The following is a 72,089-nucleotide window of genomic DNA, read 5'->3' on the forward strand; positions in this document are numbered from 1 at the left end:
CGTGTTATACATCCATAAACATTTTTAGGAAAGAGAGACAGCTGAGAAATTAAGGAGAAAGCATTGCTCTAGCTGAGATTTGAACTGATCATAGGGAATTCATGTTGATAGGAAGGAGGGCTCATGGAGCTCCAGTCTTTCGGCTGCAGGATGATCGGGGTGTAGGTTACAGATGGTGAGAAAAAGAACAGAAGTGCGAGCGCCCTGGGGACATCACAGCCAAAAAGATCCACACAGTACACGTGAGGAAGGCGGAAACTCAGGACAGCTTGCACTGGACATAGATGCTGTGTGGCATACTGCATTTCAAGGAGGAAAATCTTATACAAGAAAAAACAGTTGAGTAGAGGAAAGGTGAGCATTTTGACTTCCTGTTTAGGTTGGAATTTCCAATGCATTCTTGTTTCCAGGATGTTAGTACCAGGTGCTTCTACTTTTCACATGTCTGGGAGAGAAGGTCCAAAAAATAATCAGGCCCTGGCAGGGAAGGAATGATATTTGACTATGTTTGTTCAGTTTTCTTCTCCTAAAATGATGCGGGCCTCAGTTGATCTAGTCTTCTGTGGCATGTGTTTCCTCTCATTAGCTGTGAAGATACACTTGAATGTTCCTATATAAAACCAACAAACAAAGTGAGCTAACCAAATGACTGAGGTAGCTATTTTTTATAAGTGTGGACAGTTTATTAAAAACATTCTAAATGGAAACCAGTCATTACTATCCTTCATTAATAAGACAGCTTTTACCAACCACAAGGCAATAATCCAAATCCTCCATTATGAACAAGATACAGTTCTTTATAGCCTGAAATTTACGTGTGTCTGCGGAATCAGCCCCAAAGACCTCCTGTGTTCAGATCCTAATCAGACTTAAAAAAAAAAAAAAAAAAACTTTTTCAAGTCAAGATATTTTATATTAACCTCAAAATTTCACCTGCTTTTTTATTTGTGAACCCCTTTTACTCATTTTAAAGTATTGGATTTTATCAAGCCATCACAATAATCTGATTTAAGGGCTCTCGTAGCTAACTGTCGTTGTAGCTGCTTATCGCACTGGATTAAACCTTAAAGTTGAGCTTATGTTCCAGGAGAAAATCATTCACCATATGACCATGTAAAACTGGAAATGTGCATTGAGTGAATTCATTCATTCACCAAATATTTATTGATTGATCAATCCATAGATAGATACAAATATTTATTGATCACCTACCATATGGTAGGGACTGAAGCTACAACACAGTCCCTCACTCTTGGCACAGTAATGGCATAATCATCTGTTGGGTTATTATTATAGCACCCTTAATACCTACCATAGAGCTGGGTCCCAGAGAGAAGCTCAATAAATGTTTACATACTTAAAGAATCTAAAGAAGAGAGGGGAAACCTCACAAGTTTTATGAATAAATTTGCCAAAGGGAGAAAAAAGACAAAGAAATCAACATTGCATGATGTTTGCCATAGTCTGAAGTGCTGTCTTAAAAAGAAGTTCTTATTCACATATATGCTCTAGGTACTACCTAAGTTAATTTAACAGAAATAGCATCATATACACTTGATATTTGATTTAGCATAATTAAGTTACATTCTTGAGATTTATACACACATATGGTGACTAGAATAATTCAATTGTGCATGTGGTAAACAAGCACTGAGAGGTCCATGAAATGGTGAGTTTTGTTTGTTATGACTGGTTAATGCGACCGAGGCATCTGTCGAGAGCTGGGCATTCCTGGGTCACTGTGGCATGGTTCTGCCAGATGATTTGACTGTAGCAAATCCAACCAACCATAAATCATGATGGATCTGACTGTACACGCATCTCAGGCTTTTGTTCTGCTAAAGCTGGCTCCTAATCAAGTAGTAAACAATTAAATAAATATACCACCTACCAACTTAGCTGTGCAAACTCTTATAATTATACCACTGACCCGAAATAGGGCAAATATAAAGACATAATTGCCTTCATGCGATCTGTATTCTGTCAAGAGAAGGAACACACATGGTCTACAAAAGAAAATAATTTAAACCAAAATGTCATCAGCACTGAGGCCTTTATATATTTTGTGGTTTTTTTCACTGAAGCAGGAAGAGTATTCAATTTGTAACATATTGATATGATTATCTTAAACTGAGCTGAACTTTGCTGAAGGAACCCTATTATGTTGCTCTTTCTTTGTGAGGATTCCTCTATTCAGATAGGAAATATCCATTTGAATCCTATTTGTCAAATTTTAGTATATCCAGGGCAAACTATTCCTACACAATTGTGTAAAAGTTTTACTAACAAAAGAAAAAAGAAACTAGTTTCTAGTATATTATTACAAAAGGAAGAGTCAAAGAAGACATCTGTATAAAAATACTGCATCGTTAAGCATTGTTATTTACGTAGTTATATAAATATAGTTACAAAAAAACGGGCAAAACCTTGTAGATTTTGTATTGTGTTATTTGAAAAAAAAAGTGTAGCTTTTAATTATTCCACATAAATAACAGTAGTTGGACCCTGGCTTGCAGATTTTTTTAAAAGTAGAACGCATTTCTAGAAATAGAATGCTTGTTTTTATAATGCACATTTAGTACAAAATTTAGCTTAATCACATCAGCATTTGGAGAAAAATCATTTGGTTAACCATGTTCTGACAATCACTTTGACCATCTGTGAGTCTCACTTAAAATAGTCAACTTTTATACTTTATATAATGTGCATAATTTATCTAGTTCACAATCCGTTTGGACGAGTGTAATGAAAACTGTTACGCCGTAAATGAGAGACTACAATAACGTTTCAGAAAAAAAGAAAAGCAGTAAGGTGCCTCAGTAATTCGGTTGTCCCATTGATATAAAAACTGGAGTTTTAATTATGAACCTTTAATCCAGATCTGAGTAATGCTGGTTATTTTAGATAAGATCCTTCCAGTAAGTTAATCATGGACCTGTTAGAGCTAGAGATTCTCTTAGAGATCATGCAAATGGAGCCCTTGATTTCCCAGGTAAACACAGTCTTGGGGACTTGGGACTGGTCTGAAGCAGAGAGACAAGTAAGCTGGAGCTCATGAGAGCCCCGGCCGGCCCCGCTGTGTCCAGGAGCTGTCTCATACTCTGTGATAAAACTTTGCCTTCCTCATTATCAATACATACAACTGCATTTTGAGATTTTAAGCTCTTTCTCACTTAAAATATTGAAAAAACATAAAAATGAAAAGCCAAAAAATAAGCCCCAACTCTTGTATAGGTTTTCTATTTCAAACCGAGCGAACATTCCGTTCAAATGAACAATTATTCTACTTATTTGATTCCTTTGTTGCTATGTCGGTATGCCTCCGGGTACCTGTGATGCTTGACAGTAGGCACCGCACAAGAAAGCCTCTATTTAGCTACCTCTTCTCTACAGGAAAAACTGTGAATTGAAGCCCTGTGTGTAGGGAGGGGTGACTTGCCTTTTCCAAGCATGTTGGACTTCAAGAGGAGAATGAGCTAGAGTAACAAATGAGGGAAAGTATCTCTAAGCAGCTGTGGATTCACCAGTTATCGATTTTTTAAAAGGTATGTTTCAAAGATAATCATAAAATTCACTTTTTGTGGTTAGCCTCATTGTGCCCTCTTGTACTGATACAAAGAATTGAGAATAGATTCTGATTTTACATGCATAGTAGAATTCTAGGGCTTCAAGCAACTATAATTTAAACTGTAATGGTATAAAAGAATTTGATGTGGTATTTGTTTTAATAATCTCATCAACTAATACTCTGCTATATTACCCAATAAAATTGAAGGAGAATTATAATTAATTCATCAAATATAAGAGAAATGATATCTTCATTGTGTATAATTTTCCTGTAAATACAATGACCCTCTATAAGAAAAGATATTCTGGGATAGCAAAAATGAATTTTTGACACTGATGCAAAGATTGGCCAAAGTTTTAATTATATAGATCACTGGAGATAATTTCTGTTTTTTCAAGCTTAGGAATGTGTCATAACCTGTGCACCATTCCTTAGACAATAAGTTATATCATGTATTAGGAGAACTCCAAGTCCAGTGAAATCAGGACACCTCTCTGCAATCCTTCCTATAGAGCTTTAGATCCTAATAATTTTCCACTGAGATAAAAAAAACATTTTAGCATTAACTATACCCATATATCAAAATTGCTCCCCTATAAATCCTAAAAATGTAGAAATGGTTTTAAAAATCATCCTAGAAGATAAACCAGGTCAGGATAATTATCGTTGTTTAAACACCATTGCTGAAACGCTGCTAGAGCAGTGATTCGCTAGTAAGAAATTTCCTGTAGAATTAGGAACTTGTTTTTTTTCTCATTGATGCAAATATTTGATTTTCAAGATTGTGTTTTTAGTGATGTAGAACGTCTCCTTCTCTCTTAGTCCCAGATTTAATGTTATCTCTTTCCCTTCAAATTTTGGCAGAATGGTTGCATTTTAAACTGTTCAGTTTAAAAACACACCTTAATCACGTTTACTCAACATCAGACAATTTATTTGGTTACCTATTTAGTTCTGCTTATGTTGCATGATGATTAAAACACTGACAGACAGGAATCATGTTATATATATTATAATTCTGTATATTAATTATATATCATATGTTATAAAGATATACATATCCATCCATGTAATATATATTACATATTATATCTAGTACATATATTTGAATTGAATTATCTGTCATTCAAATATAAACCTATGTATAAGTTGCATACATTCACATATATGCAATTTCATGTTTATATATATAAATAAAACATAATTCATATATCTATATATTATTATGAAAATAATACCAATTTCTCTTCAAATATTTAGGTAGGTGAAAATTTCTCTTTGAGGCTCTATTATATAGTTATCTGTTGGTCAGCATTTTATTTAAAAAGTCAACCTAATATAGGCTCAACAAAGATATAAAAATGATTTGGAAATATATCAATTAAATTTAGGCTCTGATTTTTATCTATCTTAATTATACCCTTGATGCTAATTGAGACATTTCTGTTGTTAGTGAACATAAAAGGAAATGATTTGATGGTTCCGTGAGTCAAAATATCCTTTTTATTAAAATTTCTAAATCTAAACTAAAAAAAGTTTTTGCACTGAAAGTATGCCAGTTGCATTTTTTACATATAGAAAGCTGAACATGTTTTCATCTTGTCATGACATCAGTATCATATCACCCCTTAGATAAACAATAATACTGCAGGGGAGGAAAAAACTTTTACAATAGCCTCTTAAGTTTCTTTTCTGGAGCCTGCAAATTAAACTGGAAAAAGGCAGATTAGCAGAAGAATAGGCATATACATTTTTAAACTATTTTTACCTTCCCAGGGGCTTTAAAGCAAAGAAGTGAAAACCCAAAGAAGCAGTTAGATTTGGGGGCTTTTATACCATTTTGACAAAAGGCAGTAATAGTGGAAAAGTGATTAGACAAAGGAAAAGGGAGTTCGGGCTCCCTGAGGTAATAAATTGTGGAGGGTTAACAGCTAATGTATGGTAGATAGGGTTGTTTAGTAAGGTCTGTCATGCAGACTCAAGTTGTTCCTGGAAATAAAGGTCCTCTCCAGAGTTAATTGTGTTCCTCCTGGTACTGAGAGGGGGACAACTTTACAAATAGAAATTTACATCACCCTTACAAAGGGAAATGTATGCCCTGCTTTTAGTCAGAAAGGGGAAGAAGAGCGAGCTCCTCCTGTGTCTGGTGTTTCTCAGTTGCCTTCAGCTCAAAGTAATCCTTATGTCAAAGTGGCATATTTTGGGATGGCATATTCTGATTCCCTTCAACAGTATTCCGTCTTTCTGCCTCCTGCCTCAGTTGTATATGTGAACAGGCAGAACAAAGAGGGATGGAGGGAAAAAGAATTCACAAAACGAACTATTGGTCACCTTAATACAATTGCTAAAAGAAAAATGTCTCCTGTTTTTGAGATTTACTATTTATGGACAAATTTACTGAGCCATTTGTTTATTTATAAAGATGGCCTGCTTGAATTCGGTTTTCTTTCCTTTCCAGAGGGAGATTTATTGTCACACGTAAACACATGTGCTGAACCATCCCCATTTAGTAAATGTATGTAAGTAGTATGATTATCTTTCTTGATTAATGAATAGAAATAAAAAGAGCATAAGCATTCTCTGTACCCATCCTAATCAAAGTCATCTTTAAATGGATCCCATATCAGTGAGCTGATACATGATTCTGTGAAACTTCATTTATTGACATACATTTAAAGCTAAAATTAGTCTGGGTGGATTTCTTTAAGAGAAAGAGTCATGCTAATTACTCTTCATCTGTAAATGTTTGCCTGTCTTTATCTTATGTCTGTATTGAGTGCATTAAATCAGTTTGCAAATGTTCTTATGTGTAAAATATTGATTCTGTATATTCAAATTATTTAATAGGTAAAAGTACCATTTTTGGAACTTGAAAGAATTCACATTCTTTCTCTTCTCTCTCTCTCTCTCTCTCTTTTTTCAAGCAAAGAGGAAGAAAATGAGTGCCCTTAGAGAGAGCTGCTGTCAGGGCTGGTTTTTGGAAAGTTCATGTCACACAGTATGACTTTCCTAATAGCTGCTTTCAAGAGTTATGATTGATTAGGGCTTACTAAAAATTCCAGTGTCAGTTGCAGCCTTAAAGGCAACAATTCCCCTGTATTTGTAAGAAAAACAGTCTAACTTTTTAGATCTTGATTTTTTTTTTTCTCTCATCTTGAAGAGAGAGGCAATACTTACTGTCTCCAGCAAAAGCATTGCATGAACTGGATATAATTTTTAACATTAAATGTATTCATATTTTTTCCCACAAACACATAGCTTTATTTTATCTTTCTCATTAAAAAAAAAGAAGTTAATTAGAATCTAAAGTATCACTCTGAACTTAGATTAAATGTTTTTATTTTAATCTGTATGTGAAGGCTTTTATTGGTGGAGAGAGGTGGGGGGGCATGTGGGCTTTTTTTGTTTTTGTTTTTGTTTGTTTTTCCTTTTGGTCAGCCTTCCTAGATCTAATACCTCATTTTCCTAAAGATAAATGTGATAAGTCCAAATAGATTTTTCTTGTGTAAGATAACATTTACTAATAGCATAACAAGTTATTTAGCAAAGTACTATGGACTGGCAAATTAATGACTGTCATGGTATATTAATGAATTTGATCATTAATGACATAAAAAATGAAAAGTGAAGACAAAAGTTGTTACTATGATTAAGTAGAAAATTGCCAGTGTAAATCTGTCAAATTTAATTATTGAGTTTCATTTTTTTCCGATTTGGAAAAAAAGTGACAAAATAAGAAAGCTTTGGGGTCAAATATGTAATATAACTATTTCAATAGGAGAAAGAAAGCTGAGAGTAATCAAGCAAACAACATCATCAAACAAAAATAATGCTCTGCTATTGAAAAACTTGCTCTGTATCTAGAGTGAATAGGAGTGAATATACCAAAAGCTTTAACTTTTCAGTGGTGTCATTAATAATTGATTCTAATGATGATTATCTTGAGGGGTTAGGCTACATTCCTATATTTAGCAGAAAATAGAATTTAGTAGAGGGCACTGAACTATATATACATTAATAAATTACTTTTTAAAGGTCATTTTGTGAGTTGAAAAAAGCAGATTCTGAAGAATTTGGCTGAGGTAAAGTCCTCTTCAGATTACCCAGGCATTAACTCTCAGGAGGAAAAAAAGTTTGATAAAAACCAAATGTTAATCCTCTTCTTCAACAATTATAAATTTAATGTATACTTTGTAGATTTTCATTGAAATAGAAACTTTCTACTTAGCATTGTGGTCTCTTTGGTGTTCAGGATATTTTTTATTTTTTTATTATTTTTAAGATTTATTTATTTATTTATTTTTGAGAGCACAAGTTGGGGGGGAGGGGCAGAGGCAGAGGGAAAGAGAGAATCTCAAGCAGACTCCTTGCTGAGTGCAGAGCCCATCCCAGGACCCTGAGATCATGACCTGAGCTGAAACCAAGAGTTGGCCGCTTAACCGACTGAGCCACCCAGGTACCCCAGGACATTTTTTAAAAGATGCCTTTTGTTTTCTTTTAATGGGAAATTGTTTTCTGAATACTAATAAAAATTTAATGTATAATTGCATGCAATGGGTTGAAATGGAGTTCTTAGCTAATTTTCATATATCAGAACTCAAAGCCCATTAGATACTTTTTAAAGATTTTTTAATTTACTTTATGGGGGGTGGGGGAGGAAAGGGAGAGGGGGAAAGCAGACTCCCTGTTGAGCACAGAGCCCTAGACGTGGGGCTCAGTCTCATGACTGAGATCACAACCTGAGCTGAAATCAAGAGTCGGATGCTTAACTGACTGAACCACTCAGGTGCCCCAAGCCCATTAGATTGTTTTTTAAAATCTTGTTTGTACTGATAATATAGATTGATTCTACATGTGAATGAACCGTGAGTCCCTATTCTGAGGCATATCTACTATGTTCTTTGTAATCAGCAAATATTTACTAATACTCTATTTAACCCATGTGTGGAACTTATTAATGGTCACAGTTCAAGAATTAGATACAGGAGATAAAACAATCTATCTAAAATATCTATTCAAGAAAATATAGCTTTTCTTTAAAAATTCCTTATGTATTTCTGATTTAAGAGTATAGTTATATAACTTTGGAATATATATTATACAATGGTATTACCTACAGTAGTGATTTTTTAGTGAAATTAATTAAATTTTGTTTCCAAGTTATATAGAGATAGTGAGATAGACACACAAGCACATAAATATAAAAATCTTATTTTGGGTTCTAGTTATGCTTTGAGATAACAAAGAATAAGTAATTTTTGACTCTTCTTGCTAAAGCATATTTAATATCAAACAGCCAACTCTACAAATACTTAATTTTCATATTATTTTACTTAAGTTTATTTCACTTGAACATAATACCCCTCCCCCTAAAATAAAATGGACACAATAAATAAATTCATGGGGATTTTTTCAGTTGGCAGGGAGAATGTAGTATTTGAACCAGCAAAATAAAAAAATTGTTTTGCGGTGCCTGGGTGGCTCAGGCAGTTAAGCGTCTGCCTTCAGCTCAGGTCATGATCTCATCGGTCCTGGGATGGAGCCCCGCATCTGGCACTGTGCTCAGTGGGGAGTCTGTTTGAGGATTCTCTGTCTCTCCCTCTGCCCCTTCCCTTGCTCCCGTGTTCTCTCTCTCTCAAATAAATAAATAAAAATTTTTAAAAATTTTGTTTTAAATTGTTTACATGGTATTGAATAAAAGATTTAATTAATGTATATGGTAATATAACTTCAGAATTCTTTTTGTGTATCTCTTAAATATATAACAAGTAATGAAGACTTTCAGAAGACTACACAAGGGTGCCTCGGTGACTCAGTCCATTAAGCGACTGCCTTCGGCTCAAGTCATGATTGGAGGGTCCTGGGATCGAGTCCCACATCGGGCTCCCTGCTCAGCAGGGAGCCTGCTTCTCCCTCTCCCTCTGCCTGCCACTCCCCCTGCTTGTGCTCTCTCTCTCTGTCAAATAAATAAATAAAATCTTTTAAAAAAATTAAAAAAAGAAGACTAAACAAAGTTATTCTCAAGTATAAATTGGTTTGAAGAGTCACAGAATCTTACAGCAGGTCAATCCCTTAAAGATGAGTGTGATTTTTTCCATGTACTATAGAGTAAATTGTTATATAAATTCTGTGATCAAGTGACCATTCTTTCTGCTTAAACATTTATCTGTACCTCAGAGGATAGAGCATTACTTTTTTGGGTATCTCAATAAATATTAGGAAAACTTTTTTTTTTAATATTTAATTAAAGAATACTTTCTACTCATTGGTTTCAGTTCTACCCTCTGGAAATTTCCCAGTTATGCATAATCCCTTTCTGTTCTGCAGATTTTGTATATCTTAAGACCATTTTGTATTTTCTATTAAAAAAAAAATTCTAGCATTAACATCTTCAGCTCTTTCTTCCCCTTCTTTCCTTCCTTCCTTCCTTCCTTCCTTCCTTCCTTCCTTTCAAAAGCGCTCATGCACGCATTTCAGGGAGGGGAAGAGGGAGACAGAGAGAGAACCCTATGCAGTTCCATACCCAGCATGGGGCCCTACATGGGGTTGGTCCTACATGGGGCTTGATCTCCCAACCCTGAGATCATGACCCCAGTGGAAACCAAGAGTCAGATGCCTAAACCAACTGAGCCACATGGCCACCCCTACATCTTCACTTCTTTTAATTACTATGTAGGTCTTTAGAAAGAATCAAGTGAAGTTGTACCTAGAGAAAGAAACCTCATGTACATAGCTGGGACCTGATATACCTCAAGGCAATTTTATTGCATTGTAAGGCTCACAATAACCACAAGTAAATATATTTCAAGGTGCAAAACCAATGTGTTCCTACTTGTATAGTGATACAAACATGATCTCTTTAAATGGACAATACAACAGTATCTACTTCCTAAATTCTCAATATCTCAGTATCAATAAAAATCTTCTATTGCTCTAGATACTTGCCTTTTGAACTGTCATTCAACATCCCAGATAAATCCCTTTCTGAGATTTTTATTCCCCTTATCCATATTCAACATCATGAAGACTGAAACACTAGTCACTGGCAGATTCCACCTGAACCCTCCCATTCTCAATCCCATTCCTACTCTTGAGAGATATTGTTCTTGGATTTAATTAAGACTTCTTCTAGAATCTTAATTGCTCCTCCTATTTTGTGTCATCTATACGTTTACTAATCATACTTCACATGCTTTCAGCTAAGTCAGTAATATGAAAAATGATGGTATATAAAGCAAGGTGTTCTCATCCCAGGGATTTCACAAGTTGATCTGAACCATTGGGAAGGAGAAGATAATATTAGATAACTTTTACTTTTACATATTTTATCTATACAATTACATAAAACCAATTTTTACTAATATTTCTAATATTAGTTGATTCATAATCCAACTAGGTTTTAATGTAAAAGGAATGAGAGCTCTTTAACAGAGGTTTGATGAATACAACCTAAAGAGTTTGCTCATATTTGGTATACTGTAGTTTGTGTGTTGTAAGTGAATTTCCTGGTTAATTATCTATTTATTTATTTTTAAAGATTTTATTTACTTATTTGACCCAGAGAGAGAGCACAAGCAGGGGGAGTGGCAGGTAGAGCGAGAGGGAGAAGCCGGCTCCCCGCTGAGCAGGGAGCCTGATATGGGACTCAATCCCAGGACCCTGGGATCATAACCTGAGCTGAAGGCAGACACTTAACCGACTGAGCCACCCAGGTGCCCCAATTTCCTGGTTATTTAAATGCACAAGTAGATTAAAAGATTTCTGTTAAGAAAGTGTAAATAAAAATAATATATTTTGCAATGTAAACAAAGGAGAATTAAATAGTAGAGCTGATACTGTCCATCTAGTATAACCTCATAATCAGGCACATTGCACATACCATGAGAATCTAAACAGATTTGTCAAGAAAGGTAAACACAGCAATAAATGTACCTTGTGCCTTGGGATTTAACTTAATAATTAAGTGAAAGCATCACAGATGGTAGGACATTTAAAAAGGAAGCATTCCAAATGTTATTCATATTTTTTTATTTAGAGCAATTTTTGGATGTTCATGAATCAGATGTTATTTTGCTTAATCTTTATCTTATTCTTGTCAATTTCACCTTCTGTGTAGGTTTTATAATCAACATAATTTTAGCATGGTAAAATATGTAAATAATATATGTGAATAAATATAGAGTGGATACTCAAAATTGTTTTCTATATTCCTTTTTATGTTCAAACCAAAAAACAAATTGATGCTTGCCACTTTAAGAAATTTTTCTGAACTGAACGATCTAAGTTCTATAGGAAACATTGTTCAGCCAGGTATGAATTTTCCCAGCAGTCCATACTTATTTTTTCTAACAATGATATATGAGAGATTTGCCAAATATTCAACTGAAACCCAACAAGGTGGAATTTCCTGATCTGCTAGTTCGTTTTCTGAGTTGAAAAGAAAATACACTAATTCAAAACTGTCATGGTTCTTGTAGATTACTCTTCTTAAATCATTTACAAGATCTAATCATCTGTTTAGTTAACAAGGCTAGGACTTTTTAGGATATAGTATCAAAATCACATTTACTTATTTACTTTTATTTATTTTGGCTTAAACAACAAATGTATTTTTTCACAGTTTTGGAGGCTGGAAATCTAAGATCAAGGTGTCCACAGGGTTGGTGTCTGATGAGAGCTATCCCTTCAGGTTGTAGGCAGCCACCATCTTGCTGTGTGCTCAAAGGATCTCACTGTGAACTACTAGGGGAGGAGCATCAAACTCACTTTTAATAGTTGGGAAAATTGTGTTCATCCAGAATTACTATATGTGTTTTAAGTTTTCTTCCTCATCTGTTTTAGGCTTGAGTTTACCCTTTTCAATGTTCATTCTATCTTTCAATGAAGACATATTCTAAGTAACATAAAGTGTTGAGCAGTTTTGCTTTATATGTTTTTATTGTTGGATTTAACAAGGAGGCTTTCCCTATTGCCCTGGCTATACTCCTTTGAGTATTAGTTTAAAAAAACAGACACTATTAAAAGCTGAAAAATAAGTTGAGTAGATATATGCAATAAATAAAGCAATATCCCCCAAATACTGACGATGTGCTTTAAAAATATAAAGTTCTAGGGGCGCCTGGGTGGCTCAGTTGGTTAAGCGACTGTCTTCGGCTCAGGTCCTGATCCTGGAGTCCTGGGATCGAGTCCCGCATCGGGCTCCCTGCTCAGCGGGAAGCCTACTTCTCCCTCTCCCACTCCCCCTGCTTGTGTTCCCTCTCTCGCTGTGTCTCTCTCTGTCAAATAAATAAATAAAATCTTTAAAATATATATATATATAAAGTTCTAATAAATAAATGATCATAAAAAATAAATTGTAATTTTCTAACAAAGGTCATAAACAGCTAAAATACATATAAAAATATTCAGCATCTCCGAGAACTACATAGATAAAAATTAAAACAATGACAGCTTAGCCACGATTTAAAAAACTAAAAACATTTTTATAATCTATAGAAGACAGCTTTTTAATGTTATTGAACAAAAAAGACGTTCAAAATTCTACATAAGTGTAAGTTCAGTATTGGTTGCTCTACAAAGTTCTTAAGATGGCTTCAAACGTGCATAAATAAAAAATGGCATAAAAGTGGGAGCAAAAGGAGTAAAACTGACACTGGGAATGTACAATGTAGCCAGATTAGGTTTAAAAAAAAATAATGCTATGATACCTATACTGGTCCTCTCCTCCACATTCAAGCTTCATCTGAAAGTGTCTGATTGACAGAACCTAAATCACATCCTGAAATTTAGCTACAAGGGCATCTAGGAAATGTAGATTTTCGTTTCCCAGCTTCCGCAGTGCAGGAAGACATACAAGAAGGAGGTTGGAACGGATATTGAGTTAGTCTACCTATCATATCTGCTACAATGCAATGGGCAGGCATATTTTTAAGCTAAGGGAAGGAAAAAAAAAAAGTTTGAGAATAGAAATGCTTGCTGTATCCCTTAGCATTAAGACAGGCCTCTGCTTACTCGGAGCTTGAATCTCCTTTCTAATTTATTTTCACCTGGGTGCCACACTTTTGTATTTGTCGACTCCTTCTTCCACGTAGTTGTTCACATTATTTTTTAGCAAGGCAAAGTTTCAATCAGTTCCCCTTATGCTTCATTGACATTTAGACTGCTTCTTGATGTGTTCCTCATGCGAATCCTTGTAATTGCACCACTGAAATGTTGTGATACTTATGTAATAGAAGCAAAGCTATAAATGTACAGTGGAGAAAAGTCCTTGACGTATGGAACTGCACAATTTCCCTACTTCTATCCCGTGTGCTTGCTCCATCAAATTCTTGGGCATGCGTTTTTAAAGAATCAAGATAATGGGTGAAACAAGAGAAATTAAAAGAAGCCCAGAGAAGCCAGGTTTATGGACATAGTGCAGAGCTTAGAAAGGGGCTATGGAGGTGAGAGAATACTAGGTAGGTTTTTGGTGATGGGAGGGAGAAAATGGGTAGAATTAGTGGTCATTAACTGAGTCTCCTGTGTCCTCTGAAAGAAGAAAACAAAGATGGAAATTACTTTTATTTTTGATTCACATCCTGCAATTCTTTGAATTTATTAATTCCACAGTGCGGCTGGTCCAAATAGGCTACAGGCTCAAATGCAAATTATGTATAAAATTTAAACAAATTGGCCTCATCATAGGAAAAAGAAAAGATTTATCATCAGGCCTACATCAGGGTTTTTCCACCCAATTTGACCAGTTTCTGATAGAATATAAAAAATAATATTTTAGATTACAAACTATTAAACTATTAGAGATACAGATTCAATGCTGTCAATTGTCAGTAGTGAAATAAAGCTCACAGCACATTCAAACACCTGGAAGCCTTGTAAGTGTGCATGGAGTGTGGTGTAGGTGTGAGGATGCTGAGAGATGAATCTAGAGAGGGAGGTGTGGCCATGTGAGGAAGCGTCTAATAGGAAGATTTCATTTAATTCAGAAAACACTAGGTTTCAAGTAGGTCACTGGCAGGATCCTATTTGCATTTCAGAAAGATCACTCTGGCTGTAGTGCATTCAGTGGATTAGTGGAAGGGGACAAGAGCAGAAAAAGAGAAACCAGAAAGGGAAATCACTGTAAGAATCCAGAAGATAGATGATGGTTTTATTTGGATAGAGGTAGTGGGGGTAAAGGCAAATGTGCAGAATCTAAAGATTTGGGAGAGTAGTTCCTTTTCTAAGATTTGGTGATTGCTTGGATATAAAGAGAGGGAGGGTGAGGATGTGGACAACCTCTGGGCCAGGCAACAGGGATGACAGTAACTCGGTTTATTGAGATAGGTAATCTATGAGAGAAAGCAGTTTTGGGGGGTAGACTCTGTATTCATTTGAGGAATATGGTGAGTTTGAGATGCTTGCCCAATTGAAGATTCAGGTCTGCAATTGGGTTTTATACATGAAGATACCATTTTCTTTTCTGTTTATTATGATTCTACTGTTCTCTCTGAAATGCTTCTAACTATATGCATTTTTCAAAATGTCCACCATTTTCTGCTACTAACTGATGTCATGTCTGAATAATGAGACAGCTTTTTATTGGTCACCAAGCTGTTCCAAACCTGCTTCTACATACACCTCCGTTAAATGTTTCCAACAGAATTTCCATGAAATCTTATAGGGTTGTTTTATCTTCCTCAGCAAAACTTTACTTGAATAGCATGTGAATTGTGCGTTGAAAATGAATTTACTAATCAACTTTTCTCTCCTTGCCCTGTTGCTTTTCCTCTGACTCCTGATGGTCCTCTGTGTTGTTATGCCTGCTACCAAAAGCTGCTACACAAAATCACCTTCTGCATCCTGTTGGGATATTTCCATTAGAGAGGAAAGAAAGTTTCAGTGATCACATGTTGGTGACCATAAAACATGGCTTTTCATTTTGATTTAGGTTTTTATGGGATTTTTTTGTTTGTTTCTTGAGAATAACTACTAAGAATTTTGGGTTGACGTGATCACGAAGTACAGAACTTTATGTGTAAAATGAATTGAGAATATAGTTTTAATGAGAGTTTAATGCAGTATTATAAACACACATAAGCCAAACAAACCCTTTTTATAATGTAACAACTGGAACTTGAATTAAAGTAATAACTAAAATGTAAAAAACAACTTAGAATTAATGAGAATATCTTGATGATCAACTTTCATATTAGCCATATTTTGCTTGAGAATGAAGAAAACTGAGATTCTCAATAGGACAACCTTATTTATTTATCTAAATGACTACTGATCCATAGCTGTACACTATTTAGTTGACACTCAGAGAATCTCAACAGTATAATTATTTCTTTGTTTAACAAATATTAATTAAGAAGATAGTGATCATGATGAATTCATCAGCCAACTACATGTTTCCTGCCATAATTTATTTTAATCCTCCCTTAAACCATCTTATTCAATACAAATTGTCCATGTTATGGAGCTTACTCTGATGTAGGTGATTAGTAATGTCATAGCTGTTCTCACTTTATCTTTATTCCAGAATAGAAAGTAGGTTTCACCATGCAAACACATAACTAAGAGCCCAGGGCTTTTCCTTAAGCTTAACTTTGGAGTTGATTTGGCCTATTACATGCCTTATTGCATTTCGTTCAGAATGTTGTATAACTCATTTGCTATTTTTGCTATATAGTTTGCTATTATTGCTTCTGTTCTGCTGAGAATATTCAGACAGTCTAATTTATCCTTCAGTGCCAGCGACAGTATGAATAATATGCTGTCTAGAATACAACAGGAAGGGAATCATCTTCATCACTTTCCTGGAATCTTTCCTTAAGCTGGATATGTGTGTGTGTGTGTGTGTGTGTGTGTATTTTTTTTTAGGCTGCCTCCAGAGCATACTACACAATGTGGTCCATGTGGACTAGCCTTAGTTGGAAGGAGGCTCCAGGTTCCTCTGATGGGCCACTGTTCTTCCTGCTACTTCCCCTTCTCCCTCTCTCCTCTCTCCTCCCCTGCTGGGACTTGACAAAAGCAAACTAAATAAATTAACAACAGTGGTCAAAGTTTGGTAAAAGGAACAAAATTATGTAAAATACAATAGTATAAATATAGGATGTAAAAACTGTGTTCTTCCTTATGGTCAACTTCTTCTTTTCTACTGGTTTCTAGCTCATGAAGATGAAGTGGTATGATGGGAATAGAACTATTTTCTGCTTGGGGGTCTCCCCTAACATTAGGAACATAAAACAATGTAAAGGTAAGAGGTAGTGTTTAACACCTTTGCTCTAGGTTTTAAGGGAGAAGGTCTCCTTTTTGGTCTCTTCCTTCTTCTATTGGAATGATAAGAACCAGAGAAGCAAGTAAGAACAGATGGGATTCTTCCTTAGGCTGGCTTTGACTCTGACTCCTGGAAGAAGTGAAGAGGAAGAGTCTCACCACTCATGTGGTCCAGATTCCTAGGGCAGAAAGACAGATCTAGCTGGTAAAACAGAGTGTTTACCAGTCTTGGAACAACGGGAAGACAGGGACTGGCATTTTTTGTTATTGTATTCCTAGTGCTAAGCATATACAGAACATAGAACATTGCTGGGACTCAGTAAATATTCATTTAATTAATCATATTATCTGGTTATAGGTTCATTGTTTAAATGGTTAATTCCTTGTCTGGTATATTCTGAATTTATACCATGGAACCTGGTTGAAAAGGTGAATTCATTAGGTGAATGAATGCAAGTCACAGGAAGATTGGTATTTCCAGCTCCATCTGACACAACTAAAGCACCCTGAAGAAAAATGTTAAACTAGTCATAGATGATAGGATGATGCCTCTGGAATATGTTGGTTTTTCTCCAACCAAAGATGAACAGTTCCCAGTCAAAATTATGTTTGCTTGCTCCTGTTGGTAATGACAAAAGTAGCCCTACTTTGTAAAAAATAAAGTAGGGCTGTGGCCTTTGGCCAAATCATCACATGTATATAAACAGATAAGGTTTTCACCTAAATAGTGTGAAAAGGGTATTAGCAAATATGGCTACCCCAAAATATTTTTCCTGACAACTATCAGCATACCTGAAATTCCATAACTGTAGATGTTTCATTTTAAGTAGTGAATGCTTTTGGCTTTCAGATGTCTTCTTTCATAATGCCCAGACTTCACAATGTTATTAGACAAACCCCTATTTGGAGGATGGTCTTGTGGGAGTGGTTGACACATGAGAACATATCTAATTCTTTGAGACCATCTGTTTCCATTTGTGCAGTGGCTACTAGGTGGCCAGTGAAGTCCTGCCAAACCCATCCATGCTTTTAGGCAGGTTTTATATTATATTTAGAGAATTGTTTTTATATTTAGAGTATTTCAGATAATTGTGCAAACCAATTCTTTTTTTAACCTTTAACTAATAGAACATGATTAACATCTAATGTTTAGAGAAAGAAGAAGCCATTTGTGGTTATAGCATTATAGAATTTAAGAAGTAGAAGCTGGGGCACCTGGGTGGCTCAATTGGTTAAATGTCCAACTCTTAATTTTGGCTCAGGTCAAGATCTCAGGCTCATGATCTCAGGGTCGTGATATCGAGCCCCGTGTGGGGCTCTGCCCTCAGTGGGAAGTCTGCTTGAGATCTCCTTCTCCCTCTGCCCCTCCCCACCCCCTCTCAAATAAATAAATAAATCATTTTAAAAAAAGAAGTAGAAGCTAACATAAAGATTATCATGCATCATGCCTCTTTGGTCTTTTGATTAAATTCAAGTATAATATCTAGTCTTAGGTGCCTTATTTTATCAATGGGCAAAGTATAGAGATTAAGTCACTGCTCTAAGTCTCTATAGACAGACAGGGTGAACCCAGAGCAAAGCCAAATCAAGAGCTGACAGAGATGGAAGCTTTTTTCTGATTCTCCCAGTTGTAGTCTCCCTCCCACGATTATCTTTCATTAAGATTGATAACTGTTGTATCCTAGGGTAACCAATCTGTTCTTATTCTATCTACTGCTACTAGAGTTGTTTGTATTAGTAAGAGGCCTTGTAGACAACCCTCTGCTACACCAGCTATTCTTCCTGGCTGCTCTCTTTTCTGTTTGGAGGCCAAAGATTATAAAAGAAAGAATGAAGCATGCAGCTTTTGGGTGCATAAGGCTTTTCAATTAATCAGAACACAAGAATTTAATTCATGACACAATGGAGAGAGAATGAAAGGGGAAGTAGGAGACATGGATTCTAGTACTGACTTGCTCACAACTATAATATGCACCTCGTAACTTGAATCATGTCATTTCAGCTTACTTGTACCCAATTTGGAAGATGCAAACTTGGACTAAGCGATCGTTAGTTTTTCTTTTAACTCTAAAGCATCTTAGCTCTTACTAAATGTAACCATTCGCACAGAGGCCAATATTGATGTTTTTTGTTCTACCTAATTCAATATAATATTAACTAAATTTAGAGACAGGATGATAATTCCTATTAGTCTGTCAGTATCCAAGTATATTTTATGCAATCAGAGTTAACTCAAAAAGAAACCATCATACAATGAATTGAAGAATGTCTTTTTTTCTCAATGTCCTATATATTTCTGATCAAATAATGCTCAACCTGTTCTCCAAAAGACGCTGAGTTCAGGAAATCTTGACTCTGTCCTGGGGAAAGGAAGGAAGCATTTGGAATATAGGCTTTAAAAGATGAAAACATAAAATTTGTCTCAAGTCTGTTTTATCCTTTAAAAATCATGTAAATGGGGGCGCCTGGGTGGCTCAGTCATTAAGCGTCTGCCTTCGGCTCAGGTCATGGTCCCAGAGTCCTGGGATCGAGCACCACATCGGGCTCCCTGCTCTGCGGGTAGCCTGCTTCTCCCTCTCCCACTCCCCGCTTGTGTTCCCTCTCTCACTGTGTCTCTCTCTGTCAAATAAATAAAAAATCTTAAAAAAAATAAAAAATAAAAATAAAATAAAAATCATGTAAATGTTGCCTTTGATTTCATAATATCTCTTCTTAAACTGAAAAGTAATATTTTAAGTAATTACCATGTAGTAAAATTGTTGTTTCTGGAAGCTGTACTGTATTTATCTTGTAGCTCTTAGCACCCACATTTACTCACACCTAGTCCATCACTGTACAGTGAGGATGTTTATACCTCACTGTGAGAAGGATGATATGAATTCCTCTCCCTCCCCTCTGGAACTCTATTCGCTGCAGGTCAGGCAGAAAATGAGCCTATAAAGTTCATTTCATTTATTTATTTTATCCTAAACCCCTTGCCTAAACTAAAATTCATGATAACTGGATTTTGAAGAAAGTGATTGCTTTCATAAAATGGTTGATTTTTTGAACAATTGTATTGAACGTTAAATAATTGGAACAAAAAGTATTAGGATAGTTTTTAAGGTTTTACCCAGAAGGATTGGTTGATAATGGCTTAAGAGCAAGAATATTAATATTAAAACAGCTAGGGTTTAGGAGGATTTATAGAGCCCTCGGGAAGAGGGTCGCTGAACACATGGGGGAAGTATGTCACCCTTTCTTCCTTCACAATTCTGCCGGGTGCCTGTCAAGGCCAAGAGCAAACCTTGCTTCTAGGTATTATTGAAAACCAAATGCATTACATACTCTATGCAGAAGAGATGAATAGCTGTTTTGAAAACCTCTTTAGATAATTCAAGCACTCTAGTGTTGACCAAGGAACATTTAATATTTTACAGAGTGAGAAAAACATTGTTGCGGTTAAGAGCGCAAGTTCTAAAGTTCAACTGACTCACTTCAAATGCTGGTTCTGCCAATTATGGCTCTGTAAACTTTGGCAGTTTTCCTATTCTCCAGGGCCTTAGTTCCTCATTTTAAAATGAGGACAGTAAAGGTACTTTTCTCACACAGAGCTGCAGGCAACGTTACGTGAAATGCTACAAAGAAAGCATTTAGAACGGTGCCTGGCACACAGTTACTAAGCACAAACTATTAATATACATCTCCTAAAAGCCCCAGAAATATAATATAAAAAGATATGCCCATTTGTTTGAAAGATTATTTCATGGTTTTCATAAAATTAATGTTTGCATTTATATAATTTTCCATATTATGTTGGGGGAAATATATTTTCTATGAAAACTAACTTTTTTTTTTAAAGATTTATTTATTTATTTGAGAGAGCGAGAATGAGAGAGAGAGAGAGAGAGTACATGAGAGGGGGGAGGGTTAGAGGGAGAAGCAGGCTCCTCACAGAGCAGGGAGCCCGATGCGGGACTCGATCCAGGGACTCCAGGATCATGACCTGAGCCGAAGGCAGTCGCTTAACCAACTGAGCCACCCAGGCACCCCTGAACACTAACTTTATTAAGGCTTTAGTTTGGCATAATATAGTATAAGAATACTCCTAAGCTTCCTGGAAAATCTTAACTTCACTAATATGAGTTATATTAATATGTCTATGGGCCTTCAGAGAGGGATAAGAAAAAAGAAACCTTCCGATTATAAACCACAGGTCTTAATATTAATTCAGTAGTGGGTAACTCTGTTGTAGTAAGTCAGAGTTCTTAAGAAAGCATATGGATCCTTGTATATCCAGTTTTTTGCCCGACGTTATAAATTCCCAAACTTATAAAGAAAACACATATTGAAGGGAGATGTAGAACATTGTCTGAGAACAATACTTAAAAAAAAGTTTTAAAATAATTGATGATGCAAGTGTCATTGATGTATTTAGTGCTTGAATTTCTGCTATGGAAAATGTAATGGATGCTGTTAATTTTAATTCAAGACTTGTATTAATGTTTAATATCAATGCATCTTTGTCATAAAGTATCTTAGAAGAAAATACTCACAGCTTTTCTCTCATACTGGTTTTTGGTTTTGTGGTGTTTTATTGTTTGTTTTTTGTTTCATTTTGTTTTGTTTTTAGGTCCTCTTATCCTAAAGTCAAAATGTTTATGAAAACTGATTTTTTTTGGAACTCACTTCAGTCTTCCCTTCTCTGTTGGGCAACAAAATTAAGAGATTTATGATTTTAGAGTTGAACATTTGCTTTAAAAATAGAAAAAGATGAAAATGTGTTTCCTTTTTATCTGATGGGGGTTCAGGCTCTAATCTTCTTTCTGTATTTATCACTCATGAATTCAATCTGAAATAAATATACTGATTGCAGAAAATTGATTACAATTTGCCCAAGTTGATATAATTATTTTAATAATAGACTCATAGGTCTCGTTTGTTATTTTCCAAAGACTGAATCTTCTAAATCTTCATGAACTCTCTTCCTTTCTCCCTCTCTATGTTGTATATAGATATATATATATTGTTTAAGTACTAGAAATGCCTGATAATTTGCAACTTTATTTTTATTTTTTTCTTGCTAATGCAAATAGTTTTCAAATTCCATTATATATTTTTTCTTTGAAAGTTGAATTATTGAGTAAGCAGCTAAAATTTACTAGAATCTTCAAATATAACTTTTATATTATTATATTTTAATTTTACTGCCTTATCGATAAAAAAATGTGATCCTAGTTTTTTTTGTTTTTGTTTTTGTTAAGAGTTATTCATTTATTTTTAAAGAGAGAGTGCGCACAGGCACATGCTTGAATGGGGGTGAGGGGAGAGGGAAAAGGAGAGAGAGAATCTCAAGCAGAGTTCTTCTGAGCATGGAGCCCAACGTAGGGCTCAATCTCAGGACTCCTGAGATCATTACCTGAGCTGAAACCAGCAGTTGCTCACCCGCCCAAGCCACCAAGGAGCCCCCTAGTCTTCTTTTTGAAAAAATCTAAGTAGTATAAAATTTAAGAAATGGGAATTCTAATATGCGTAATTCTTATTTCTTTCAATGGTATCATCTTTCCGCAAGACTCATGATAACTTGACATAAACGCAAGCTTCCCCATGATTCTTGAATCCCGACCTGTATTTCATTCTATACTGTTAAGTGTAGCCTCTTCGAGAGTGATTTGCTGGATCCTCTAGGAGTATTCATTTTCCTGATTACTTCCCTTGATTATATAGGTAGACCACAGATGTTTGAAGTTTGAATATTCTTTATAGATATATTTAGAAGTTTACTCTATTTTTGAAAATATGATTTTTAATCACTTAAAAACATAATGATAGCCTGTGTTTTATAAACTGTCTTTTTTTCTGAGGCACTTACTTCATATTTCCTGACATCTGTGAAGTGGAAAGAAAGGGAATATGCCATTAACTTTGTTTTTAGCCCAAATTAATTGTGATTTGTCCAAGCTGACATGACCACAAGACTGATGTGTCTTGTACATTTATACTCAAAAGTTCACTCTTCTAAACAACTTTATGTGCCAGTAACATTTATTTGGCTGTCGGTCGCTGTGCTGTTGACATGCCTTATATACTGGGATACTATCCTGATTTTCAAAGCATTTGAGAGTGAAGGTTAGTGAACCAATTACCTGATCTAAGAACTGGAGGAGGGGGGCCTGGGTGGCTCAGTAGGTTAAGCGTCTGCCTTCCGCTCAGGTCACGATCCCAGTGTCCTGGGATCGAGCCCCGCATCAGGCTCCCTGCCCGGCAGGAAGCCTGCTTCTCCCTCTCCCACTCCCCCTGCTTGTGTTCCCTCTCTCGCTGTGTCTCTGTCAAATAAATAAATAAAATCTTAAAAAAAAAAAAAAGAACTGGAGGATATAAGCAAATAATAGGAACACTAATTTATTGATATTTATTTGAACAAATTTAATGTCTTTAGTGCATTCATTTATGAAAGAAAGAAGGATAGGTAAATAATTTGCTTTCACTACGAATTAGTGCAAAAAGTGGGAGGACAATAATTGGTATTTATGGAGACTCCATTATTCTTTAGAAAATAGTGTTAACTGATCACTAACTGAAGTGTTTCCCTCACAAAGGCATGTAGAGCTTACCAGAATAATTTACCCTAGTCTAAGAATTTCAGTCCTTGTTTATAGATGAAAATGTGATTATTACTCTGTTTGCATCATACACAATTTTTAATTTAACATCCTGTGAGCTATTGTAAGCCTTCTCTCCCAAGTAACTACCAAACACTAGTTTGGATGACAAGAACTAATTTCTAATTTTTAATAGTAATAATGGCCCTAGGAGAAACAAGAGAGAAGTAGATCAGTACTTAAGATATTTCATTTGAATTATAGATGATATATGAAGTCATGATTAGACGAAAGATCTCAGATCAGTTACACATTTTATGTTTCCTTTTTCTTATGTCTTTTCTTTGTATTTTCACTCAATATTTATCTCTAGCCACAAATTAAATAAAGCCCAATCAAAAAGCACTGAAGTAATGCTACCACTTTACTCAAGAGATGTAAATGCATATTTATATATTAGGTTGGCCTTTTTTCTGGTGATTTTGGTGAGAATTTTAACTTATCATTTAAATGGCATTACTTATCAAAAAGAAGCGTGTAATGGCAAGAAGCATAGAGAGTTTACATAGGTAAAAAGGTAGATTTGAACTAATTCCAAAGACTCCTTGAAATAGGAGAAATCATAGAATGAATGGCAGTGTTTCAGAAATAAGTGCACGTGGCACGATTGGAGAGATGCCAGAAAAACTTGCCTGGAAGGTAATATCTGACATTTACAGGTGTTGCTTTCATTACTACATTTAATAAAATGTAACATATATAGATTCATTATTTAAAACATGGAGGTAAATCTATATGCATAGTTATGATTCATCTTTCTCTGTCCCCACAGCCCTCCTTGTAAAGTAGCTAGTGGGAGCTGGAGACATACCTATCTGTTATATGAGAAAGAAAAGAAATTAAGAAATGAAAGAAAGGGAAGAAGAGAAGGAAGCCAAGAGGAAAGGAAGGACAGAAAGAAGAGGAGTATTCATCAAGTTCATACAGCCAACATGTTTCTTAAATGTAAAGAGTATTCTAAAGAAAATAATTTTAAACACATTGTTAGGAGGCCAAATGCCATTTTATTTCATGAATCTATATTGCTTATGTATGGGCAATGGATCCTAGAAATAAGCTAAACCTGTGGCTACTTAGATTTACACCCAGCTGATTCTTTGGTACAGACCCCACGTGGCCTTTGAGTTGCGCTACTGCTCAGATCTTCCATTGCACCACATTTGAATACTTGGGAATATCTTAAGAGTTCAACGCATGTATTTCAGTTTCAGCTAATATATACTTTCACAAAGTGACGACCAAAGATATGATGCCTAACTTAAATGTCATTGCTCATCATTAAAATGCTTCTCTTCAAAAATTCAGAAAGGAAAAATAATTTGAGATATATATTGGACAGAGATTATTCCAGTGGTTCATATTATACTTTTTCCCAGGTGGAATGCTTCTGGGATTGTGTGTGAGTGTGCTTATCTAGCAACTGTCCTGCCTTTATTATATGTTTATAGTATAAGAATATAAGATTATTTTTACATTTACAGGAGAGATTTTACTTTTCTTTTTTCTTGTTCTGTTTCTAGCATGTGTATCCAGTGATGGTTGTTATTACCGAGTACTGAAATGGATGTGCCTGGTGTCCTAGAATTTAACTCTCTGGTCTGAGACAACATTACAAGACCTTAAAATTTGTTCCAAGGAATTCTTACCCAGAAAGATAAGGCTGTAAAGCAATATATAACTTTATTGTTTTCTTCCATAACTTCAGAAAAAGCCATTTATCTAACCAATAAAGTACTCAACCAACTCCCTTCTCAGGACGATAAATCTCTCAACTGGTCAAACCCACTTGCCTATCAGACAACTGTATATTCACTGACATTCATTCTTTGCCTCCCTCTGTCTTCCAGTCCTAAACTATTAAGAACTTTGCCCAATATCCCCGATATGATCCCACGTTAAATGATTTGCCTTAAATCATTGGCAAGGAAATCCCTAACCTTAAAGATATCCACTTCAATTTCCCCTTCCAAGATACTACTAAACCTCAGTCAGGATGGTGTTTTTCCCGTGGCAGTAAGTAAAAAAACTAGGCTTTACTTGATCAACAATGTGTCATTCTGGTCTTCTCTTTGGAGAGTGAACAATAGACACTGCTTTTATTATTTATATTAAAAAAGTATTGAAATCTAGTTTGAGCTCCCTGGGAGAACATGCTCAGAATCTAGCCTCCACCTATGAACAGTACCTAGTCTTACTCTATAGATACTGTGTATTAATGTAAAGTAATCATTACTTATAAATATGTATTAATGTAAAATGTAACCATTATTCTGAGAGTGAAAAAAATGAACAAATGGTTAAAGAAAATATGAGACAGGTCTTTGGAATACTCTACTTAATATTCTCTTAATTTGGCTATGAACATAATTGTTATCAATATCTTAAATGCCAATTTTTAAAAATAAACCTGAATTATCATATTTATTTGCATTATATATTGAGGGACTGTTAAAAAATTTACTCTTAATTAAAAGTTTTAAATAAACTAATTTATAGTTGTTTCATGTAGTCATATAAAGACTTAATTATAAGGCTTTTAATTGAACTTGTTCTTAAACATTCGTTTTAAAGACATACTTCCTTCTTGAACATATTTGAAATGGCTTTTTAACCTTTAGGGCTCGAGAAAGGGGAAATGTTATTAAATGTTATAAAATATGAGGTGCAATTTAAGGACTTGGGACTTTTAGAAGACCTGAAGTTCAACAATATTTTTTCAAATAGCTATTTTACAGTATCTATAAAACTCACTATAATTGAATGTGGCTTTCAACGTGAACTGCTATGATTTTGTGAACTTTTCCCCAAACAAATAGTTTTGGTTTTGAGCTGATATTAAAGAAAATGCCACCTCTGTAATTGCTTTTGCATTTCTTTTTTTTTTTTTTAAGATTTTATTTATTTATTTGAGAGAGAGAGAATGAGAGACAGAGAGCATGAGAGGGAGGAGGGTCAGAGGGAGAAGCAGACTCCCTGCCGAGCAGGGAGCCCGATGCGGGACTCGATCCTGGAACTCCAGGATCATGACCTGAGCCGAAGGCAGTCGCTTAACCAACTGAGCCACCCAGGCGCCCTGCTTTTGCATTTCTAAAGAAGATAAGTAATAAAGGCTTCTTTCCTAAATAAAACAGAACTGGAGGCATGCTACTTTTAAGCTTAACCTAAATGTTAATTTATTTGAAAAAAACATTCTTTTTTTAATGTAATCTTTTGAAAAGTGAGATTTTAAAATAAAATAACATTCTTAAGACTATATTTATAATGTCACAGGATAACTGTTTGATCCTGCAAAATTTTCCCCTTTCATAAAGCCCTACTTATTTACCAAGGAAGTCTGATTATATTCGAGATTGCTGAACTATTCTCCAGTTCACATATTAAAAATGGTGAAATCCTTTTTTCCTCAAATTATGTTTCTAGTAAATACAATCATCACCCAAATTCCTCATAGAACATTTAAATTAATATCTTAATAAGTCTTTGTTTTGGAATTCAATACCTATCTAAAAAGTGGACATTTTTTCTCATTTCACTCTAAAATAAAAATATTCACCAGAGTACTACAATTACCTACAAAAAGATAATCACCTCAATTGTAGCTGGTATTTTATATATTTTGTAATGTTAGCATTTTTCAAAAAAAGTTGTTGTTTTTTTTTCTTAACAGGAACCCTAATGTGCACTGGTTTTAAAAAATGTGCAGAATAAATGAACACATTTTTTTTTCTTTTTTTAAGCACCAATTTAAACAAGAAGCAAAATGCAAAACCTGGAAAAGCAGTAACTGCTACGACTACCACCAAGGTGATAGGAAGGATTGAAACAGACCCTTGCTTTTGCCAGTAATACACATATTGTATGCCATTTTTCACACTAAGTTCAGAGATATACATTTCTTTTAAATTGTCATATCAAATAAGTAAATTGAACATAAGAAATAATTTATATTATTCAAGCTAAAATTAGCAATGGAATAGCAGTGTGATATTGCTTAGGATGGCAGGTAGCTAATGGAAAATATGGTAATGGATGTATCTTGACTGTCACTCCCAGTCTAAATTCAGTTTACTAAATAATCACCATAATAATTCCCTTTTGGTTTCTCACCACCAGCTGCTTCTTCTTATGCTTTATTTTTGCATTATTTCAAAATCATTGCTTCTATTTATAAAAATCTCAAATGTCATATTTACATGTGACCTAGAAGAAGGATTAGAATTCATCTCTTCAAGAGAAAGATAATTATTTATGATATGTTTCCATCCTTTCCTTGTTGTGATGTGGCATCTAAGGATCACTTCTTTAGAGCAGGTATAGACAGCAGAAAGGCAAGGGAGGCAAGAAAGGAGCTGCAGACCATGCCCAGTGTTTCAAGGGAGGGGAAAGGGGCAAGGCTTTGTAAGAGCTTGCTCTGAATTAACAATGGAAGATGTCCAAATGTTTAGGACTCCCAATCTGCTTTCCTTACCAAAGAAAGTCTCACATTAAGTTGTTTTTAGTGATGTAAAAATATAAATTAAAACATTTTTCTTTTTGGGGCGCCTGGGTGGCTCAGTCGTTAAGCATCTGCCTTCGGCTCAGGTCATGATCCCGGAGTCCTGGAATCAAGCCCCGCATCGGGCTCCCTGCTCCGCGAGAAGCCTGCTTCTCCCTCTCCCACTCCCCCTGCTTGTGTTCCCTCTCTCGCTGTGTCTCTCTCTGTCAAATAAATAAATAAAATCTTTAAAAATAAATAAATAAATAAAATAAATAAAACATTTTTCTTTTTGTTGTGATCTATAATATGTTGGTAAATTTAAAACTTAAGGTGTTCATTTGCAGATATTAAGTTGTATTATTTTCTAAGAGATAAAAGTAACGGGAAGAATGATATATGCTTTGTTTTAAAAATAGAATACATCTGAATTATGATTAGAAATCAATTATTTGTAATCTAGTTTGGGGACAAAACTGTTTCTTTAAGACATATATAATAATTTTCCACCTCACCTGGTTAATATCAATCTCACCTATATTGATCACCCTTTTTATTTAATTTTTTTCATCAGAGATGCTATCCTCTTCATATATGTCCTAATTTCAGTATCAGATATATGGATAGAACCTAAAGTTTGTTGTGCACCTACAAATATGTGGGATGCTATCAAGTCCTTATCTTACTTAATTTTCACAACAACCCATCAGGACAGATAGTATTACCTCCAGGTTATGGCCAAAGACACAGAAGCTCGGTGAATTCCAATAAAATGTCCCTATAGACAGCTAACACATGTTGGAGACAGAATTTGAGCTGCGGTCTAACTGAATTCTAACAACTCTCATTGAACCTGTCACCTTATTCAGTAGCTGGAATAGAAACATGAGCATCACAGGCCCGACTCTAGGAATAAGTGGCCAGGAAGGTGGGTGAGGGTTAGGAGCAGGGGACACTCTCATTCAACAAGTCAGCAAGGGGACATGCTTATTCAAATCAGGGAGGGAGAGTCTCCTGCCAAAGGAAAATTGCACCAGATGGAATTGACAGGCAAAAAAAAAAAAGAAAAGAAAAATGTTATTCAAGACTATTGCAATAGGGGAGAAAGATTGAACTCAACTCTGCTGAAACAAAAGGTGGGAGGGTTTTAAAAGCTGGGGTGAGCTGATGTAAAAGTACCTGGAGGATTTTAGGAGGGAGCATGGTCAAGGTGATTAGGCCATCTGTGTTTGCTAATTGGCTTCTTCCTTCTCACATTGACTGAGAGATAAGGACACTCTATTTCTTGATTATTACATTTCAAAGGGATTGCTCCCAGGTTTTTGAGAATAACATTCTAGGGTTTTATAAGATTTACATCTCAAAGGGGAAGAAAAAGAATTTATAATTGCACATTTTCTAAAGCAACTGCTTTAAGAAAACAGAGGTTAGGGGCCTATCGTCAGGAAGAAACCTGTTTAAAGTGCAAACTGAAGGAAATGTTAAGGCCACCTTGGTCACTCCCTACTCTCTGAACAAGGGCATTCTACTTTAAAGCTACAGGACCAGAGGGGATGAGTATCTGTGGATACCAAGTTTGAGTTTCAGGTGAAGACAGAAGGGCACATGAAACTGAAGGAGATCAGAAAATTCCACCCCAAATGTGCCACTTTGCCATCTGGATTATTTTGAGCTAAAGGCAATCAAAACCCAGCAAACTCAGGAAAACCTGTACCTTAACTACCTAACAGAATTTAGATAGGAGGCCTGGACCAGGAAGAGAGCTATTATCAGAGATAACTTTTTATATAGGGAGACTTATCTGCATGGTGTGACAAACATCTGCTTCCCAAACATTTGCTCTTCAAATGTGATTGTCATCCTCCCCTTTGAAGCCCCAGACCCCTACCCAATCTCCTTAGCTCAGGATGGTATATAAGCCCTACATTTCCTTTGAGTCCCATGACTTTGAGGGGCTCCTGTATGTGCATAATTAAATTTGTTTTTCTCCTGTTACTCTGTTTCATGTCAATTTAATTATTAGGCCAGCCAAAGAACCTGAAAGGAAGAAAGCGAAAATTTTCCACCCTTACAAAACTTTCTGACGTTGAGCAGTCCAGGGGAGAAGAGAGCTGCTGGAGGTCTCTCTCTGTTTTAGAGATGATTTTGGCCTCATAGTCTGCATATTGTTTGATGCACAAAGAAGCATCCTCATAGGTGGTATGGAAAGGGGAAGAGGGCTAAAGGGGCCATAGATGAGAGACTGGGCTGCGTGGATAGGAATGAATGGGGCCCAGCAAAGACTTAGCTCTGACAAAGAGAATTGTCCATTTGCAGTCAAGTGAGATACCTCAGAAGAGATTGGCTCACCAGTCTTTCTTCTTTAGGAATGCCACAGAGAATAAAACCTCGTTTTCCTTTTCTGGTACCATTGCCTCAGTAGCACCTGGAAACTTGAGAGAAAAACATGTTCTCTGGCCCCATCCTGGACCTGCTGAATAAGAAACTTTGAGGCTGAGGCCAGCAATCTGTTCTAACAGACCCTCCAAGTGATTCTGATGCACTCTCAGGTTCAAAAAGCCACATGCCTTGATGACAAATATAATGATTTGAGGCCTGTTTTTACACTTGGGTATATTTTGATAATTGATTACGGGGATGAGTAAAAGGAAAACTCATTTTAGGCCTGGCACTATTGTGGGATCTTATTATTATGTATGGAAGACTCCAACTGAGTAGCCTTTCACAAAGGGACTGATAACAATTAACTCTAAGCACCAGTGATTAACCTTAAGTAGCCTGGGCTGCTCCCCCAGGAGCCACAATTTAGAATATAAGAAGAAGTTGTAGCTATTTAGCATGTAGATTGGTCCAGGCGCAAACATTTTTCTATTTTTTTTTTTAAGATTTTATTTATTTATTTGACACAGAGAGAGACACAGTGAGAGAGGGAACACAAGCAGGGGGAGTGGGAGAGGGAGAAGCAGGCTCCCTGCTGAGCAAGGAGCCCGATGCGGGGCTCGATCCCAGGACCCTGGGATCATGACCTGAGCCGAAGGCAGCCGCTTAACGACTGAGCCACCCAGGCGCCCCAACATTTTTCTATTTTTAAGATCCTATTGTAGTTTCTGTCACTTATGTTACTTTTCCTTTTCCTTTTCTTTCTTTCTTTTTTTTTTTTTTTAAATTTGAGACAGAGAGATACAGAGAGAGAGAGAGAGCATGAGCAGGGGGAGAGGCAGAGGGAGAAGGAGAAGCAGACTCCACGCTGAGCCAGGAGCCCAATGTGGGACTAGATCCCAAGCCACGGGGATCATGACCCGAGCCAAAGGCAGATGCCTAACCATCTGAGCCACCCAGGGGCCCCCATTACTTTTTTATTTTTTAATGTAAGTACAAAGTCCAGAGAAAAGTCCCAGGAAAATCAACTATAATGAATCCCTACTATGAGTTTGGCACTTACATAACACACCTTATTAACTGAGCCCAGATAAACAAGCACAGACAAAAGCTCATGCCAACCACTGAGGGAACAAAATAGGATTGAAACTCTCTCCATCTCAAAACAAAATAATAATTCCATGTGAGACCAAAGGGAGCCTTTATTCAAGTCACTGAACCTGCAGTATTTCTCAGCATCTTTTTTTCTGGCTTAAATAGCATAAATAAATAAAATTATCATTTAACAATTATTGAGTGCTTCCTATGTGTCAGGCACAGCGCTAAATATTTGACAGATATAAACTCTTAACAAATCTTTACAACATGTGTAGTAGGTAAATTCTGACATGATTACTCTGTTAGTCTCAGATTTACTACTGAGGATACTGAAGCAGTAAGTGGTATAATGACTTATCCATGGTCATCCAGAAAATTATGGTGGGAACTGGGAAGTAAATCTAGACATCCTGCCTCTAGAGTACTCTTACTATTGGTGATACCTCATCCTGAACTCTTGTTTTCACATAACCTGACATTGCAGAGACTTTCCTTAAGCAACAATGCCCAGGCCTCCCTGGAGGACTAATTCTTTAGGGTTTGTTTGTCTCTTCCTAAAGAATCCATGGGACAGTCCCCCCAAATGCTTCTCTTCTTTTCCTCTCACAAGCTGCTTGTGACCTTTAGAGGTAAAAAAAAAAATCCCTCTCTGTCCAACATCCTCTCTATAATCTCGGGGTCACCATGCTGTGATGCACCTAATTGATCCTCCTTCAGAACTGGTATCATCCATACAAAAATGTCGTCTTTTTCTCCTTTCAGGATACACTCTTCTTTCCCTAGAAAGGGATTAATTGGTAGTCCTCATGATTGAATGACTGAGAACAATTTAGTCTAGGGACAGCCATCTGTTACCAAACATCTGATCCTCTCCCCTTCATGTCTTAATCCCTAGTGAGAAAAAGCCCATGAAGCTTCTGTCCCACCAAGTGTTCACAGAGAGAAGAGGCTGTGTCAGCAGCTAGCAACCTAGGGAAAATAGATTTTCTCCTCTTATTTCTGGGAGACCAAATCTCACTTTTTCAGCATGAATGTCCTTTTATCATAATTAGTTCAAGTTTACACCCAGAAATAAAGTACTCTTGGGGAATGGGGGAGAAGACAGGTGTACTTGGCTGGGCTGATGAGAAGATTGGGGATTGGATAGCTCTGGGAGGTTTTGGGATCATGGGACTATTAGAATCCTGGCCATCAGACCAAACCCTCACTGAATCCATGAGGCTATGAGATGGGGAGGTAGGGAGAAAAGCACTCAAAATCATAGAATTTAGTCATAGTATTTTCATGGGAAATGTCATTTTGATATTGATAGTAATAAAGAGTGCAGAATAGAAATTAAGGTATGATTATAAATTGTTGTGACTAGATAAAAAAATCACCTACTTTTACTTAGTTCTCCAGTGTTTTAAATATGTAGTCTATGTTTGCTTATAACCATCTCTTTTTACTTTATAATTATGTATGAAAAGTATTTCTGTCACTTGAAATTCAGAGGACTATTTAGGAGTGTGGGATTTAATGCTGGTTGCAGGAAGGTATTGTAACCTGAGGCAAATCAATAGCTAAGTATAATCATTTGATATAATGCTCAAATATGTGTGTGTATATATACTTTTGATTTCAGGTTTAGTATGTGTCAGTTTTAACCGTATCTCTACATAAATAAAATATGTGGTGCAGTGGCATATAGAATCTTAGCTTCAAATGTTGTCATATTGATTTGAAATAGATATTATTAAAATTAATTTATTATTATTTTTTTTTAGATTTTACTTATTTGACAAAGAGAAACACAGCAAGAGAGGGAACACAAGCAGGGGGAGTGGGAGAGGGAGAAACAGGCTTCCCGCCGAGCAGGGAGCCCCATGTGGGACTCGATCCCAGGACCCTGGGATCATGACCTGAGCCGAAGGCAGACGCTTAATGACTAAGCCACCCAGGTGCCCCAAAATTAATTTATTTTAGATAAATTTTTAATTATGTCCACGAAGACATACAGCCTTTAAGACTATAGGATCAAAGGATGCATAGAGATTCTTAAGAATTTAAGCAGATTATGAGAGCAAGTTATACAATAGCATAGGAATTTTAGACTCTTTAAAACTAATTTGGTCATTAAATAAAATTTCATATGTGAATTAAAATAATTTGAAGTTTTAGCATAGTAACCAAATTTATTTTTTTGATTTTTTTATGTTATAGTTAAATTTTTTGAAATTTGAAACATACTTCCAAAGATTCAAAGACTCCCTCAACAGGTCAAATTGGGGTAGAGTTCATGATTCTTGCCCACAGTATCTGTATCCAAGACTGGGTCATATCGACAACTATATCTCCTCCACAAACTCAGAACTTGAGAAATCTGAGCCTTGAGGTTGCCTAGAGCTCTGTCAGGGTTCACGTGGATATTTCCTCAGCTAGAATATTACTCTGTCATTATCAGGTGTAAAGGTTGGAAGACTTGTGGGATGTATCCTATCAAAAGTACCAACTGGAGTCTTTTCACATCTAAAAAGGCTTAGGATCAAATCTGAAATCTCATTTCTGGGGATGTTTGTATATAACTGATTATACAATTACATCTTTGTTCTGCTGGGGTTCCCACTGCTTGTAAACGAATGGGGCCTCGGGGACACCCACTGTCACCTAAAAATTAATTCACATTAAATATAATTTTAAGGTATTGCTATGCACATGATAATAAACATAAGCACTACTTACCCAATAATCCCACCACCAGTGATCAATCTATCTTCAAACAGATGGCGTAGTGACAAATTAGGCAAAATGTAGGAATCATGGAAAGATCCTGGGAAATGCAAACAGATGTTTACAGTACAATGATTGTGATCACATTCCACTTACACATTCATAGGATACTGGTGCCTTCTGCTGCAAAGGGATATTTATTTTGTGAAAGGGGTTTTAATGCCTACATGAGTGTAATCAACAGTTCTCTCAACATTAGAAAAACTCACCTGTTGCCAATTTAAGCATCTCACCTACTATAAATATGTGTGTCTATAGGAGAGAGATGCAGCACATAGTTAGCGCTCAGCCCTGACCCATAGGTGCCATATATTTTGGGTTTTGGATTTTTTTCAATTTAATATCCTATTAGCCTATCAAGAGAGTAGCAATCATTATATATATCATTATATACATATATGCATACATATATTTACACATGCATACATGTATACATACATACATACATATATCAATTGAAACCTAAGGAAACAAAAGTTAGTGTGACTCTAATGTTTGTCTTGTATATTAGTTTCCTAGGGCTACAATAACAACCACAAACTGGGAGGCTTAAAACAATAGAAATGTCCTCTCTCACAGTTCTGGAGGCCAGAAGTCTGAAGTCAAAATGTCGGCAGGGCAGTGTTCCAGGGTGAATCAGTAAGAGAATTTGTCCCTTGCCTTGCCAGCTTCTGGGGGCTACAGGCATGCCTTGGCTTGTGGTCACATCACTCCAATCTCTGCACATTGCTTTTTCTTCTCTCTTTTCTCCTATGTGTTTCTGTCTCAAAATTCCCTCTTATAAGAAAACATGTGATTGCATTTACAGCCACCAGGATGATCCAGGACAAGCACCTCCTCACTTAATCATACCTTTTGCCCTATAAGGTAATATTCACTCTTTTGTCATATAAGCTAACATTCACAGGTTTTGAGGATCCAGACATGAACACATCTTTTGGGGGGGCCACCATTTAGGCCACAACATCACATTTCTTCACTTATCCTGATGAAATGGTCATACATTTTGTTAGGCTGAAAATTGCTGTTATTATCACACTAACATAATTTCCAGATAGCCATTTTTTTTACATCCATCATTTATTTCACATTCAGTGTGCTTATTAAAATTAGGCCGTGGATTTAGTTTTCATCTATTTTCTTTCTTCTCTGATTCTAGAAAAACCATTTCTAATTCTAAGTTGGCAAATGGGAACAATCAGAGAGGGAGAGCCACATGTGTTCCCAATGGCCAAGCAGACCTGACCTTAAACGGAATTAAGGCAGTGGTGAAGTCACATAAAAATAGAGGAGCTGGCAGTTCAAAATCAGAGTTTAAAAAAAGAGAGAGGAAGAGAGAGACTCAGATAAAAATACCCTGGAGAAAAGCACAATCGTACAGGTTTATTCTAGAGAGTGAATGGCGCTGCACCACGTGAAATCACTTGCCCAGATTGCTTCCTTCCTAGCTTTGCACATGCTCTCATGACAGCATTTGTGTCTCATACTGTGTTCCATTCCTCCTTGGTGTTTTCCGGGCTTGTGCGATCAGTAATTGCTACTGCTTTCTCATTGCCAACTGGAGGATGGACATTTTCTTTCATTTAGGACTGTTTATCAAAACGATGGTTGATATTTCAGCTTGTCAAACTGGTGTATCTTTTCTTTGTAGCCATGATACACAGGGAGCCAGGAGCACATTGTGTGCTTTGAAGACCTCCCAAAGGCAATCAGACTTATAAAATGCTTTAATCCATATGTTGTGACCTTATATCAGGAGTGTGGAAGGGGAGGCATCTGGAAAGGACTATCGAAGGATCCCAAACACAAAGTACACTCATCATGGCACATGAACCAAAAGGAATTCATCTAGAACACATTCTTGCACACACAGCTATGAGGACATGCAATTTAAACAGAGCCAAATTCCATGTCTTGAAGCAATCTCTTGACTGTGCCTCCATCCTTAGCATCTTGCCTGTTTATCTCATTTCACTTGCTGAGAAACCTCTGGAAGAAGTAGTTTACTGATGTTGATGACTCCTTATCTAACTTCTTGCAATCTGGTATTCATCCCAAATTTCACTGAAACTGTTTCAATAATCGTGCATGTATTCATTCAACAAATATCATGTGCCAGCCTCTATGCTAAGTGCTAGTATACAATGGTGAGAAAAACAGATGATCTCCACATTCATGGAGCTTACAGCCTAGTCAGCCATTCAAGGGTTTTGGTTTTAAATATTCAGGACCCCCAAGGAGCCTCTTTATGTGGATTATACTTACCAATATTTCCTCAATTAGGAGTTAGAACATGTATTTTAAAAATACGATCATGGGGCGCCTGGGTGGCTCAGTTGGTTAAGCGACTGCCTTCGGCTCAGGTCATGATCCCGGAGTCCCGGGATCGAGTCCCGCATCGGGCTCCCTGCTCAGCGAGGAGCCTGCTTCTCCCTCTGACCCTCCCCCACTCATGTACTCTCTCTCTCTCTCATTCTCGCTCTCTCAAATAAATAAATAAATCTTTAAAAAAAAAAATACGATCATGGATTGGATTAAGGTAATGGTAGCAGAAATAGAAGGGTTTTTTAAAAATTTTATTTAAATTCAATTAATTAACATGTAGTGTATTACTAGTTTCAGAGGTAGAGTTCAGTGATTCATCAGTTACGTATAACACCTAGTGCTCATTACATCACATACCCTCCTTAATGCCCATCCCCCAGTTAGCCCATCCCCACACTCACCTCTCATCCAGCAACCCTCAGTTTGTTACTCATAGCTAAGAGTCTCTCTTATGTTTTATCTCCCTCTCTGATTTCTTCTTCTTTTATTTTTCCCTCCCTTCCCCTATGATCATCTGCTTTATTTCTTAAATTCCAGAAATAGAAAGGTTTTAAAATATATGTTGAAAGTGGAATCTCTACAAATGATGGATTGGGTGTGTTGAGGTTGACCTCCAGATGGCATTGATAACCAAATGATTAGAGGTGTTTTATACTGAGATATAAATAAGGAGTAGAGTCATAAATTTGGGAGGAAATCAAGAATTTTATTTTGGATATGCTAAGTTTAAAATATATGTGAGACATTCATTGGAGATGTCAAGTAAGAAAGTGTGGAGCGGCAAAGAAGGATCCAGACTGGAGAAATTAAAATGTCCTGCCTAGAAAATTTGCAGTGCCAAAGGGAAGAATGGAGGTCCACATACAATGTGTGTGTGTGTGCATGTGTGTGTGTGTGTGTGTGTGTAAATCAAATGAAGATAGTGTTAAATATAAAGTTATCCCCTACTACTGTGACAAAGATACCTTCATAATGACAAAATACAAAAGTGTGTAAGCCATAATTTTTAAATTATTTTATGATTCTAATTTCCCTATATAGTTTTTCGGAATGTCATTTTTGTTGTATATTTCACATGTACCTTTTTTAATTTAGAAAGAAATAATCATTTTTAATTATTTTAAAAGTAAAATAATCACTCTTACCTCTCCTCTTGTCTTTTTTAACATTATTAATAGCAAGCAATAGATCATACCCCAAATTATAGCCTGTTAACATAAATTGAAAACTAATTTTAATTTCCTCTCAGATTTCCTTTTACATCAGTAAATTAAAATTTCCTGGTTGGCTTTCTATAGGAGGATCTTCTATTCTTTAGTTTCCTAGTCCTTGTCATAGCTTGTGTACATTATATCTAACAGTTTTGGTAGCATTTGGTCAAACAATTGATTAACCAAGAGTGATTATCAGGTTAAATTTAGTATGTGTTTTAGGAAAATTCTCCATCCTTTCACAGATTCTGAAAATTTTTCTAAGGTATTTCATCTTTGGGGTGCAGTTGAGACCATATGAGGCATGAAGAATCCTTAAGGTTTTTCACCAAAAATACAGGTTCTTATCCTTTTTTTTTTTTTTGACCAACAATGTTACTACTATGATCAAAGGTTCATCTTTGACAATATTTTAAATTGTATAAAGCTGATCTTTAAATTTACTTTAACCTTATTAAATATTTAATAAATATAACACTTTGTCACTCCTATCATACAATGTTAATACAATTGCCAACTCATTTTATCCCCAATACTTCTATGCTTGAAATTCTCCAGTGATTTTTCCATTGCCTAATGGCTAATGCCTGGAAATCCTCTTTGCTTCCACAAGGTCTTTATGATTTCATTTTGTCCTGTTTCCCAGTTTATATGTCATTGATATTGGCAGATCATTGGCCTAGGTGACCGTGATCGTTCTTTCTAATGCTAAAATGATATAATTTCATCACCCTGGAATAGAATTGAGGGTCAAGGATGATGGAGAAATGGTAACTGAAGTATTAGCTAACTTAATATGACTTCGATCTTACTGTATGTAAAAGGTTTTACCTTAGATGCTGAGGAGCTTACACTAATATGTTGAGCTGTTATCTCTATCCTCTGAGGGATGCTGAGAACTTAGAGTGTTACTGGAAAGCTGTAAATGGTCACTTGATCATGACTTTAAAAAACGATACTTTTGTGTTAATCCCTGCTATACTCATAATTGGTTATTTTGGAAATATTTTGTAAAATAGTAATATTTCCAGATGTCATCATAACTTCAACATGAACAGTATGTCAGACTAAACTGCATTGTTTTTCCATTTATTAAAATGATTTGCCTGATAGAGATATCTAATGTTTTTGAAAATAATCACATAGACCTTAATTTATTATGTTTTTTTTTATTTTAATCCGAATAAGGTCATATTACTAATTAATAATAAAGATGGAGTCAGAATCTGTTTAGACTCCTGGCTCAGTAATCTTTCCTTAACCTCATGTTTATCATTGCACTTGGATATAATGGTGGCTTTAACAGATGTCTATAATTTCTTTGAAACTCCTGCCATCAAAAGATGAAAAATAGAAAATGCACCCAAGGAATTGAATGATCCATCTGAGAAGATTTCCAGGTAGAGTGCTTAAGTTGCCATCGAGCTTTTTCTGGTTGCTCCATAATAAAATGTAAGGGGAAAGAAAAAAAATGAAGGAAAGAAAGAAGGAAGGAAGGAAGAGGAAGGAAGGGAGGGAGGGAGGAGGGAAGGAGGGAAGGAAGGAAGGAAGGAAGGAAGGAAGGAAGGAAGGAAGGAAGGAAGGAAGGAAGGAAGAAAGAGAGAAAGAAGAGAATAGTTAAACATAAAAGGGCCTGGCCTTGCTAGGTTCAAAAATAAAATGGTTTCTTATTCCCAGACCCTCCAGATTGCAAAAGATGCTATAATTAAATAACAGCTCCCAGGCAAAGATCAAATCTAGGGCACTCACAGAGAAACATGATCTAAAGATAAAACCAAGGATGTAACTGTAAATCCTTTTGTTAAGACCTCAGAAAGATTTAAAGGGGTGCTGTATAGACCCTTTCAAATAGACCAAAGGCCCTCTAAGAATCTTGAGAGAACTGTCTCCACAGCAGTGTTCCAGGGAACCTGAAGTAGAGCAGGAATCATCTTAAAGAAATTTGTTGAAGGGGCGGGTATCTTTCGTCTAAAGATTTTTTTTTTAATTGTATCAGCTTGAGCTAAAAGAGGCAGAGACATTACAACGTGAAGAGTTCTTTGGGTTCTGAAACTATTATGGACAGTAAGAAGGCTAAAGAAAGTCATCAGCTACAAACAGCAGCTGTGTTCCATGTAAAAGGAAGGACGACTCAGAGGGTGGAGTCAAGAGCTCCGAGAGCAGCACTACAACCTTTTGAGAACTGTTTCCAGAAATTGGCACTAGCGACATGTGCCTGACTAGAATTTGACAGAAGCCTCATGTCACCATAACCTGACAAAGGCAGTGAAATCCTAGACGTCAAGTGCAAGCCCAATGCTGTAGAGCCTTTTGGGAGGCCTTATGAAGGGATGAGGTATTTTTCACACTGAAGAAATGCAAGTAATTTGTGGCACACAGAACAAGGACTATGGTGATTTTAAAACATGTCCACACTCCTCCCATTAAAAAAAAAAAAAATTGAGCCTGTTTCCTCTCCCCTGGAACAGGGTGGCTGGTCTTAGACACTTTCTTTTGATGAATAGACTATGGCACCCATTGGCACTGCTTGACTATAAGCCTAGGTTAGAAAAGGCACCACAGTTCCAACTAAGCTATCTTGGGATTCTCCTCTCATGTGTCATGAGACAAGTGAGACTACCTGGAGAGGCCACATTTAGGCATTCTGGCCAACAGCCCCAGCCAATCTTCCAGTCAGCAGCCAGATTCAATCTCCAGACTTGGGAGAGAACACACCTTCATTGGATTCCAGAATCCAGACATCCCAGCTGACAGCCAAAGGAACAGAGGCAGAGAGGCTTGTTCAAATGACAGTTTCAGGAGCAAAATACATGCTGTCTCAATCCAAGTTTTAGGATGTTTGTAACATAGCATCAGATAATTAGAATAGACATGAGAAGTTAAGTTTATTAGCAAAAAGTAGAGAAGCTATGATACAGTTCATGCAAAACAAACAAACAAACAAACATGAGGACAAGCACATTAGGTATGATTATATATTGTAATTTTATTCATAATTTTCTTGTTTCCCCAAAGTTTAGATCCTTAAGGGACCTAAAGCCTAGGTCTAATTTACCACTGAGCCTCTACACCAAACAGTTCCTGCCACATTGCAGCTACTAGGTCAAAAAAGTCTTTGCTCTTAGGAGCGAGTATACATTCTACTGAGAGAAAGAAAACAAACAAACAAATGAACAGAGAGGGAGGGAGGGGGGAAGGAAGAAAGGAAGGGAGGAAGGAAGGAGGGAGGATGGAAGGGGGGAGGGAGAAAAGATAGCTTCACCTAGTGATAAGTAGCTATGAAGACAATTACAAAGGTTGACTTGATAAAGAGTGGCTGGTTGTAGTGAAAGCACCAGTTCTTCAGATGGTTTTCAACCTCAAGTTAAAAAAAAAAAAAAACAAAACATGTATAATGAAGACCAAAAATTACAGCAGACATCATTCAACTAAATAGCCAAGAAGTTTATCATCTCCAGGGGATGGAAATGACACTCCTCTTGTCTTGACAAATGCCTCCTCTCCCTGTGGCCAGTCTGAACACAGCCACATGTGGATTAACCTGAGCTCTGGCTGCATTTATCATTACTCCACAGACCCTCCCCAACTCACAGGGCAATGAGGAAATCACCAGAACTAGGGGGATCATCTAGAACCTGGAACAGAGAAGGCATAGCCTGGACTAGGCTTTTGGAGGTAGGGAGCCAGTCCATTAGGCACTGAGTGTTTGCATCTGCTTTTCTAGAACGTCAAGCGCAAGATTTACCTATCTTGTTGCCACGGTGCACAGTTAGCAAAAGTGAAAGTCACAGACAGCAGGGGTAGCGGCCTCAAAGCAGCCTATCTCCTCAAAGTGCAGAAAGTCTTAACCTAATTCATGAGTCAACAGAGTAATGTGGCTGTTCATGAATAGTTAATTCAGTCATAGAATTTGTTAGTAGACAACAGTGTCCAAAAAAAGGTGGGTCAATAACCCCACTCTATTGCTTGTCTGACCATTTTGAGAGAGATTTATTAAACCATAAGTCTAAACAGCCACAGTCTAAAAAAGTACCTGGCTACATTGCTGAGAAGCATTGAAGTATGATTCAAAATCCTGTCTTACCACGAATAGTCAATGTTTAGGCTGGAGAAAGGGATTTTGTAGGAAGTTTGAAGGGTAAAATATGCCTTAAAATATGTTAAACATAGTTATGAGCTACAGCAGGGTCAGCAAACTATAGCCCTTGGGCCAAAACTGACCTGCCATCTGTTTGTGTAAACAAAGTTTTATTGGAACAAAGCCACATTCATTCATGTTGTGTATTGTCTATGGCTGCTTTCTCCCTACAACAGCAGTTGAGTAGCTGTGACAGGGACCATATGGCCTGCAAGGACTAAAATTTTTACTGTCTGACCCCTTAAAGAAAAAATATTTGCATCTGTGAACTAGAGTGATATAAGCATAAACCTAGAACCAACGGATGAAAGTTACAAGAAGGTTATGAGTGAAATATTCACCAAATAAAACAAGCTCTCTGGGAATTAGGGCTTTCCTAATATGAGATGGGCTGCCACATACAAGAGGGAGTTCTACATCACAAAACATATTTAAGACCCAGCTAGATGATATGTAGAGTATGCATATGCTGATAGATTTTTATCACCTTTAAATTCTTCTCCATCTCCTTCTGTAGTCAGTTATTTACCAGGTCTTTCCATGTTTTTTGTTTGTTTGTTTTGTTTGCGTGTGTGTGTGTGTGTCTCATTTTTTACTCAAAGGTCTTGCTAATCCATGTGTCTCTTTCTATTCCCATATCTGCTGTTATTGATCAGTTTCACCTCACCCAACAATTTGTATCTTAATTAGTGTCTTGGCCTCTGGTTTCTCCCATTTAAATTTTTTCTACCAATTCTGTTTCGGATAAATGTTCTTATGTAGTACTTTGCCTTTGAAACCTCTCTACTTAAAAATTTTCAATGTTTTGCCCTTTGCCTATATGGTAATATCCAAACTTCCTAGACTGCTATTCAAGTCTTTTCACCCTTTGGTCCTTACCACATTTCCAAACTTTATCACCCATACTCTCCTGCATAGATACTGAGATCAAAAGAAAGGAAGCAATTACTCACCCCCAAATATTTGTACACATTTTTGTCTTGAATTTTTTTATGGCTTTACACCAGTTTGATACCAAACTTTTCTAAAGATTACCTCCAAATCCTTGGAGTTCTTCCTTCACCACAAATTTGGCTCTAAGCATATATGATGTCTGCATGGCTGGTCACTTTGTATGTGCTCATCTCAGATGGAATTTCTTAGTCCTCTATTTAGAATGGAAGTTCTTGTCCCCATATGTGGAATGAAGTTCTTGATCAGTACATGCAATGGAGGTTCTTGGTCCTGTACTATATCATGTTCCATGTGTCTGGCATGTCACCCTATCCATAGAAGCTACGTAATAAATGTGTGTAGAGAATGACAGAGTGCCTTCCAAAAAAGAAAGCACCAAATTTAAAATGTTTTTTTGCAGGATTTTGTCCTTTCTGACCCCAAAGAAAACATTATTAGATAAGGAAATTAAGAATTAGAATATTATTTTCCCAGCTGTAACATTCATTAGTTGCTTGACTGTGGGCAATTAGTTTAGCCTCTTCATGCCTATGTTTTCCCATTTGTACAACAGAAATAATAATATGTAGGGCGCCTGGGTGGCTCAGTTGGTTAAGCGACTGCCTTCGGCTCAGGTCATGATCCTGGAGTCCCGGGATTGAGTCCCGCATTAGGCTCCCTGCTCAGCGGGGAGTCTGCTTCTCCCTCTGACCCTCCCCCATCTCATGCCCTCTCTCTCTCTCTCTCTCTCTCTCTCTCATTCTCTCTCTCAAATAAATAAATAAATAAAATCTTTAAAAAAAAAAGAAATAATAATATGTAGCTTATAGGAATGTTGTGAAGCACAATTAATGTTTGTATAGTGCTTTTTAACAACTTCAATGTCACAGAAATGTAAAATAGCCTTAATTAAAAATTTAAAAATATGTATGCATAATGATTCACTTAATAAACACGGAAAGAACTATTTATATGAATTTACATGTATGAATCTGGTTTGTAATATTAACAATTTGTCTTAACTTGGAAATAGACTTTGCTCATTTTTGATATTTGGATTTGCATTTTGATATCTTTTCCTGACAGTGACTCTTTCTGTGATTCATATGGGTCAGTGGTTCTCAACCCTGGCTTCTGCATGTTACTGTGTTCTTGGAAATATACTGATGGTGAGTTTTAGAACACACTGATGGCCAGACTTCACCAAATTAAATAAACTCTCTGGAGATAGGGAGCCCAGGCGTGGGTAATTTTTAAAAAACTTCTCAGGTTATTCTAATATGTAGTCAAGATTGAGAATGACTAATGTCTGTCTCAATGTGTATGTACATTATCATAAGATCTGCTTGATGAAAATATTCATCTATAATGTATTTAAATATATTTTGATTGACATTTTGAACTGCATGATGAGTTTATACTAAAAGATTTCAAAATTCCCTTTTGGCCACAATATGCAATGAATCTATGATGCCCTTTTTGAATTTGTCCGATGGAATAGCAAAGAATCATGTTAGTAATGCTCAACTATTACTTATTGAAGGAACGGTGGTGTTTACTCTCGCCTTCACATACTTATATTTGTCTACTTGTACACAGATGTCAAAGCGGAATTTGTATGTAAAAGCATATGTCATGAGGCATATACTACAACACAATTATATTGGTTTTCCATGAGAAATATCATTTTATAAATTACTATCTCTGTTTTTGAAATGCAAGTTGATTTTCAGTTGTCATTACCTGCTACATCTTCATTCTCTGCTATTAATATAAGATGAAGGGATGCATTTGATTTTAAAAGAAGGCCTTTAAATATAATTAGGCAGGTGAAATTTATTACAAATAATTATATTTATGTACGAGAAGTCTATTATATCATTTTGAAGTCTGATATTCCATTTTCAAGTAGATTTTAGAAAGTTGGTTTTAAGCTTTATGTTTACATGAACATGAGTTAGAGAGATGTAGGTATGGGGTGTGTGTGTGTGTGTGTCTAAATAAAATAGATCTTAGAAAGTCTGTGACTTTGTCCAATTAATGAATTTTTAGAATTCTTTTCATAATTCTTTGATGAAAAAAGAGGTCAAGAATCTAACTAGAATATGGCCATGTTTAAATCGGCCAGTAGTTTTTCAAATTACATTTCAAAGTGGATAGAAGTGTGAATTCTGATGATGAAAAATTAAGCTCTTGTCCATCCCGGGGTAAGTACATTCATTTTGAGAGCTTCAGTTAAGAAAAATTCATTGCCCTTTTGCTCCTAAGGCAGGAAAACTTACCTTTCTACTTTTGATGGCCAAGATTATCTCTTTTCTTTAGTATTTTTTAATACATGATTTAAAAATTCAAAGTGTCTAGCCAGAAGTGTACAGTATTTTAACAAAATACTTTCTGAATGATCACAGATCATGCTCACAGTTCCTAATTATTCATCATGACATTTAAAGCCAATCCACTTGCCTTGATAGGGATAGTATACATCGTGATGTTCAGATTTGCTAGAGACTACATTTTTCTCCCTTTGTTACATTCTGTTAACAACCTGTCCAGTACAGCATAATTTTTGCTTTGATACCAATTAAGCAAATTGCAATACAGCTATAATCCAATTGCTGATGAATGATATGAAACCATAGTTTATCATAATACAGTGATATAAAACACAACAAAAAAGGACAAATGGACTGCAATGGTGTGGATAATATTTGCTGAACTATTTACATGATTAATGTTCTTATAATGTTTGCATTCTTATCGTCCTACATCATCTGTATGTTTTTAGCTTTTTTTTCCCTGAATAAAACAACCTTGATGTTGTACAATGAAAAGTAGAATCTCTCAAAGAAAAATTATGCTAGAACAATAAAATAGTACCCTAGTATCGCCTATATCATGAAGAGATCATTCCTAAAATAATTTAATTCTAGCTTAATTTAGGGTTAAAGATACCATTTAAAATAGTGGAATTTTCTTTCTTTGGAATAACAGAAACGGACTTCATATTTTCTCTCACTAAATAACTAGACTTACTTCAAATAAACCTATAATACTTTGTTCTCATCTGAAGCCAATAAAACAGTCCATTAAGTATTAATAATACTGCATCCTAATAAACAGGTATTTATGCCTTCTTAACAGTGTTTTGATTATTAAGAAGCAAAAGGAATATTTTAAAACAAAGGTAGACAGAGTCTGATTCATAGAGCCATGGCTGTGAGCTGACTTTTTGTTGCTTTTTGACTCCTGATCAGCCCCAAACAGAAAGCTGTCCACTCTGTGTTTTGTCCCTACAACTGTTCATGGGTTTATTGTGATTTAGCATTCTTAGAATGTTATCTTAAGATACAGATTTTCTCTGTGACAGTTACTTACTTAGAATTTTTCTATCTGGACTTAGTAATGGGTGAAAGTTTTAAGACCTCCTAATGCTCCTGTTCCAGGCTGTTGAATTTACATCTTTTTGATTGTATTTCTTATAATTTTGTTCAGTCCCTCTATCACATTGCAGTCGTTCTTAAATCACATGTTGTACAAAACCATACATGTTTCTGAATGGCATAACATTTTGCAGAACTGAATTGGTGATATATTTGTGCACTAAAGCAGGTATTATTTTTTAATTGATCTCAGATATTGCAAATGTCATAAATATTTGCTAGTGTCTAAGAGCTCTCAATCCCGCTGTGCTTTGAAAGACTCCAAAGTGTTCCCTGGACTTTTCAGCATCTTTTCCGTCTTTTTCTTTCTTGTGATTCTACTGATTTTTGATAGTCTTAGAACAGGAAGTTTGTTTAGTGTGAGAATATAAATCCGTTTCCAAACACCACTCTGAAAGAAGGCTAGATTTTCTCCCTGAAAAGTAAGCATTACCCACTTCAAGCCAAAGAAATGACAGTTATGGAAAAGACAGGCTGGAAACGATATGGATTTGGCTATATTTCATCCCCACAAATGTAATACTTCATAAATATGGAGAACTGACAATGTCGACAAACCCCTCTGTGTTAAAGGCCTGCTGAGAGACAATAGCAGTTGGAACAATCTGGCATTGTGCAACCAGAATGGAGTGGTTCTTTATGGGCAAAGGCATTGACCATGATTCAAAAAGGCAGAGATGCAAACTGTGCCAGGTTCTGCAGAGAGTAGCTATAGCTCTAAACCCAAGGAAAATATTTCCCTGAATGCTACATGGGATAGACCATCAGTCAGTTCAGTTAAGCCTCAAGCACACCTATGATCAGTTCCCTTAAAAAGGTAATAGCTAACTGTTAATTTGGGGGACCTAACCTAGAAGTACAGTCTTCGCATGTTTAAAATGTGACATTGGCAGATTAGGTTTGGAACCCAGGCATGCTTTGCTCAGTAATATTTTTTAAAAATGCAAGTAAATCATGCAATGCTATAAACACAAAGAGATTTCTTTACATGATGTGTACTGTGATTTGTTTTAACCTAGAATAGACAACATCATCCTTTAACAGTAACTCAACAAGTTTTTATTGAATACATGCTATAGGCTGAGCAATTAAATAATTCTTACATTTGGTAGATGAACATCAAATGAACTAGTTTTTAGTTATTATTCTATTATTTTTCCCAAATCTATTTCAAATCTAGCTTTCCTTTTTGGGTTGCTGGTTCCTAAACTATGCAGTGAGATAGGTAAACTAGATGACTTCTTTTTTTTTTTAAATTTTTTATTGTTATGTTAATCACCATACATTACATCATTAGTTTTAGATGTAGTGTTCCATGATTCATTGTTTGTGCATAACACCCAGTGCTCCAATGCAGAACGTGCCCTCTTTAATACCCATCACCAGGCTAACCCATCCTCCCACCCCCTCCCGTCTAGAACCCTCAGTTTGTTTCTCAGAGTCCATCGTCTCTCACGGTTAAACTAGATGATTTCTAAGGGGAGTTTCCAAGCAAGAATTCTGGAACGCTCTTCTGTTTAGAACTATTCACTGTATAACCATGCCCTTATTTATATTGTATGTGATTTTGGATTTTTTTAGGTGTCAAGTTTGCTTGAATATATAAAATCTCCCTTTTAAAGGATTGATTGTAGCAATATTTGGTGAGACTGTGGGCAGTAGCACATAAATATTTGTTGTGCATTTGGAGAGACATTAGATACTTATATATATATGTCAGTCTATAACTATATCCTCGATAGGAGATGAAATTGCAGCTTGTCAGACTTCCAAGGTCAGGTGTTGAAAACATAATAGGAAGAATTCTAAGCAGGTAGTCTTACCCAAAATGGACTTGTCTGCAGTATCTCCACAAGAAAGTACAAAAGGAAACATTTTGGGAGGGTAATATTTAGTCATAAGGCTAAGAATACAGATAATTAAAGTACACAGGGTTTTAGGTTTCATGTAATAGATAACAAATACACTGAGATGCATAGAGCTAGGGCAACCACAGTGGTAAATTAACAAAGGGAAAAATAGATAAGAAAATTATTTTGCAAAAGTCAGAATGATTCCCAAGCACATGGACTAAACATTAATTCAGTTTGGTTGGGATTTTTTCCAACCGTGCATGAATTTGAGGGTTCTTAGAGTATATTTTTAACATTTCTATATTTAGTAAAGGCTAACTGAAATAAATTAAGACAATTAAAATGGGCCACATTAGAAATTATAAATACTTTATGAGCCTCCCTACCCCAGCATCTCTACCTAGAAATGATGAAGTTCCAGAAGGGATAACTATAGGAAATGCTGGCAGATCACAGACAACCCTAATTTAATGGGGTGAAGAGCAGAGGCAAGGGTGCCCTATTCATTAATTCAATAAAGAGGCAGTGAGCGCTGTGTACATGCTGGGCACTATTCTAGGCCTGGAGGGTAGAGCAGAGGACAAGACAGCCAAGGTCCCTGCCATTGTGGAGCTTACAACCTAGTGGAAGAAGGCAAGCAGGTGATAAACAAAAACCAGGAAGAAGATATATTTTATTGGTGAGTATTACGCAGAGAAATATAACTGGGTAACGTGCTGGATTGAAAAAAAGAGGGCTAGTTAAGATAAAGGGGTCGGGGAAGTTCTTTACAAGAAAGCTGAAATCTGACAAGAGAAGCTGAAGAAAGAACATTCAGGGGATACAAAAATCAGGATGAAGAATATCTCAGGGAAGAAACAGTGAAAAGACCCAGGGTAGAAGCCAAAGGCCAGGTGTGGCTGGAGTTTGAGAGACAAGGGAAGCGGGGGTGTGAAATGAACAGAGGAATATGGACACAAATTATATTGGGATTGAAAGGTTGGCAAAGAAATCAGATTTTATTCTAACTCCCATTAATAACCTGGAAGGGATTCAATGCAGGGGGTGTGAGAAGACCCAGGTAAGGGAAGATAACTGGCTCCTGCGTATGGGCTTGGGGATGGTCTTAGGTAGGGGTCACTTCAGGGCCTTAGTGAAAGGAAGGAAACCAGCTAGGAGATGATGATGGTTTATATACAGATCATCTAGAGGAAATGAAGAGAAGAGTGGGATTTGGGAGATGGTCTGGAACAGATGAACACCAGTCTTGGCCATCCTAGTTGATTGGATGAGTGCAGTGAGGTCAAGAGGAATTGAAGAAAGCTAAGTAGTGTTTTGAACAATACAGGGTCCACTGGCCCTGCAAACAGCTTTGGTGTTCCACAGTGTATCTGCAATAGCTCATAATTTTGCTAACCTCATCTACTCGCTTACTCTCTTTTTCTTTCTGTACCCAACCCTTTTATGCTTCTGCTGGCATTTCAGCTAATGGCTGAACACTCTGTCCAAAGGTTCTCCATTACGTTCCTACCTAGCTCTGCATAGGAATAAGCCCATTTATTTTCTTTAAGGAAGCCCACTGTTTTAATGGGAAAGCACTGATTTCCTGATTGAATTAAAGCAGGAAGGCCATGATCCTCGGAATCAGCATTCTAAACTACGTCCCCTGAATTTCTCCCTTTCAGTCATCTCCAGGGGAAATAAAAGGAAAACCTTAAACCTGCAGTAAAGAGAAGAGCAGGAAAGGTCATTCATTTTTGCTCCCTATAGTGGTTAACAAAATAGACTAGATACGTAATGGGAAATGAATGAAAATGTAAATGTTGTATATATTTTATGAAACATACCATGTAATGAGTTGATCATTTATATTAAGCTATAGAATTGGGGAGGGAAATAAAGAGCAACTGTGTGCAATATCTCTCAGGTGTAAAGAATGAGTTTATGGGCGAGATTTGTGAATAATATTCAGTGCTTCAGACAAATATATAGAAGTAACATTATTTTTCAACCATTGACACTAATGGAGTAATGTTCTTGATTCCTGCTCATGGCTAGAACATTGAATATGTGGAGCGAAAGCTGCTCTTCTACCACATACGATTTCAGTCATTTTGTTTAAGGAGGCACTCTGCCTCCAGAGAGCACATATATTAACCAGCTCATTTAAGAGTGTCTTTGAACATTAGAATTGACTCAAGAAATTTAATTAGCAGTACTTATTTGTATGAAAAAGAGTTATAATAAATATTCCACATAAACTCTTTATATACTTAATTATTTAAAAGAGACTAGACAGCGAAGAAATGAGGCTAAAGTAACAGAAGATGACTGAGGTGACATTTTTAATGGAAGTCAAAGTGAAAATATCTACCTTTGTCAAAGACTTGCACAGTCCATCTTTAGAAAGATTTAAAAGAATGGGCAAAACATGAGGCATTTGTACTTTTATGGAAACTGTTCAGTGTTACGATGATAATTTATATGTTGGCGGTCCTCTTTTATTTAGATTTTTTTTTAACAAGGGCCATAGTTTGCTTATGTTGTTTCCTATAGCTTTGTTCTATTATGCTATGGTTTCCCACTATAATGTAGAATAAAATGTACTATTTAATTTGCTTTTAATCCCTAAAGGATATGATAGCGGTTTAGATGAAGTACCTGTTCAGGAGCCTTACCCTGAAAGAAATCTGCACAATGGTGCAGGCCTTCTGAGAGTCTCTTTCTAAGCCAGAGGCTAATCATACTCTTTCAACATTCTGTTGTGCTTACTCTTTTTATTCTCATATCAAGTTTGGACAATATTTTCCCTCGGTGGTGTCTTTATTGAGACCATAGTTTAAATTAAAAACCTAAAGTTTTTCTTCCTAAATCATATAAGAAGCAAATTTTCATAGTGCTAGAGGATTTTCATTACAGCTATATGTTCCAATATTGTGAATTTCTATAATACATAATTTTTATGTTACATTCATTGTATATTACAGAGTGAAAAGTCATGTTCAATATTGCCTCACTCTGTTGAGAAAGCTGTCTCATTTACTAATCAATAATGTTTTGAGATTATGGGTTTGTTTTGTTTTGTATTTATGTATGTATGTATTTACTCATAATGATCTCCTGAGTACTTAGATATATAGAAACTTTTTGAGTTGTACACTAAATAAATGCAGTTGGTTGTATGTCAATTATAGCTTCATATAGCTGTTTAAAATAATTCCATAAAGGATAAAAAATCATAATGAGGGGAAGATTTATTGAACATTTAATATGTACCTGATATTATGCCAGGAGTTCCACAAATATTGTCTCTTTTGATTCCTACCCTAACCCATTTGAATTTAGAACTATTATTATTCCCAACTATTTGCACAGAGGGAGGAGTGTAGAGTTCGCACTGAGTTTATACCTCAACAGAATTACAGATTTGCAAACTATGTGACTTGGGGAAGCTCTCTAGCCTATTCCTCAGCCTCCTCATCTGTGAAGTTGAGCTGGTAATAATAATTTATATCTCATAGGATTGTTGTAAGAAATAAATGAGATAATTCACATAAAATGTTTAAAACAGTACTTTCCATGCACTAGGTAATCATTAATGTTGGCTCTATTTATTTGTTGAATAAATGTTCTCTAATCCAGTAATTCTGAGAGTAGTGCCCAGACTAGCGGCACCAACATCACCTGAGAGTCTTTTTTTTTTTTAAGATTTTATTTATTTATTTGAGAGAGAGAGAAAACGAGTGGGGGGGCAGGGGCAGAGGGAGAGGGTGAAGCAGATTCCCCGCGGGGTTCCATCCCAGAACCCTGGGGTCATGACCTGAGCCAAAGGCCTACCTTAATGACTAAGCCACCCAGGCACCCCTGAGAGATGAAAATTCTGCTCCATTTGCCACTGAATCGGAAACTCTGGGGGTTTAGGGACAGCAAGCTATAGTTTCACAAGCTCTGCAGGTGATTCTGATGCCTGCTAAAATTTGCTCTCCTCCATGTATGTCTCAAGAGACTATTGGGAGAAGTAAGTAGATAAATCTATAAAAGGCCCTAAACATACCTGCTAAATGGTAAATTTGCAATAAAATATAGAGTGTTCTTATATATGGTAGATGCTCCCCCACCCCCCTACAGAATCTGCAGTTCAGGGACAAGTGTTTTGTCTGTATTTTTAATGTCTAGATCCTCAGTTTCTGGAAGGTTGTCTACCACATGGTAAGCAAGTGACTGACTAAATGATAAAGGAACATCAAGTAAGGTAATGCCTAGGGTCAGGACATAACAAATTTGTTTCTTTGTGTGTCTCAGCAATATTATCTTGATTTTTCTTATTCAGATCTAGGGAGCAGGTGGGTCAATTTGCACAAGAATTTCAATTCTTGTCGCCAGGATTCCGAGTAAGGAAGACTAGTCCAGGACAATTAAGGTTTCCAAGGTAAGGCCAAATGGCAGGAAGGAAGAGATACCTGAAATCAAAGGATCTTTACTGATTATCCTTCCATGAAAGGGCTAAGTGTTTATATCATGTCTTGATTTGTGGTAGGTGTTGAAAGCTTTCCTAATTCCAGTTATTCCAGTGCATTGTTTGAGCTTGGACAACAGTGAGTTTATTAATTAGAAAAGCTACACCTGCAGAATGCAAGACTGAGGCTCCCGGGTAGCAGGCTATTGCACGATAGGAGGATCCTCAATAGGTAACTGGGAGGCTTAGAGATGTTATATTAATGTGTCTAGAGACTCATAAATTCTATCGGAGCCCGCACTCAAAAACTCAAGCTTTTCATACTCAAAAGCCCACGATCTTTCTAAATAATGCATTGTCAGAGAACACAGGAAGATTCGAGAGATCGTATATGGAGTTCTTGCTTCTACTTTTCAAATATTGTAGTTTATTTAAAAGGCCTGGGGGGTGGGTGGAATAAAAAGTCTATGGGTAAAGAACTTGAAACTTTCATAGCAGGGCGAAAGCACTCTGCACGGTCAGCAGCCTGGGACACACACAGGCTACGACGGAGAAGTACACTGCTCATTCTGGTGAAACACCCCTGCTGTGAGCACAGAACCACCTGCCCTCTGCCAATCGGGATATCTGGTTTTCTCCTTGGGTTCAGGTGGTTCTTTCACTCAGCTGATCCTTTCCTTGAATTAATGTCATGAATATGGTCCAATCAGGGTAAAGGCCCCACTTAGCATTCTTGCTGGGCTCAAGCTCAATATACCGACAAAAGAAATTTGACAATGCAGAAATGCTGTTTTAGTTACCTTTAGTAAGCAGTTTCTTCGTTTGAAATATCCCAGTATGCAATTTATATTAGTGACTGCATTTTAAAGTCTCCGCACAGCCTTCCAGAGATTATTCCAGAAACCAGATTTAATGACCTTCAGCAATAAGCCTTAAAGATGAAAAATAGTGGCAGATGGAGTTGGGGCATTTGGGGCCAAGTGGGTAGTGGGTGTCTAACTAGATTGGAGGTTATGAGAGTATAAATAGTTTCAACCTGAATGGCTTAATGATTCCAACCTATGCCCTTTTCCTGAGCTGAGAAATACTAAATTTTTGTTCCACAATGAGTGGTCTGAGGACCAGCAGCTTGGTATCACCTGGGAACACATTACAAATGCCGAATTTCAGACCCCACGCTGGACCTACTGCATCAGAATAGTCAGTTTAACAAGATCCCTAGGTGGTTATATACACCTTAGGATTTGAGAGGCTCTGTTCTAGGTGAGCACATCTCGCTCTTAGTACACATGAGAATCACCTGGGGAGCTCTTCAAATTCCTATGCCCAGGCCCACTCTAGCCTGATTAAATTAAAATCTCCAGATGGAGTCCAGGCATCTTTTTTCTTAAAGCATGCCTGATGATTTCAAGATGTGGTCCAGGCGGAGAAAGATTTTTTTTTTCTGGACTTTAAATAATTCCTCCAGTTTTTTTTTTATTATTTATATAAATTATTGGGATTTACCTGATTTATTCATCTGTGACAAGAGAAACACTATTATGTTAGGTCTCTGTTTATATAAAATGAAGTATATAAGATACACTTAAATGTATTATATATGTAATTCAGTGAATGTCATGTATAAATGCTCCCAAGAACTATATTCTTGTGTGTTGGTTGTAAAGAAATACATTGAACAGCTAAACTTTGGTCATTGCTATTTTCAACTAGTATCACTAAGTTCTTTCCACCTGGACTCAGCAGCTTGGGCATTTTCTCCATCTCACTCCACTAACGAATAGACATCCAGCTACAAAATGGACATTTTGCTGACAACCATTGTATTTTTTTTGGGGGGTGCCTTTTTTTTTATTATGTTTATCACCATACACTACACCATTAGATTTGATGTAGTGTTCCATGATTCATTGTTTGTGTATAACACCCAATGCTCCATACAAAACGTGCCCTCTTTAATACCCATTGTATTTTGTTGTGTGTTGGTTTGTTACGATTTCAAATCCACTTGATTATGACTTCAGTGAAGTTGTATTGATCTACTTGTTTATGGTCCAAGTAAAGTTGTTTGGGTTTAAGGGTGAATTTCGAGGCCCGAGTCAGGATGGTAGCGGCAGAATTGTTCTACCCTGTGCTTATCGATACAAACGTGTGGAGAAGTGACTGTGACATAACGGGCATTTAAACTTCAAATACCAAGAATCTGTGAGGCTTTACCGAAAGTATTTGGTGGGGGCAAGGCTATTCTTTGCTTAACTCAATAGCTCTCTGAAGATCTTGAGGCACTCGCTCCTGCTGTGGTCAGGCTGCTCCTGGTCGGTGGGGGTGCTGAACTGCCCAGCAGTCCCAGGAAGAGGGACACCTGTTGCTACCTTGGTGAGGCAATTCCTCGTGGGCAAGTGGTGCAATCTGTGTAATGGTCCCTGGAGTAATAACCTTCAGAGCAGCCCGCCCGGCCTGCCAATTCCAGTGCAGCCCCCCACTAGCTACATGCCCCAGCAGCGAGGGACCTTAGCCAGAAGCTGATACCCAGATTTTAGTTGGAAAGACTAACTCTACCAAGAACCAACTTGTATAAAGGTACACCTCAACTAAGTTTGACTTTATTTCTTTATTTCGTCATCTCCCCTTTGCCTGGAACAAGAGCGTAGTTAATCTGTCATTGGTTTGGAGTATGTTATTTCTCTATTGGCTCATTAAGAGGTATTATCCTATATGCTATTGGCTTGTGAATTATTACTATTATAAATTAGAATTCCTGCAGTGAGCCTGTGTTAAATAAATTATTGGCCAAGACAAATCTCAGGCTCTGAACATAATTTGCCCCGAACAAAACAATTCGTTGAAGAGATGTAGCTTAGTTGCTAAAATGTCAAATGGGTTGCTTTTAAAACTCTCCCCTGCAGGTTTACCTTTCCTTCTACCCAGCAATCCCATTAATAGGTTTTAAAAGGTAGCTGGTCCTCTCAAGATGTTGGCTTCTTTTAAAATTCTTTTAATCAAGATCTGCCTCGAATGCTCTTCATTTACTTTCTTAAGTGAAAGTATAACATGAAAGCCAATTGCAAGCTGCTGGGGGCAAAAATAACTGTTACAGGGCCTGGACCTAAACAGAGATCCTGTGCCTCTCTTTGAAGTGTGGCCACCTGTGAGCTCCGATTGATCTTGGGCAGCCAAGCTTCAAAGGGAGAAGGTTGCACTTCTCCCCCACCTGGCCACTGCATGTTATAACACTTTTGAGTCAGCAGGGGCTACTTTCAAGTTAAAATTTGGATTAAAAAGCTAAATTGTGAGTGGTGAATGGCTCATAAGGTAGCTTTTAAAGCATAAATGTGATTTGAGATCTGCTCAGCAGTATCTTCCCCACCTCCTTTCTTTGCCCTCTTGTCACCCTGTGTATTTCAAAGGTCAGGCTTCTTTCAAATTAGTTTCTAAATCAGAATTTAATGAAGTCACTAACATGAAGGTGAATAGTTGATATATCTAGAGCAATCAGGAAACTGAAAAGCCAAAATAACTTCCCACCTACATCTATTGACATTGTGATGAAAAAGAAAAGTTGGTGGAGAAACTAAACTTTTCTTTTCCCCCTTTTTTCTTTACTGTTGGCTGAAAGAGGAATGGTGATTTATTTATAGATTTAAATTTTGAGAGTTGCATTTTGTGATTCTACATATTTACTAAAGTATATGTATTCAGACTATTTCTCATGGCTTGTTATAATCCTAAAGGATTCTCAACTCCTTATGGGGCCTTTTTAGTACGTGAGAGAGTCAAAGGAGAGGAAAGAGAACTTAATAAGAAAAGATTGTAATATAAGGTTTAGTAGTCGAAAACACTTCGCTTTGTATTCTTTGAGTTTAGCGTGTAGTTAAGAATAAAAGACTGCTATCTTACATCTGTAATGATAGCATTTTCCTTTAAATTGCACTATTATGTTAAACATATTTTTAAATATGGTATCCACTAAGAAAATACCAACCTTTTAAGTTTTCATTTCCATTTTAATCCTCAGAAAACAACTGTCCTCATGTGACGATGACTTGTTCTGGATGAATGGCTTAGCCACAGAGGATATGTGTCTAGGGTAACACCAAAGTTCCCCCACTTGAAAGAGTTCAAATCAGCTTTGGGTAAAACCACAATGACCCTGGAGACTTGGCCCAAATCTATTGCTAGAAGCATCTCAAAACTATGCTCAAACCATAATCTGGTCCCAGGATTAATCATCATTCCCTCTGCTTTTCCATTAGAAAACTAGACAACATCATCTCAGGTTGTGTTCCATAATACAGCACCTGCCATCAGAGTAGGGAAGATTATAGTCCTAGATGAAAACATGGGAGAGAAATGGAAAAGCTAGGCAAAGGAAATGTGTATAAATCTTGTACTCCTGAGGTGGCTGCATCAGAGCATTAAATGACAAGGGCTACCAGAAGCTGTAGTGTCTATTTGGCAATTTGTGCAATTTGCAGTTACTTATATACTTACCTGTCTATAGATATAAATTTTCAAGGCATTCTTAAATTTTGCACGTTTTATACACAAAATGTTAATAAGAGTCTGCACTTTTAGAAGGGGAAGAACTGTCAATTTTATGCTGTGGAAGTAACATTTCATTTTTGCCAACACTAGCAACTATAAAACAAAGCCCTCACTTCTTTTTTTTTTTTTAACATTTTAGAGTTATATGGCAATCACAGGGTTTTGCTTAGTCTCTGATAATAGAAATAATGTCAGCTCTGCATTTGATATGCACAAGTAGCATTTCTGTGGAAGTTTTGCACTGCTGCTACAGCTAGACTTGCCCCTGACTTTGTTACGAGAAGGTAAATGACCTCCCACGTCTTTTTCTGATTAAAGATCTTGGCAGGACGGAAACATAAGAATGCCAACCCTCTGTCAGTATCCCTTTAATCTGCAACCCTCTGTTTATTGGCTTTTATTTATTTGAAGCACCATCTTAGGACAAGAGTTGCAGTTGAGAATATGCTGCTGCCTGAAGCATATATTTTTTTTTTTTTTTTCTGAATCACTATTAGGTGCTTTTTACCCCCATTGATTAAGATTTTGGGTATTTTTTGTGAGGTTAAAAACTATCTTATCAGGTATCTTATTGATTGGGAAATAAGTCATAAATTCATTGAAATATAGGTGGATAGTGAATTCTTATGGTGATCTTATTTTCAGAAATAAACATTTTATTTCAAATCTTTAAAACATCTATATTAAATACAAGATCTCTCAGAAAAAAAAATCTAAGAAAAACTTTTGATAAAGGTGATAGAATTTTCTCACTATACCTTATACTTAAAACTACAAAACAATGCTTAAAAAGTATTGAAGTTGCAAATGATGGTCGCTGCTAAAATCTTTGGCAAATATGAAAAATTAAGAGGCCCCAAGAGAAAGAACTAAAAATTTTAGTTGAAGATGAACATACATCACCTCCCACGTGTCTTCATTTTATTTAGACCGCAATTCTCATTAGAGAATTTTTGAAAACCATGAAACGTATGTAGTAGAAAATTATCTTAAGTACTGATTTAATTAAAAATTTATGAGCACTAAAGCATAGAGAAATGATAATTACAGAATAATTTGGTTATTTTAGTGATTCACATAGGAAAACTAATCTTTTTCCTTTACAGTCACAACCAGAATAATATTTCTTTATATTCCTGGGAAATTAGTATAACACACAAAACATTTATTCAAAATTAGAAATTATTTTTTTCTCTCAGTAATGCTAGCTTATCATATATAGCTAAAGGGCTGTAACTTAGTTTAAATGTTAAGTAGTCACTTACGAAAAACATTATGGCTCCAAAAATAGGTAATGCTTTATGTTGCTATACATGAGCATCGAACATCTTTCATCTGACTTGCAGAAAAATGAAAGTGATTTAATCTCACATTGTATTATTGTTATTAATTATAGGAATCATATTGTTATATTTTTAATGCTTTCTTTCATAAGTCTTTTTTTAATCCTAGAAGATAGGAGGAGTAAAAAATTAAATTAACATTTCTTCTGCTTACTTGTCATACTAGCAATTGTGTTGGACAAATGACAAGAGGGCTTATTTGCCTTTTTGCCTCATTCTGCCTTGAAACATGATCTAAACAGAAAGGTGACTATAAATAGAGTCAGAATTCTTTGAAGGTAGGAGGGACATACAGAAAATCTATTCCAATAGGAAGCACACATCACTCTTGTTGGGATCAGAATGAACTGAAATAAGAATTAGAAATAGTTTGCCATAATACGCCCACTAGCACAATATTTCCATTTAAGTTGCACATCAGTATTGTAGCCACTGAACATAGACGCCATGTCTCTTGTTCAAGATTCTGATCACCAGCCTGACTTTTGATTATGTTGAGTGAGTTAGCAAAGTTTGGAATCTGCTTTGTGTTGGATGGCTAGGGAAGATCGGGATGGTTACCTGGATTAAACATGGAGCTCAGTGCACAAGTGATTTATAGAGCTTTTGCAATATTTCCATAACTCTCAGGTCAGACGATGCTGATTGTCTAGCTTGTTACGTAAAATCAATACACACTGCACTCACTTTTATTTAGTCTCAGCAGTTGGGATACTTTTCACTTACATGTTCCAAGAAAAATGGAAAAATATAATGGATTTCCACAGTTTTTAATCTTATTTAAAATTTCTGCAGTTTGGTCACTTATTTAATGGGCCAAAAATGGGGGTGGGTGGGATGAGGGTTTAATGTACTGTATTTAAAAGGATCCTGACCTCCTTTTTATGTATATATTTGTCCTTCTTAGCTCTAAATATGGTTGTTGCTTTCTTTGAAACATGAAAATAAAACTATGATGAAAAACAATATGACCTTTGCCATTTTTCAGTTCATGTTTCTTGGTTTCCATTAAAACAACAAATACACATTGAACACCGATTACCTGGCCAAAGTATTAGGGTAGTAGAAATGCACCTCTTAATAAGACAAACCTGGTACAGACAAGGTTTTATGGGAACAAATAGCAAGCAAATGTAACCTACAGTGGAGGTTTAAGGAGGTCCTCTCAGAGAAAATAATGTTTAAACTGAGACTTGAAACATTAACAAACCTTAATCAGGAAAAATTGAGAAAGACCTGTTTGAGTGGAAACCAAAGAGGACATGAGCAAAGTGAGTCTTGAGTGAGCACCTGTTAGGGTCCATGTTGTGTTACCTGGGTCTGTTGTGCTGCTGTCCCCTTAGCAAGGGGCCAGGCACATCACAGGTATTCAAGAGAAGAATTCAAAAAAAAAATGGTTAAGGACAGGTTAGAGGCAAGGAAACAAATCCTTCATTCCAAAAATAAAAATACTAAATACCTACTATAGGGCAGTATATTTGGGAAAACTACAAAGATAACAAGGGCTAGAACAGTAGGGATTGAGAAGGTAGAGGAAAGCCTGGATGGAAAAGGATCATTGAGAGAATCAAGAGCAACTGACAGATGAACAATTTTTTTTTTTTTTTTTTTTTTTTACTGATTCAACTGCATATATTCTATTCCTTTTGCTTCCCTGACACCATAACCTCACCCTTTCCTATTATGGTCACCTATCTAGGGTTTGTCATGTTACACAATTCGCCATCCAAAAAGCTTCTGCTGTTCTCATTAACAGGCAAATGGGCTATCCATCCCATCATGAGAACATACCAGAATGTTGGTGCATGTAAGTTTAGCTTGCTTCTTATCCAGCTTTGGTTTTTATATGCAGAACAGGACTTATTGTTAGTAGTGATAGTTTTCCACAGTGATATAAAAGATAAGAAAAAATTGGAAATTGAAAATGCGAGGATTTATAAATCTACCTTTGACACTTGCTGGAGAGATGATAATTCTCCTGATCATTAACAGCCTTTGTGTGCCTGCATTTTTGATGACTGTACATAAGCCAAGAGAGAAGGGGGCACAGGCTTGGCAGAAGGGAGTTTGAAACAACAGAGAAGCAACAAAAGGGCTCCACTTGTGTGTGTGTGTGTGTGTGTGTTTATTTGAGATTTTTTTTCATAATGCTGTGGCCTCAGAGGTGCTTTTCTTATCAAATTCTCTCTCCTCTTTCAGAGTCCATGCACTTTGTCATCCACATCATCATCCATTACCCATTTTTCTGCCGGGCTGGGAAAAACACTGAAGGATGAAAACACTTTCAACTGACATTGAGAGAGGTAATAACACACTGAGCGAGCAGTTGTTCGGGGACTTTATTTCTTCCTGGTATGTAAGTGAAGCTGCCCCGCTGTTGGGTAGATTGATAGGAAGATGAAGGGACAGAGTAGCCTACGTCCCACCAATCTATTTCAAAGGTGACAAGACCTTCACGACCCTTGAACGAAAGTTTCTATTTCTTCTTTCTTTCCGCTTTTATATTAGGCTGTTTGAATATTAGCAAAGAGACATGTTGGAAACCTCTAGTGGCATACAAAGGAAACAATCTTAAAACTATCACCTTTAGTTTAGTGTAGAGAGCCTGAAATATTCAGCTTTTGGGAGGGAGAAAATGAAGGGCGATGTTGCTATGAAGCATGGCCAGGTGGAGAGGATTTGGCCTAATTGAACGAGAATAGATAATAGTCATTTCTATTTTCAGGGGAACAATGGTAGGGCAGCACATGGGATCAAAGAAATGTGTTCAAATTCACCCTTTTCAGTCTTATTTACCCAATATTGACTAACGTGAAAGAACGTCTTAGAAGGAGCAACAAGATACTCTAGTTTATATCAAATTTGTCATGAAATATTTTATGAAAATTATAATTTTAGAATGAAAAGTGTAGGTCCCTGCAACTGTGAAGTTCTCAGGTATTTGATGCTTTGTTTGTAATTCTTAGAAGATAGTTTCAGTCAAAAAAGAGAACTGGAGCTGACCAAGAAAGTTATTGTAGATTTTACTCTACTCTTCGATTTATAATCATATTAAAACAATTCCTTCTTACTGAGAGTCAGAGCAAAATGACTGCTGAATATTTCTTTCAGTTCAATAATAGAATCTCTCCAGGAAACAACAAAGAAGACAAATCAATACACCAAAATGGTGCAAATAATTTTCCTTTGAATAGCAGGCAATATACAAAATGTCTGAATTCTGACACTCTCAAGTTATTAAAGGGATTTTATGTCCAACAGTTTATATTGTATATCATTTGGATAGCACTACAAAATTCAAAGGTGTAGTCAGTAAAGGAATATCAAATGTAATACAACCCAACTTTCAACCTACTGCTTCTGATATTAATATTAACCCAGCCTTTCTGAGACTACATTGTTTGCTTTTGTAAGATAGATAAAGGGAAGACAAATATTGGAGTAAACTTCAGCTATACAAATAAATCTTTTAATGTTCTAATAACACTGATGAAAAAGCTATTTTCTAAAATTATTTTTGTGGAATCAACTGATACTCAGCACACCTTTTACAATCTTCCAGCCAATAAGAGGATGCAACAATAAAACATCTTGATTTTAAATTATTAAGCCAAAAGTCCTTGAAAAGATAAGTTAAAGCATTTAAATAAATCTACAATTCTGGAAAATATCAATTATGGTTTGGAAACTCTTGATAAGGAATTCTGTAATTCATTTGATTCTGACCTTTTAATCATTTAAGAAGTCTAAAAGCAGGATTCAGTATAGACATTGACTGGCCTCTTCCCTGCTGTGGTCTGAGGACTACGTGCTGAGGTTGAATAGAAAAGAACTGGGAGAAAGTGGGTATGGGCATCTACTATAAACACACCTGACTTTGAACTTGCCTCCGTTTTTGTTTTACTGATACACAATTGCAGGCTGTTTCTATTTTTTTCATAGTAAAAGCAACCAAACAGATCATATATTAGTGTCTTAGAGCTTACAATTTTTTGGTCTAATATCATTAACTGAAACTTCATTATAGGTTATGTGTTTGGGCACTAAATGAGGTCTCTGTCACTATCGCCTTGTCTTACTCCTTTTTTTTGGTGTTTCTTTTAGTCCTTTATTCTGTCTTCTTTATTTCCTTCCTCCTTCCTCCTCCCTCCTCCATGTTCCCCTTTCTCCTCCTCCTCTTTCTTCTAGCTCTGTCTCTCTCCCTTTCTGTCTTCACATTACTCAGAACTCAGATATGGAGATTATAACACAAGTATGATGACGCTTACTACTTTTCTGAATCTGAAGTTCCAGGTTAATCTAAATTCACACAAGTTATAAGGGTGAGTTTCTTCATAAGGTTCATTTGAATCACCTAAAATGAGTTAGTTTTTTTAAATCTCCAGTGGTAGGGAGAGAGATTTTTTTCCCCATCTTTCTGTTCATGTAAGTATTCTTTTCCCAAAGAAGATTAGCCTCAGAACATCACGTGCATTCCTTTGTTTTTCTTCTACTAAGACTGCCTCTCTTACCTCCTAAACTTAAAATTGAGCTATCTCTACTTTTTCAAAATTTGTTTTACTTCCTTTATATCATTCAACATTATAGAATCACCTTCAATATTTATTTTCAAAAGACAGGAGCAAGTCAGAGTAATAAATCTAATCCTGCCAAAATCTACTTTAGCTGCAAAGCCAAAACGTATTCTTGCTCCATGTATTTCTGGTTCTCACTCCATTGTGCTGATCTGATCGAGTGTTCATTTTCTTCCATCATTCTTGTCTCTGTATCATTTTATATTTGTACTTGAAGTTATTTCATTATACCATTCATACATGTCCTCTTCCTTTCCCTTTTGAATATCTGATGTAAATAATGTGTACTATTTATCCACCTCTGAAGAACCTTAGTTCCAAAAGTGGCTTCAAATTTCTTTCTGAAAATAATATGAAAAAAATGTCCTTGCACCTTGCATGTTATATTTGTGTACTGCCAAATAATCCTAACAAAAAGAGTATGGTCAAATAGCTGTCTGGTTGCAACAATTAACTGGATAAGCCAATTTATTCCTGAAATTCCCTTCTTTAACTTGGGAGACAATTCTCCATGGGTCTCTTTTATTTCTGTACATTTTGCTAGTAGGGACATTGGCTGTCCTTTGTTCTAGACTAGCTTTTAAAAGATATTTTTATAGAGAATATGCTTGGATGGTAGAATTAATTTCTAAAGCTAGTAACAGTTTTGTTTACAGCCCTGGAAAATTGAGATGGTTGACCCCCTCTGGAGGAAAGGGCAGGAATGCTCACTGTGCAGTATAAAATATTCCTCTCCTATAATACAAGTCAGAGACCATATGGCCCAATTTACATCCCCTTGTAAAAACCGGGGCCCAGGAAAACGGTACAAATGCTGATGCTTAGGACTGCTATTGCAATAAACCAACTTTATCTTTGGCCCTGGCGTCATGTGTCATCTGCCAGCAGCCATGAAGTTTGGCAGGCTAAGTCTGACCTTTTAGAGTTTTGTTGATGATTTTTGATAACCTAGGTGATATGCTTACAGTGTCATGGCTTTCCAGAAGAGGAATGATGAGGATCTTGTGCGCTAATTAACAGGATTTGAGTAAAATCTATGGGAATCAGTAGTGATGTGTTAAACAGACAAAGTTATATGGGCAATAAATGGTCCCATACTTTGTTGCTTGTTGATGAGAAGGAATTGGGAGATGGTTGAAGGATGAGTACCAGAAAGCAGGTTCATATACAGACGTTTAAGTACTGTCTGGGTCTTGCTAACTGTCTCCTAGGCTGGGGGGTAGTAGTGGTGGTGATGGGAGAGGACTTCCTTCACAAACTGGTAGTCAGCCTCAGATCCACCCAATTATAACAACTGGTACCAAGAGTACCTTGAGGGTGGAGGGAGGAGAGCAGATTTTTCTAACCCCCCTAAGAACACAGTTACAGAGACATGCACCACACAGGTGAGGCAAGGGATATTCATGACCTCTGTTACAGAAACCTAGGAAATCATTGGACTCTTGGCTGATTTGCTTGGGGGATGGGGAGGGTAGGCACATAAGGTTTGTTGAGAAGAGTGGTAATAGCTGAGCCATCTTACAGTTCACTACCTCCTGCAGTCTATTATGCCAACCTTAAATTTATTTGGTTTTTTTTTGCAGTGGGTCCTGGCTACTGTAAGGGAGCTTTGGCACTCTCAGGGAGAATTCATGAGAGAACTAAACTCCCACCGGAAATCATACATGAGGCACTGGCTAGTATTTGGGCTCTTACTGCCTGGATTGGGTTTATAAGGCTTTTGAAGGTGACTAGAGAATAAGAAACTGACCCAAAGGAGTATAGATAAACTAACTCAATCAGCCTTGCTACCCTAGAAAATGTCCTAGAGTAGAGATAGCCCAAATTTAAGGTTAGTGGCTAAGAGCGACAGAGATAGATTGTCAAAATGGCACAAGAAAAAACAAAAGAAATGATGTGACTGTTGTGAGCCTAGACTTCCTTGGGATCAAAGAACTTTTATGTGAAGGGGACGATAACAAAAGTCACTCCTCCTACTGAGTGAAAACAAGAGATATTACTCTTGTAATGACAGTAGATGCCATGATTAAGATGGACTCCTGAAAAAAGGTTGCCACTATGCAAGTCAAACCTGAATCAGTCAAACAATCCTCCTGGGCCCAGGCAGAAAGCAATGTGACTGCTGAGATAAGAGTCCCAAAATTGATGGTGTCAGCAATAATGACCTTGCTACCCTATATAAGGATTTGGATGTGCTGAAAACAGAAGTTTGTTTGGTTGTCATAAGTCACTGCCATGCTGCTTGCAACTAGAAGTAAATGCAAAGCCTTCCTTATTGGCTCAGAGTGGCTCTCTCCCTCCAGGCGCTCAATCCCTCTTTACTCTTCTACCCTGATATTACCTGCTTTAATGGTGAGGATAATTAGGCTCAGGGACCTGGCCTCCCTGTTCAGGAGGATTAAGCACCATTCCGATGATGTTGGGGAACTTCAAGAAGGACAGAGACTCAAACTTTAATGGCTCTGTTGGTCAGAACTTCTCAAGGCACCATACTACATACATGTTGCAGGTGAAGAAGGAGGGTATCCAAATTCATCTGATGGGGTTCAGGCAAAGTTCACAGTGGAGAGGAAAGGGAAGCCAACATGATCTTGTGGGAGGGACTCTGCTGGTTTTGTTGTTTCTGCATCTGAATGAATAGTAGAGATTAATATGTTACATTCTCGTACTTCCCTGTCCCACAAATTCTGGAATTCTCCTGATTGAGAAGAGTGACATGTATGTTTTGCTTTGAGGGTCACAGAGTGTTCTCAAACACACGTGTGCCCATTCACACACACACACACACACACACTCACTCACACACACACCCATAGACCTCCCTCCTTGCTGGCCAGAAATGGATTATTTTCATTGTTTACCTTTACCTTCAATAATGGACCCTGAAATGCCTCATTTAAAATTCTCATTTATTATGTATGAATTAAAAAGCCTAATTTATATACAGGAAAAATAATACGACATTCTCAAAAATCTAGACTTTAATGTCCTGGCTGAAACTATATTTTTAGTTATGGCAGTAAAGAGGTGAGAGAAAAGAAGTATGTGAGGCACCTTTAGAAAAAGTAGAATCCTAGGATATTTAGGCCCCCCGTGGGAGAATTAGGTCTCTCTTTGGTTGTTGGCATAAAGGAAGAGGTTGCTGAATCAAAGATTAGGGACTGCTCAAGATAAAATTACACTATGCATTTCAAAGTTTTACCATGTCCAACTCTTAGAATAAAAGAAAACATCTGGTGCTCCAGTTTCAAATGTACTGTGTCTAATACCCTCATAGTTGGTGGCACCAAGATGTGTATGAGAGGCTACAGACTCCAAGCATGAAGACAAGAGTTATTCCCTGCATGCATATGCCTTATCAGAACATGTGAGCTGGGGTCTCTCTGCCATAAGATCTAGGTAAAATTACCTTGAACAATTCTTCAACCCCAATTCTATGGATTATGTAAATCCTACAATCTCACTCAAGATTCCAGATCTCTGCTGATTCTAATATCCATATGCTTTTAGGAATGTGTGTGTTTCTATGTGTGTGGTTCTCTTTACTCCTTTGGCCTTCATTTCTTACACCTGTATACCATCTGTGTCATACCCCAAGTCAATCAAGACATGCTATCTCCCTTTGGAGTTTCCACAAGAAATTAGTCATACCAAACATTTCATAAACTTCACTTGAACTTTACTGAATATTTGGAGTAAGGGGATCACATGTGAATCTCCCAATGTCTCCTTGGCAATATTATCATTTCTCCTCTTTCCTTCCCTGCTCCCCCTTTCCTTGAGTAGCCTCCTGGAGAGACATTTTTCCTCTTATGGACCGGTGTTCCTCTCTCTCCTGATCCTACTTCCCAAAGTGCACTTCCCAAAGTGCATACCCCAAATACGAAGATAGTAGGAAAATTGTTATTTTTCTTTTCATTTTAAACTTCTGAGATTACAGTATATTACTTAATTTGGACTGTTTCAATATTCGTAGATTCACATAGAGATCTTTTTTGTTTAAAAAATATATCTTTAAATATATTGAACTGTCTTTTAGCTCATTTTGTAGAAGCGTTGAAATATATTCTCACCAACTCTGGATGGTGTCTTTTAAAAGTATAGAACAACATTTTAAGACAAATAATTTTTTACCCTTTTACAGAGATTACTATGACCCATAATTTTAAGAGTTTAATGAGTTTGGAAATTTAGAATGTTTAACTACTGCTATGATATTTTAAATATCAGCAAATATTTTTTAAAGTAACTGATTTTATTTTATTCATCTTCCTGTGGCTATCCTTAAAATATTACAGCATTAGGCGCCTGGGTGGCTCAGTTGGTTAAGCGACTGCCTTCGGCTCAGGTCATGATCCTGGAGTCCCGGGATCGAGTCCCACATCGGGCTCCCTGCTCAGCGGGGAGTCTGCTTCTCCCTCTGACCCTCCTCCCTCTCACGCTCTCTGTCTCTCATTCTCTCTCTCTCAAATAAATAAATAAAATCTTTAAAAAAATATTACAGCATTAGTAATGTAATTACTATAATTACAATAATGTAATTAATGTAAAACTTTACATCATTAATAAGAAAAATATTTTTAATATCAATAAGAAAAAAAAGAATAATTGGGGAGTATGTCAAACTCAATCTTAAGCATAACACTTTCTGGAAAGCCAAATTGAGAGAACTAGAGTTTTTGAAATTGAAATACTATGATACCCAATTTGAACAACTTTTGTCCTAATTGGGCCATCCCCATCTCCCTCCCCTACTCCTCCCCTCTCCCTCCTTCTTCTCTCTTTTTACTCCTCCAGAAGAGTTTATGTAAGATATAAAATCCTAGACCTTACTGCTGGACACATATTATATTGCAGTTTTCTTTGAAGAAAATTACTGATTTGATTTGATCTCCTGGACTATATTAACATTTCTTTTCAGTCACTCTTGTTACATTATATTTTATATTTCTCTAAACTTTTATATTTATTGACATAACATTTTTATAAGACATTATTCCCTTAATGTCTGTAGAAATTGTAGCTATGCCCCCTTTTGTTACTGATATTGCTTACTCTTGTCTTTTTTTTTTCTAACTTAGTTTCTTGAGAGATAGACAATTTTTCCTTGACAATTTCCAAGAATAAAATCTGTGCCTATTGATCCTTTCTATAGTATATTTGTTTTTCTTTTATTTTATTACTTTCTGCTCTTAATACAGCTTTTCTTCATTTTACAGCTGACCCTTGAACAACATGGGGGTTAGGGATGCCAACGTCCTGTGCAGTTGAAAATTCATGTATAACTTTTGACTCTGCAAAAAGTTAACCACTAAGAGCCTACTGTTGACTGGAAGCCTTGTGGGTAACATAAACAGTTGATTAACATATTTGGTATTATCTATGTCTTATAAACTATTCTTACAATAAAGTAATCTAGAAAAATGTTATTAAGAAAATCATAAGGAATAGAAAATACATTTCCAGTTTTGTTTTGTATTTATTGAAAAAATTAAGTGGATCTGGGTAGTTCAAACCCATGTTGTTCAAGGGTCAGCTGTAGTTTATTGGCTTTATTTATTGTTATTATTCAAACTTGTTATTTTAATTTTTGTTCTTTTTAAAAACTTTTAAATCATGGATATTTTTATTTATTTATTTATTTAAAGATCTTATTTATTTATTTGACAGAGAGAGACACAGCAAGAGAGGGAACACAAGCAGGGGGAGTGGGAGAGGGAGAGGCAGGCCTTCTGCAGAGTAGGGAGGCCGATGTGGGGCTCAATCCCAGAACCCCGGGATCACAACCTGAGCCGAAGGCAGACGCTTAAGGACTGAGCCACCCAGGCGCCCCACATGGATACTTTTTAAATTAAATTTTAATTTCCAATCATAGGGAAATTTTAAGGTATTTGATTACTTATTTCTTGCTTAATTGTTTTATAATGAGAGAACATCCTAATATGATTTTTTAAAATTTTTATTGTTATGTTAATCACCATACATTACATCATTAGTTTTTGATGTAGTGTTCCACGATTCATTGTTTGTGCATAACACCCAGTGCTCCATGCAGAACGTGCCCTCTTTAATACCTATCACCAGGCTAACCCATCCTCCCACCCCCCTCCCCTCTAGAACCCTCAGTTTGTTTTTCAGAGTCCATCATCTCTCATGGTTCATCTCCCCCTCCAATTTCCCCCCCTTCATTTTAATCCTTTGAAACTTTTTAAAATTTATTTTATGGTCCAGTATAAAATCAATTTTTGTAAATAGTCTATGTGTGCTAGAAAAGAAGTTTTCATGTGTGTATGCATGTGTGTGGGTTTTTGTGTGTTCATATTTTCTATAAGCTCCCTGACCTTTTTTTTTTTAAGTTTTTAATTCCCATACAGTTAACATATAGGGTCATATTAGTTTCAGATGAACAAAATAGTGATTCAACACTTCCATACAATATCCAGTGCTCATCACAACAAGTGTACTCCTTAATCCTCAACACCTATCTTACCCATTCCCCACTTACCTTCCCTCTGGTAACCATCAGTTTGTTCTCTGTAGTTAAGAGTCTGTTTGTTGGTTTGCCTTTCTCTCTCTTTTTTTTTTTATTTTCTTGTTTGTTTTGTTTCTTAAAATCCACATATGAGTGAAATCATATGGTATTTGTCTTTCTCTTATTTCACTTAGCATTATACTCTCTAGCTCCATCTATGTTGTTGCAAATGGAAAGGTTTCATTCTTTTTTATGGCTGAATAATATTCCACTGTGTGTGTGTGTGTGTGTGTGTGTGTGTGTGTGTGTGTGTATCACATCTTTATCCATTTATCCACCGATGGACAATGAGCTGCTTCCATATCTTGGCTATTGTAAATAATACTGCAATAAACATAGGAGTGCATGTATCCCTTTGAATTAGTGTTTTTTGTATACTTTGGATAAATACCCAGTAGTATGATTGCTGGATTGTAGGGAAGCTCACTAACCTTTTTGCCTGATTTTTCTGTCGATTATTAAGAAGTATGTTAAAATCTCTCAAGCAGATTATGGTCTAATTCTCTTTGCAAATTTGTATATTCTTCTTTTATGAATTTTAAGACTATGTTTTTCAAAGTATAAAAATTCAAAACTGCTATATTATTTTCATAAATTAAAGATTTTATATTGCTACAAAGTTACCTTTCAAAATTTTTGTCTGATATCAACTGCCTTTTGATTAATATTTGCATGGTACATCAATATCTACCATTTTTGCACTTGAGAATTCAATATCAATCTAATTTTCATTGCCATTTTTTCCTGTTTTAGGATTTTTTAAAGCTGTCCTTTATTTTCTGTGGTTTTATTAAACTATGTCAAAGTTTGCATTTATTTTTATTTAACATGGCGTATTTTTTACTTTGTTCATTGAATATTCTCAACTATTTTCTCTTTAAATACTTTTCTGCCCTTTCTTTTCCCTTTGTCTGGAACTTAAAATAAATATATTTTAGACCTTTTCACTCTTTCATCCATACCTCTTGAATTCATTCTTGTGTTTTTCACTTTGTTTCCCTCTATGTGCTACTTTCAGAATTGTTTTTGCTCAACTTCCATTTTACAATTTTTTTCTTCTTTTATGACTAATCTGCTGTCATACTCATGCACTGAGCTTTAAATTTCAGTTATATTTTCACCTCTACAACTCTCTTTTTCAATAATATATGCATTTTTTTTAACATCTTTTTTTTTTTTTAAAGATTTTATTTATTTATTTGACAGAGAGAGATACAGCGAGAGAGGGAACACAAGCAGGGGGAGTGGGAGAGGGAGAAGCAGGCTTCCCGCCAAGCAGGGAGCCCGATGCGGGGCTCGATCCCAGGACTCTGGGATCATGACCTGAGCCGAAGGCAGACGCTTAATGACTGAGCCACCCAGGCGCCCCAATATATGCATTTTTAAATATTTTCTTATTCCATGCTCTCACCAAACTCATCCTCTTTTTCTTAAAAATAGAGTAAGCCTGTTTCTCTATTTTTAAAAATAATTTGCAGTTAATAAGTTATCTGAAGTCTTTTACTCTGTTCCTGTTTTCTGTTGTTTCTGCTAGATTTCACACATGTTGCCTTATTATCTTGCATACTTTATTATTTTTCCATTTGTGTTTATCATCATAAACATTTTCTTGCGAACATTCTCAGAGGGCCATCTAGAGATGCTATCCTCCAGAGGGAAGTGCATTTAATTTCTTTCCAGTGTCCATTGGCACTAACATCCCAGGATCACATTAAACTAAATTCAGGTCTTGAGATTATTTTGGGACAATCCTAATGAGACAAGTTGAGCTCTATTACACCTTGAGGGTTACATGTATTTATAGGCACTCAAGGATGGATTTCTTCTCTACTCCCTTGCAAAGAGATACAGGGTTTACTTTAGGTTCATCTTATTATGACAATGTAGCCTTTAGTGTTACAAACTAATGTGCTAAACTTTCTAATCAAAGTCCTCACCTTGAGTAACCCTAGGCTTTGTTGAGTCCTTCCAAGCCACAGCTAGGTTCAACCACAGCAACTGCCTTATGGCAGAGTGAGTTAGAATCTTCATTCTTTCTCTTGTTCTTACTTTCATTTAGATTGTAACAAGAATTTCTTAATATTTCATCAGATCTGTGCTGCCTTTATGAAGATTATTCTTTTATTTTATCCATTATTTTTAGTTGGTTTCAGTAAGAGGGTTGGAAAAAACAAACAAACAAATGAAACAAGCAAACAAACAAAAACCCCAAACCTACATTTACTGAAAACTGGCAATTCTTTACCTACTGATTTCTAATTAAATTGCATAATTGTCAGAGAACATAATCTATAAAAGTTAAATCTTTAAAATTTATCAAGGCTTTATTTATGGTCTAATACATGGTTGTTTTTTATTATTATTTAACTTGTTTATCAAAACAAAACTTGTTCTTTACTAAGTACATTATCTCACTTATATGATAACCTTTGGATATTAAAATGGTGAGAAAATGTTCCAATATTGTTTGACTTTTGCAAAATAATTAAGAAAGACAGTATTACTGACAGTATTACAGAACTTAGCAAAACATTTTCAACCATGGTTTTTAGATAAAGCCAACATATAAATAAA

The sequence above is a fragment of the Neomonachus schauinslandi genome, chromosome 8 (assembly GCF_002201575.2).
Source record: "Neomonachus schauinslandi chromosome 8, ASM220157v2, whole genome shotgun sequence".
Taxonomy (NCBI): domain Eukaryota; kingdom Metazoa; phylum Chordata; class Mammalia; order Carnivora; family Phocidae; genus Neomonachus; species Neomonachus schauinslandi.